At 44.3% G+C, this 62661-nt stretch overlaps 1 protein-coding gene across 1 annotated transcript; it reads left to right on the top strand.

The window, feature by feature from the left end:
- Window positions 1-2324: 2324 nt before the first annotated feature.
- LOC134528823 (43 kDa receptor-associated protein of the synapse homolog) lies at window positions 2325-56953 on the top strand. The gene is made up of 9 exons (XM_063362489.1): window positions 2325-2362; window positions 19654-19861; window positions 26776-26927; window positions 34708-35014; window positions 37367-37567; window positions 42389-42487; window positions 44915-45106; window positions 54800-54999; window positions 56743-56953. Exons 1-9 carry the CDS (start codon window positions 2325-2327, stop codon window positions 56951-56953), a joined length of 1608 nt encoding a protein of 535 aa, XP_063218559.1.
- Window positions 56954-62661: the final 5708 nt, after the last annotated feature.

A 62661-nucleotide genomic window follows, 5' to 3' on the forward strand; every position in this document is an offset into this window, starting at 1 on the left:
CGCATGCAAAGGTGCCTAGTAACCGCTAGATAAAGGCGGGAGCTAATGAATTATTATAGCCTCACTGAATTTAATTAAGGCCTAATTATAAATAGCTATTCTTTTAAACTGTATGTTACAGTTTCATTTTAGAAGCTTTGTAGTAATGCGAGCCTTTACTGTGAAAGTCATAAAATAATTTTTGATATAGGCTTCATTCTGCCTAACGCAGTTAAGAAGATTTAAAAAAGTTACAAAATAGTGTATTACTGGCTAGATTTCATAATTACTCTATAACATTTTCATTGCTGATTTAGAATTTCAAAAATATAATTTTGTTGGCTTATTTCTGAATCTACTAAAAATAATTGGACTCAGTATATTACAATGACACTGTGAATGTATGTGTTTTATTGGTCTTAAAATTATTGCTTGTACGACGTAGTTTTCACTGTGGAGTGCAATGAATAAACACTCCAGTCCTTTCAAAACCATGCGGCATAGATCATCGGAACATCAGACACGTAGTCAACGCGAGACGGAACAGGCCAATGGGAAAGCGCATGTGCGCGGTGTCATGCAACCAATGGACACCCGTGTTATCTATATTGGCGTAGCGTACTTTGGGAAGGGAGTGGGGGGACTCTCCAAACACCCTGCGGTGCCTCTGCTGGGAGTCGATCTACTGTCCACCAACCACGTGGTGACGTCACGCCCTGAGGAACTAGAGTCTCGACCACCCTGTGGACTAGCACGCAGGGTTAGCTCAAACTTGCTACATTCCACACCTTGTCGACAACCCTGTGATCGGTAATAGACAATACAATAATATTTTTGTGAAATTGTGTTGTTTTATTTCTTGATCTTTGTTTTAATGGTATTAATTTGAAGTGATATTTAATTAAATTAATATATTTGAGCAAAAATTATAGTTTTGCATCAACCAAGGATCCAAATAAGAACTGGAATCCATCGAGTCAATCATTATGTTAATAAATAATTTTAAAAATGAATTTTTAAGCTAATAAATACAGATTTTCAATATGGCGGCCACGACGGCCGATAAGATGGCGGATGCTACGATGGTCTGGTGATAAACACTACTGCACTCCAGTGGGTAAAAATTAAACCAATGCAGTGGCAGCATACTCTAACGGATGTAAACAAGATGGCGGATTCAAGATGGCTGCCATGAATTCATACTGGTTGATGAAATATATATTCCTTGATATCAGTCTGCTGGTAGCCTCTGTGGTGGAATGACCCATATTTCCTTTTTTTTTTTTTTGCCCTCACTGGGTTCTAACAGAGGACTCCAAGCTGCATGATGTAAGTTTTTATTTTATTTTAATTTAAATAAATTTTAAAATAAATGCTTAGTTTTTTATGTAATGATTATAGATTTTCAATATGAATGATGTGACAAAATAATTCAAAATGGTGGAAACTTCTAGAAAATAAAATGGTCGTACACAAAATGGCGTAATCAAAAAATGATAGAAATTTTCAGAAAAAAAAATGGCGGACTTGACGTCAAAATTAAAAATGGTGGAAATTTCTAAAACGGTGGAATTTAAAATGGCGACCGGTTCAAGATAAAGATCAAAGGTCAAGGCCAACATCATTCAAGATGGCTGACATGACATCACAATAAAAATGGCGGAACAGCTCCACAACCTGCACCCTGCCACAGAAGAAACATTAATATACTACGTATTTACTAAAATTAATATGTTATTCATAAAATTATTAAAATTCTCCTAAATATTCTTTCTATATTTTTTCTCCTTGAGAATACGTTTTCACATGCCCAAGTGATCGTATTTTAGTAAAAATGTCTATTTGGGTTGGTTAGCGATATTCAGCTAACTCTTGAATGGGCCGCCATTTTAAATTCCACCATTTTATAACTTTCCACCATTTTTAATTTTGAAAGTTAAGTTCGCTATTTTGTTTTCTGAAAATTTCCATCATTTTTTTAACTACGCCATTTTGTGTACCACCATTTTATTTTCTAGAAGTTTCCGCCATTTTGAATTATTTTGTCACGTCCTTCATATTGAAAATCTGTAATTATTGTATGAAAATGTAAGAATTTATTAAAAAAATTAATTGGTTAAAATATATTTCCGTTCCGACCGCCAACCTTAAAGTTGCGCGGGCGAGCAGCGAACACCTGGACGTGTCCGGGACCGAGACCTCAGTGGGTCAACACCCACCGCGCACGGAGTTTCCCGAGGCCGGCCGAGCGCAGCCGAAGAGACGCCGCGAGGCTGGGTCGGGCGCCGCCAGACGCTCAGTCGCCCGCCTCGCCCCGCGCGGGAAGCATCGCAGCAACACGAGTCATGTCCTGGGAGTCCATCGCGTCGCGGGAGTACCTCAGGTCTACCCTTCACCCCATCGTTTAGAACTCACCTTCCTGCTAGCAGACTCTCCTACTCAAATCACGTCTTCGCGGCATTAAAATTAAGTTGTGTGTTTTGGGGAAACTACCGTCGAAAGAATACAATTTTGACTTTTTTTTTTTTTGGGACAGTAATATTAAGCGAACTAAATCAATTACAGGTTCAAAGCCCATACCTTCGGCCCCTTTATAACAAAAATATTATTCATCAAAATAAAAACATACTGCTTAATTTTTGTGTCAAAGCTATTGAATTTTTGGCACATGCATAAAAAAATTTTGCCCTGAAATAAACAATAAAAAAAATTAATGACCTTAAATTTTCAGACATGTCCAGAACCTCTGTCGATCACTTTTCATTGAGTCACTCTTGAAGTCAACAAGATATTTAAAATGCACCTTAACAATATTGCAAGGAAACTATCAAGCCAACATTTTTTTTGTCTATGTGATATAATAAATTAGGCTCTGCTGTATTGTCTTTTGCAAGCCCGTAAAAACACGCATATTTAATAATATGAAGACATACAAATAAAATTGAATTAAGTTATTCTAGCTTAAAAATTTTCTGGTAACATAATTCATCAAACATAAAACAAATGTTAAAAGACAATTTTTTTTTTACCTAATTAAGGTTTTTTTGTTGCTGTAGTTAGAAATTTTGAAAACGTTATCATTACTGAGAACTAGTCTAGTATGTGTATGAAACTAAGATTAGTTATTTGTGATCAATACATAATTTAATTAATTAATTTGTGTATCACTCATAGGGGAATATAAATTAACCTATAAAATATAATAATAACATTGATACGTTTGAAGTAGGCCTTTGCACAGAGAGATGCAGCATAAGTTTCGTTTTTGCCAATTTTATTCAGCACATCTTACCGCCATTATACATTTTTGTGTTGAACTTGTTTTTAAATTTTGGTTTTAAATTTAATAAAGTCTTGAATTGTGTAAAGTATGTTTTTCAGCAGTCTTTAAAATAGAGCTTCAAAACTATCTTGAATGTCATCCAGCTGGAAAATTATTCCAGTAAAGCATTAGTAATTTTATTCTTTTTAAAATACCGCAAAGTGTGCTAGATAAATCATGATAATCTTCCATATAAAAAAATTTAGGTAAATTTTAATTAAACTAACCCAGTAAAAAGAGCTTTTCAGTATAAAGCTATCTTAGCTTTGGTCTTAACGTCCACATAAGATCTTTAAAAATGGTATTTACTCCAATTTATCTTTATATATAATAGATACTATCACTGTGGCACACCTCGTGACTCCTCATTTAGAAATATTCTAAATTGTATATAAAGAAGAAATTTTTCAGCCTGATTTAGTAATTAGTGTTTTAAGTTTAAGGCTAACATGCCAAGAAGAACTATGTACGAAATGTGAATCTTTTTAGGGTAATTTTATTTTGAATGTATGCAGGCTACTCTATATGAACCATTTGGAACACATTAACAAATATTTTAAGCCTTCATCAATTTACGTGTGTCATTATTCAATTAAAACTAGAATAGTATAAACATACTTTGCGAACGAACCATTTTCTGGCACACATAGAAGAAGAGGTTTTTTCAATTCTATTTTTAAAAAATCTTTATAGGAAGCTAGACAGCGGGTTTTAAGTAAAGTTAAGGTATAGATAGATTCAATTTTATTGACATGATAAACATTACAATGGCAATTGGTCATCCGTATAAACATATTTTCCTCACAATTTATGGAAACATTTATTTTCTTCGGGGTAACATTTTATAACCTATGACTAGAAATTAAATAAAGCACTTCTATGAATATATATTTTATTTGTAGGGAAACAAGACTGATAAATATTTTGATACAATATGCCATACATTTAGGAACACTTTTAAAACGTTAATAAAATTTCGCACAGGTATTTTAGAATTGTTTTAATGATCGTAGAATTAATTTTTTTTTCTTCTGACAATAAGATTTGTTGAGCTTTATTTCTAAACTTCTTGTTCAAGACTATGACCAAAAATACTCGACTATATTATTGATTATTAATAATTAACAACCTACGCTCGAAAGTAAACGTTGCCCTCCACTAAGAAAAACCCAAGGGATGGTAGTCATACACCTGATGTTAAAAAAACAGAACTATCCCAGGTGAAATTGCACGATGTTGAAACAATGGACTTATATTCGCGAGGATCTTGGTTCGAGTTCCGTTTCAGCCATTTGGATTTCAGTTAAGTTTAATTCTCCAATTGAATGCTGGGTTGTTGTTATTATGGTGTACATAGGTAGTTATTTAGTGCTTCCCCTATTCATTTGCAATGCGTATGTTGAATGCGCCTCTTTAATGAGACATCGCTGTTGACTTTTTTATTTTCAAAATAAAATCATAAGCGCACTCAACTTAAAATTTAACTTCAAGAGAGTTTAAGAAACAATAGTTCAAATATTTACATTTTTTTCCCTATTAAGAAACAATCGGTGGACAGAGTAAAATAACTAAATACGATTAATAAAATATATAACTAGTTGCCAACTATATTTGGCAAAACCGCAACTTAAAATGTTTTCATTTACGGTCACATTAATGCGTAACATACAAACTTAAAGCTGCATTTATATACTTTGAGGACTACTGTACTGTGTTCTTACTACATATATATTATTACTATATATAATCGTTAAACATGAGATAATTTCTTACATTATAATAACGTAACGTGCGCTTATATGATCAGAATGACATTTCATATTACAAAAATAAAATATCTAGCCGAAAAAAAACAATTAAAAAAAAACTAAATTCATAAAAGATTTTCGGTAGAAAGTCTAGCTTAGTTTTTTGTCCAAGTTAATAAGAGCATGTTGCAATTTAACATCATCATAAAAAAAATCTCACGAAAGAAATCAATTTCAAAATATGTAGCAGGTGAGTGACACACAGCTTATTTTCGAATTTATAAAAGCGATAAATTTGTATGTTTGGACTGACGAACCACGTGACTTATTTATTTTTCCTGTCATCAATATTGTGCGAGAAGATTCACCGGTCAATTCATAACTACATATCTCTTGCATTTTAATTCTTTCTGTTTAAAATTTCTCAAAAGAGAATTTCTCACTAGTAACGGTATATATGAAGACACCCGAATGTCTACATTAGTTGTGATCGCATGCGTGATTTTTTTGGGTTCGATAAATTCGTGACCAAGCACGAGATGCAAAGGAAAAGTGTGACTGATCGTTCAGGAGGATCGCTTGATCATCACTGATAACGAGGGAATTAAACACAAGGCATGGCGTACAGGGGTAATGCTCGAGGGCGCATGTTCGCGGTGGTGCGGTGGCGAGGTGCGAGGTGCGAGGCTCGTGTCAAAGCGCGCGCCACTCGACATCTAACGAGCTGGCGTGGCGAGCCCGTGTTGGCGCGGCCCTGCTGCCCGGTATTGAACCGACCCGCCGGCCCCGCCCTAGAGCGCAGCCTCCCTCCTGGAGCAGCGCGGCGCTCTACACCCGGCTGCACGGGACCTGAGACACCTCTGTCCCCGCCGGGGTCCCCGCCCTCCCAACTAGAGGCTCACTACCATACTGCACGAGTCTAGCACAAGCATCGTAGACATTCCTGCACTCGCCTGGAGCAGCGCGGCGCTCTACACCCGGCTGCACGGGACCTGAGACACCTCTGTCCCCGCCGGGGTCCCCGCCCACCCAACTAGAGGCTCACTACCATACTGCACGAGTCTAGCACAAGCATCGTAGACATTCCTGCACTCACCTGGAGCAAGGATGAGCTCTACACCCGGCTGCACGGGACCTGAGACACCTCTGTCCCCGCCGGGGTCCCCGCCCTCCCAACTAGAGGCTCACTACCATACTGCACGAGTCTAGCACAACCATCGTAGACATTCCTGCACTCACCTGGAGCAGCGCGGCGCTCTACACCCGGCTGCACGGGACCTGAGACACCTCTGTCCCCGCCGGGGTCCCCGCCCACCCAACTAGAGGCTCACTACCATACTGCACGAGTCTAGCACAAGCATCGTAGACATTCCTGCACTCACCTGGAGCAAGGATGAGCTCTACACCCGGCTGCACGGGACCTGAGACACCTCTGTCCCCGCCGGGGTCCCCGCCCTCCCAACTAGAGGCTCACTACCATACTGCACGAGTCTAGCACAACCATCGTAGACATTCCTGCACTCACCTGGAGCAGCGCGGCGCTCTACACCCGGCTGCACGGGACCTGAGACACCTCTGTCCCCGCCGGGGTCCCCGCCCACCCAACTAGAGGCTCACTACCATACTGCACGAGTCTAGCACAAGCATCGTAGACATTCCTGCACTCACCTGGAGCAAGGATGAGCTCTACACCCGGCTGCACGGGACCTGAGACACCTCTGTCCCCGCCGGGGTCCCCGCCCTCCCAACTAGAGGCTCACTACCATACTGCACGAGTCTAGCACAACCATCGTAGACATTCCTGCACTCACCTGGAGCAGCGCGGCGCTCTACACCCGGCTGCACGGGACCTGAGACACCTCTGTCCCCGCCGGGGTCCCCGCCCACCCAACTAGAGGCTCACTACCATACTGCACGAGTCTAGCACAAGCATCGTAGACATTCCTGCACTCGCCTGGAGCAAGGATGCGCTCTACACCCGGCTGCACGGGACCTGAGACACCTCTGTCCCCGCCGGGGTCCCCGCCCACCCAACTAGAGGCTCACTACCATACTGCACGAGTCTAGCACAAGCATCGTAGACATTCCTGCACTCACCTGGAGCAAGGATGAGCTCTACACCCGGCTGCACGGGACCTGAGACACCTCTGTCCCCGCCGGGGTCCCCGCCCTCCCAACTAGAGGCTCACTACCATACTGCACGAGTCTAGCACAACCATCGTAGACATTCCTGCACTCACCTGGAGCAGCGCGGCGCTCTACACCCGGCTGCACGGGACCTGAGACACCTCTGTCCCCGCCGGGGTCCCCGCCCACCCAACTAGAGGCTCACTACCATACTGCACGAGTCTAGCACAAGCATCGTAGACATTCCTGCACTCGCCTGGAGCAAGGATGCGCTCTACACCCGGCTGCACGGGACCTGAGACACCTCTGTCCCCGCCGGGGTCCCCGCCCTCCCAACTAGAGGCTCACTACCATACTGCACGAGTCTAGCACAACCATCGTAGACATTCCTGCACTCACCTGGAGCAAGGATGAGCTCTACACCCGGCTGCACGGGACCTGAGACACCTCTGTCCCCGCCGGGGTCCCCGCCCTCCCAACTAGAGGCTCACTACCATACTGCACGAGTCTAGCACAAGCATCGTAGACATTCCTGCACTCACCTGGAGCAAGGATGAGCTCTACACCCGGCTGCACGGGACCTGAGACACCTCTGTCCCCGCCGGGGTCCCCGCCCTCCCAACTAGAGGCTCACTACCATACTGCACGAGTCTAGCACAAGCATCGTAGACATTCCTGCACTCGCCTGGAGCAAGGATGAGCTCTACACCCGGCTGCACGGGACCTGAGACACCTCTGTCCCCGCCGGGGTCCCCGCCCTCCCAACTAGAGGCTCACTACCATACTGCACGAGTCTAGCACAAGCATCGTAGACATTCCTGCACTCGCCTGGAGCAGCGCGGCGCTCTACACCCGGCTGCACGGGACCTGAGACACCTCTGTCCCCGCCGGGGTCCCCGCCCTCCCAACTAGAGGCTCACTACCATACTGCACGAGTCTAGCACAACCATCGTAGACATTCCTGCACTCACCTGGAGCAAGGATGAGCTCTACACCCGGCTGCACGGGACCTGAGACACCTCTGTCCCCGCCGGGGTCCCCGCCCTCCCAACTAGAGGCTCACTACCATACTGCACGAGTCTAGCACAACCATCGTAGACATTCCTGCACTCACCTGGAGCAGCGCGGCGCTCTACACCCGGCTGCACGGGACCTGAGACACCTCTGTCCCCGCCGGGGTCCCCGCCCTCCCAACTAGAGGCTCACTACCATACTGCACGAGTCTAGCACAAGCATCGTAGACATTCCTGCACTCGCCTGGAGCAAGGATGCGCTCTACACCCGGCTGCACGGGACCTGAGACACCTCTGTCCCCGCCGGGGTCCCCGCCCTCCCAACTAGAGGCTCACTACCATACTGCACGAGTCTAGCACAACCATCGTAGACATTCCTGCACTCACCTGGAGCAAGGATGAGCTCTACACCCGGCTGCACGGGACCTGAGACACCTCTGTCCCCGCCGGGGTCCCCGCCCTCCCAACTAGAGGCTCACTACCATACTGCACGAGTCTAGCACAAGCATCGTAGACATTCCTGCACTCACCTGGAGCAAGGATGAGCTCTACACCCGGCTGCACGGGACCTGAGACACCTCTGTCCCCGCCGGGGTCCCCGCCCTCCCAACTAGAGGCTCACTACCATACTGCACGAGTCTAGCACAAGCATCGTAGACATTCCTGCACTCGCCTGGAGCAAGGATGAGCTCTACACCCGGCTGCACGGGACCTGAGACACCTCTGTCCCCGCCGGGGTCCCCGCCCTCCCAACTAGAGGCTCACTACCATACTGCACGAGTCTAGCACAACCATCGTAGACATTCCTGCACTCGCCTGGAGCAGCGCGGCGCTCTACACCCGGCTGCACGGGACCTGAGACACCTCTGTCCCCGCCGGGGTCCCCGCCCGCCCAACTAGAGGCTCACTACCATACTGCACGAGTCTAGCACAAGCATCGTAGACATTCCTGCACTCGCCTGGAGCAGCGCGGTGCTCTACACCCGGCTGCACGGGACCTGAGACACCTCTGTCCCCGCCGGGGTCCCCGCCCTCCCAACTAGAGGCTCACTACCATACTGCACGAGTCTAGCACAAGCATCGTAGACATTCCTGCACTCACCTGGAGCAAGGATGAGCTCTACACCCGGCTGCACGGGACCTGAGACACCTCTGTCCCCGCCGGGGTCCCCGCCCGCCCAACTAGAGGCTCACTACCATACTGCACGAGTCTAGCACAAGCATCGTAGACATTCCTGCACTCGCCTGGAGCAGCGCGGTGCTCTACACCCGGCTGCACGGGACCTGAGACACCTCTGTCCCCGCCGGGGTCCCCGCCCTCCCAACTAGAGGCTCACTACCATACTGCACGAGTCTAGCACAAGCATCGTAGACATTCCTGCACTCACCTGGAGCAAGGATGAGCTCTACACCCGGCTGCACGGGACCTGAGACACCTCTGTCCCCGCCGGGGTCCCCGCCCTCCCAACTAGAGGCTCACTACCATACTGCACGAGTCTAGCACAAGCATCGTAGACATTCCTGCACTCACCTGGAGCAAGGATGAGCTCTACACCCGGCTGCACGGGACCTGAGACACCTCTGTCCCCGCCGGGGTCCCCGCCCTCCCAACTAGAGGCTCACTACCATACTGCACGAGTCTAGCACAAGCATCGTAGACATTCCTGCACTCACCTGGAGCAAGGATGAGCTCTACACCCGGCTGCACGGGACCTGAGACACCTCTGTCCCCGCCGGGGTCCCCGCCCTCCCAACTAGAGGCTCACTACCATACTGCACGAGTCTAGCACAAGCATCGTAGACATTCCTGCACTCACCTGGAGCAAGGATGAGCTCTACACCCGGCTGCACGGGACCTGAGACACCTCTGTCCCCGCCGGGGTCCCCGCCCTCCCAACTAGAGGCTCACTACCATACTGCACGAGTCTAGCACAAGCATCGTAGACATTCCTGCACTCACCTGGAGCAAGGATGAGCTCTACACCCGGCTGCACGGGACCTGAGACACCTCTGTCCCCGCCGGGGTCCCCGCCCTCCCAACTAGAGGCTCACTACCATACTGCACGAGTCTAGCACAACCATCGTAGACATTCCTGCACTCACCTGGAGCAAGGATGAGCTCTACACCCGGCTGCACGGGACCTGAGACACCTCTGTCCCCGCCGGGGTCCCCGCCCTCCCAACTAGAGGCTCACTACCATACTGCACGAGTCTAGCACAACCATCGTAGACATTCCTGCACTCGCCTGGAGCAAGGATGCGCTCTACACCCGGCTGCACGGGACCTGAGACACCTCTGTCCCCGCCGGGGTCCCCGCCCTCCCAACTAGAGGCTCACTACCATACTGCACGAGTCTAGCACAAGCATCGTAGACATTCCTGCACTCACCTGGAGCTAGGATGCGCTCTACACCCGGCTGCACGGGACCTGAGACACCTCTGTCCCCGCCGGGGTCCCCGCCCTCCCAACTAGAGGCTCACTACCATACTGCACGAGTCTAGCACAAGCATCGTAGACATTCCTGCACTCGCCTGGAGCAAGGATGCGCTCTACACCCGGCTGCACGGGACCTGAGACACCTCTGTCCCCGCCGGGGTCCCCGCCCTCCCAACTAGAGGCTCACTACCATACTGCACGAGTCTAGCACAACCATCGTAGACATTCCTGCACTCGCCTGGAGCAAGGATGCGCTCTACACCCGGCTGCACGGGACCTGAGACACCTCTGTCCCCGCCGGGGTCCCCGCCCTCCCAACTAGAGGCTCACTACCATACTGCACGAGTCTAGCACAAGCATCGTAGACATTCCTGCACTCGCCTGGAGCAAGGATGCGCTCTACACCCGGCTGCACGGGACCTGAGACACCTCTGTCCCCGCCGGGGTCCCCGCCCTCCCAACTAGAGGCTCACTACCATACTGCACGAGTCTAGCACAAGCATCGTAGACATTCCTGCACTCGCCTGGAGCAAGGATGCGCTCTACACCCGGCTGCACGGGACCTGAGACACCTCTGTCCCCGCCGGGGTCCCCGCCCTCCCAACTAGAGGCTCACTACCATACTGCACGAGTCTAGCACAACCATCGTAGACATTCCTGCACTCGCCTGGAGCAGCGCGGCGCTCTACACCCGGCTGCACGGGACCTGAGACACCTCTGTCCCCGACGGGGTCCCCGCCCTCCCAACTAGAGGCTCACTACCATACTGCACGAGTCTAGCACAAGCATCGTAGACATTCCTGCACTCGCCTGGAGCAAGGATGCGCTCTACACCCGGCTGCACGGGACCTGAGACACCTCTGTCCCCGACGGGGTCCCCGCCCTCCCAACTAGAGGCTCACTACCATACTGCACGAGTCTAGCACAAGCATCGTAGACATTCCTGCACTCGCCTGGAGCAAGGATGCGCTCTACACCCGGCTGCACGGGACCTGAGACACCTCTGTCCCCGCCGGGGTCCCCGCCCTCCCAACTAGAGGCTCACTACCATACTGCACGAGTCTAGAACAACCATCGTAGACATTCCTGCACTCGCCTGGAGCAAGGATGCGCTCTACACCCGGCTGCACGGGACCTGAGACACCTCTGTCCCCGCCGGGGTCCCCGCCCTCCCAACTAGAGGCTCACTACCATACTGCACGAGTCTAGCACAAGCATCGTAGACATTCCTGCACTCGCCTGGAGCAAGGATGCGCTCTACACCCGGCTGCACGGGACCTGAGACACCTCTGTCCCCGCCGGGGTCCCCGCCCTCCCAACTAGAGGCTCACTACCATACTGCACGAGTCTAGCACAAGCATCGTAGACATTCCTGCACTCGCCTGGAGCAAGGATGCGCTCTACACCCGGCTGCACGGGACCTGAGACACCTCTGTCCCCGCCGGGGTCCCCGCCCTCCCAACTAGAGGCTCACTACCATACTGCACGAGTCTAGCACAAGCATCGTAGACATTCCTGCACTCGCCTGGAGCAAGGATGCGCTCTACACCCGGCTGCACGGGACCTGAGACACCTCTGTCCCCGCCGGGGTCCCCGCCCTCCCAACTAGAGGCTCACTACCATACTGCACGAGTCTAGCACAAGCATCGTAGACATTCCTGCACTCGCCTGGAGCAAGGATGCGCTCTACACCCGGCTGCACGGGACCTGAGACACCTCTGTCCCCGCCGGGGTCCCCGCCCTCCCAACTAGAGGCTCACTACCATACTGCTCGAGTCTAGCACAAGCATCGTAGACATTCCTGCACTCGCCTGGAGCAAGGATGCGCTCTACACCCGGCTGCACGGGACCTGAGACACCTCTGTCCCCGCCGGGGTCCCCGCCCGCCCAACTAGAGGCTCACTACCATACTGCTCGAGTCTAGCACAAGCATCGTAGACATTCCTGCACTCGCCTGGAGCAAGGATGCGCTCTACACCCGGCTGCACGGGACCTGAGACATATTGTCCCCACCGGGGTCCCCGCCCGCCCAACTAGAGGCTCACTACCATACTGCTCGAGTCTAGCACAAGCATCGTAGACATTCCTGCACTCGCCTGGAGCAAGGATGCGCTCTACACCCGGCTGCACGGGACCTGAGACACCTCTGTCCCCGCCGGGGTCCCCGCCCGCCCAACTAGAGGCTCACTACCATACTGCACGAGTCTAGCACAAGCATCGTAGACATTCCTGCACTCGCCTGGAGCAGCGCGGCGCTCTACACCCGGCTGCACGGGACCTGAGACACCTCTGTCCCCGCCGGGGTCCCCGCCCTCCCAACTAGAGGCTCACTACCATACTGCACGAGTCTAGCACAAGCATCGTAGACATTCCTGCACTCGCCTGGAGCAAGGATGCGCTCTACACCCGGCTGCACGGGACCTGAGACACCTCTGTCCCCGACGGGGTCCCCGCCCGCCCAACTAGAGGCTCACTACCATACTGCACGAGTCTAGAACAAGCATCGTAGACATTCCTGCACTCGCCTGGAGCAAGGATGCGCTCTACACCCGGCTGCACGGGACCTGAGACACCTCTGTCCCCGCCGGGGTCCCCGCCCACCCAACTAGAGGCTCACTACCATACTGCACGAGTCTAGCACAAGCATCGTAGACATTCCTGCACTCGCCTGGAGCAAGGATGCGCTCTACACCCGGCTGCACGGGACCTGAGACACCTCTGTCCCCGCCGGGGTCCCCGCCCTCCCAACTAGAGGCTCACTACCATACTGCACGAGTCTAGCACAAGCATCGTAGACATTCCTGCACTCGCCTGGAGCAAGGATGCGCTCTACACCCGGCTGCACGGGACCTGAGACACCTCTGTCCCCGCCGGGGTCCCCGCCCTCCCAACTAGAGGCTCACTACCATACTGCACGAGTCTAGCACAAGCATCGTAGACATTCCTGCACTCGCCTGGAGCAAGGATGCGCTCTACACCCGGCTGCACGGGACCTGAGACACCTCTGTCCCCGCCGGGGTCCCCGCCCGCCCAACTAGAGGCTCACTACCATACTGCACGAGTCTAGCACAAGCATCGTAGACATTCCTGCACTCGCCTGGAGCAGCGCGGTGCTCTACACCCGGTTTCACGTGACCTGAGACACCTCTGTCCCCGCCCTCCTAAATAGAGGCTCACTACCATACTGCACGAGTCTAGCACAACCATCAGAGACATTCCTGCACTCGCCTGGAGCAAGGATGCGCTCTACACCCGGCTGCACGGGACCTGAGACAAATCTGTCCCCGCCGGGGTCCCCGCCCTCCCAACTAGAGGCTCACTACCATACTGCACGAGTCTAGCACAACCATCAGAGACATTCATGCACTCGCCTGGAGCAAGGATGCGCTCTACACCCGGCTGCACGGGACCTGAGACAAATCTGTCCCCGCCGGGGTCCCCGCCCTCCCAACTAGAGGCTCACTACCATACTGCACGAGTCTAGCACAATCATCGTAGACATTCCTGCACTCGCCTGGAGCAGCGCGGTGCTCTACACCCGGTTTCACGTGACCTGAGACACCTCTGTCCCCGCCGGGGTCCCCGCCCTCCTAAATAGAGGCTCACTACCATACTGCACGAGTCTAAAACAAGCATCGTAGACATTCCTGCACTCGCCTGGAGCAGCGCGGTGCTCTACACCCGGTTTCACGTGACCTGAGACACCTCTGTCCCCGCCCTCCTAAATAGAGGCTCACTACCATACTGCACGAGTCTAGCACAAGCATCGTAGACATTCCTGCACTCGCCTGGAGCAGCGCGGTGCTCTACACCCGGTTTTACGTGAACTGAGACACCTCTGTCCCCGCCGGAGTCCCCGCCCTCCTAAATAGAGGCTCACTACCATACTGCACGAGTCTAGCACAACCATCAGAGACATTCCTGCACTCGCCTGGAGCAAGGATGCGCTCTACACCCGGCTGCACGGGACCTGAGACACCTCTGTCCCCGCCGGGGTCCCCGCCCGCCCAACTAGAGGCTCACTACCATACTGCTCGAGTCTAGCACAAGCATCGTAGACATTCCTGCACTCGCCTGGAGCAAGGATGCGCTCTACACCCGGCTGCACGGGACCTGAGACACCTCTGTCCCCGCCGGGGTCCCCGCCCTCCCAACTAGAGGCTCATTACCTTACTGCACGAGTCTAGCACAAGCATCGTAGACATTCCTGCACTCGCCTGGAGCAAGGATGCGCTCTACACCCGGCTGCACGGGACCTGAGACACCTCTGTCCCCGCCGGGGTCCCTGCCCTCCTAAATAGATGCTCACTACCATACTGCACGAGTCTAGCACAACCATCGTAGACATTCCTGCACTCGCCTGGAGCAAGGATGCGCTCTACACCCGGCTGCACGGGACCTGAGACACCTCTGTCCCCGCCGGGGTCCCCGCCCTCCCAACTAGAGGCTCACTACCATACTGCACGAGTCTAGCACAACCATCGTAGACATTCCTGCACTCACCTGGAGCAAGGATGCGCTCTACACCCGGCTGCACGGGACCTGAGACACCTCTGTCCCCGCCGGGGTCCCCGCCCTCCCAACTAGAGGCTCACTACCATACTGCACGAGTCTAGCACAAGCATCGTAGACATTCCTGCACTCGCCTGGAGCAAGGATGCGCTCTACACCCGGCTGCACGGGACCTGAGACACCTCTGTCCCCGCCGGGGTCCCCGCCCTCCCAACTAGAGGCTCACTACCATACTGCACGAGACTAGCACAAGCATGGTAGACATTCCTGCACTCGCCTGGAGCAAGGATGCGCTCTACACCCGGCTGCACGGGACCTGAGACACCTCTGTCCCCGCCGGGGTCCCCGCCCTCCCAACTAGAGGCTCACTACCATACTGCACGAGTCTAGCACAAGCATCGTAGACATTCCTGCACTCACCTGGAGCAAGGATGAGCTCTACACCCGGCTGCACGGGACCTGAGACACCTCTGTCCCCGCCGGGGTCCCCGCCCTCCCAACTAGAGGCTCACTACCATACTGCACGAGTCTAGCACAAGCATCGTAGACATTCCTGCACTCACCTGGAGCAAGGATGAGCTCTACACCCGGCTGCACGGGACCTGAGACACCTCTGTCCCCGCCGGGGTCCCCGCCCTCCCAACTAGAGGCTCACTACCATACTGCACGAGTCTAGCACAAGCATCGTAGACATTCCTGCACTCACCTGGAGCAAGGATGAGCTCTACACCCGGCTGCACGGGACCTGAGACACCTCTGTCCCCGCCGGGGTCCCCGCCCTCCCAACTAGAGGCTCACTACCATACTGCACGAGTCTAGCACAAGCATCGTAGACATTCCTGCACTCGCCTGGAGCAGGGCGGAGCTCTACACCCGGCTTCACGAGACCTGAGACACCTCTGTCCCCGCCCTCACAAATAGAGGCTCACTTCCATACTGCACGGGTCTAGCATTAGCATTGTTCTTATTCCTGTAAGATATTATCTACACCGTGAAATTTGTTGAGCGAAGCCGTGGGTTATTAGCTAGTTTTAAAATAAAATCACATTTCGTTATGAATCGACTTTGTTCATAAAAGTCAACGACCTTGGCTGGACTCGAGGTAAGATCAGAAAAATAAATTGGCAATGTATAATTTCATATTTATTTAGCCTCCTTACGAACTAGGGCAGCTAACTACCTAACTATGAATTACTAACCGCCACCACCATTAAACGTATCATAGAATATCTATAATTTTTTACGCATAGTAAAGGTCCATACATTCTAGTATGCATTACAACAACTATAGGACCAATCACCAGATATTCATCATGAATATAAAAAAATTAAGCTTTTTAATGATCACACTTTTGACCACTTGTTAAATTTGATACAGAAAATTGTAGCCATTTTAAACTTAGCATTTACTTATATAATTTTTTATTTGCGTAAAGCGTCTGAAATACAGAGTCTAAGATACAGACAGTAATATATTTATTCACCATTCATATTTGAACAAGTTATTTTTTGGCCATACTCGGTAAACTTCTTGCCTACTATATGACCAATTAAAAGTATATTGAACAAGATCTTCGAACTTCAAGGCGTACTATCTGGCTATGCATAATATGCTTTATGCATACTGTAGACCGGTGAACCCACATCATCCATAATTATGCATTTAAACAAAGCAATATGGTTAAGTATACGAGACAAGTAATGGCGTTAACTGTACGACCATACCTGGGGCTCTTTACCACTACATGTTCAAAAGTACCGAAACTTCGAACCTTCTGTGACGCCTGCTATTGGGACAAAATTCGTTTTACACTTACTATATGCCCAAATTAAAATAAAAATTGACATGTAAACCACAAGGTCTACAGACACAGAACTTAATATATCTATCTACAAATACATTTAAGGCTATTATGACTCTCAACGTACGTAATCAGCGTGTATTTGACATCATACATTATACAAACATACGTATAACCACACTCATACAAATCATTTAAATCCATTGATCATACTATCAAAGTATTTCTATAATCCATACTGACAAAGGATTGTCCTGTTTTTGTTAAGAACAATAATGTTCATCGTTACATTGATCTACATGCATTTCCTGATCCAGGAGAAATTGAAGAAATAATATATAAACATATCATTCAAGACAATCACAGCCTTCTTCTTGCAAAATGAAGCTTTTGTCTTTCTGTCATCCAATGATGTTAAACAATTCAAATGAACATTATCTTGGACACACTTCTTTGTATGACCACTGAGACATAAATAAATTTATTCAAGGCTTTAACCCCTCTTTTTCTTTTTTGGCACGGCGCTCATAGCATAAGCCCTGCTGCCCTGCGCCCCTCTTGAGCGAGTGAAACGGATGTGCTTTTTAATCTTGTTTGAAACATTTCGCTAACACGTTAGTTGACTTAGGCTTGAAGCCCTACACTTGGGAACTGACAGGCACTAACTCGACCATCACTCCACAATGGAACATCTCAGTCACCCAGATACCCAATATACATTGGGGGCCCATCCGAAACCTCATAGCTTTTCAGGCTAGTACTGGAAATGAGTCGCCTCTCAATACATATGCCCATCATTGGGAAAGGGATCCTTATTGGTCTTGATCCGAGAATAGGCGCCAACGACTCATACCAAGAATCCCACACGAATTTGATCCTGGGCTTACTATGAGAACCTCAGCTGGGACCTCCCACTTCATGGGATAAGCCCATGGTACTCATAACATTTCATGGCACCAGCAGGCTTTCGCGGAATCCTATCCCTGAGGCCGAGGATCACCTCAGTCAAAACCTCGGACAGCCACCGACTCCAAGCTCCGCAGCCCAAGGAGTTTACAGCTGATTAGGTCCCGGTCAAACCCCTTTATGGGAGCACGCGAGGGAACATGTGCGGCCCTCGCTATACATTAGTCACGACGTCTTCACGATGCAGTCAGACCTTTTGGGACCTGGAGGCTTGAGCGCTTGGTAGTTCGAACCTCTCAAAGAGAGTCCCGGGTTGCCCGTAGAATTATCTCTGGCAGATATCCTTTTTCCGGAACCTGAGGATGCCTCAGAATTGGGGATCACCCGGCAGCACCCTCTCCTATTATGTTAAATCATCAGTGCTACGGAAGACAGAGAGTTAAAATTAATGGTGAGAAGCTTTATTTCGTGCTACAGCCACAAATCCATAGACTCGTTAGTGGTAGTAGTATACAAATATATTTCCTGCGGCAGAGTTTCCAGGTGAGGAGCTGAGTAGCTGGCCGCCATCATGGATTATGTCGTCACAACTGTCATAGTGAATGACCTTTAACTTATAAATGTGATAAAATGAGCAAAAATGTGATTAAAAAATTTGCCAACTTTGATCCAAAATGCAAAAAAATATATATAATTAAAACCTCACATTTATGGAAAACAATTTTCACTATAAAATCTCAAAAAAAAATTATCTAAATTAAAATTTCCCGTTTCTAAGGAAAATTTCATAATTCGAAATGCTGCATTCATCAAAATGTTTTCAAACATGTCATGACCTATTTCATGCATACAAGATGAGTCTCCAAACTGCCAGAACTACAGTATGGATCCATCAGTGAATTCTGTAGGTAAACCAACTTCTTCACGTTTCGTCTTAGGCAACTCATCAACATCTTCTTCCTGTAGTAGCAAGATATATTTTTTTCCATTTCTTCGATGCTGGAATCTCATAGTCTTTCAATTTAGGTGATATAGGTACCCAATTATGATGATTTTTTACTAATTCTTAATCGATTCGACCCAAAACAATTACTTATTCTAGCAGTCGAAAAAAGTACATCCGCAGGGATTTATGCGTTTTTGTTTTAAATAATTACATCGTCCAAACTAAAAACCGCATTTGTCACAAGTTAGCATTTTCTGCAAAGGACTCTGCACAATTGCCTTTTTCCTGACGTCAAGCTTTTTCGGTTTTTACGAACGAATTCCTGCAGTACTAGCACATGTATGGTGACGATGGCATTAGTGTCACTTTTGGAGCCATGTTGACTGTCCTTGATAAATAAACAGAAGCATCTCTCGTAATTATAAAAGGAGATAATCCAGCTCAATTTGGATACAAACCTAGGCATAATTTAGCAACCTTATGATGACGATAAGCACGGACTCCACGCACACGGTTCTTAAAGGGAAGCCTAAGATGTACATCAAGTTCTGTAACTGTCCGAACACGCCCGAATATTCACCTTCGGCCAACCTCGGGTTTATTTATATATATTTATGTTTCTCTGTTTATTTTAATGTAGCTATACTAACTTAACTAACCGTCCATAGTGTTTTAAAGTGTTTTAAAGTAGCTAACCTAACCGTCCACTTTTAATATTTGAATTAATTTTTCCTGCGCAAAAATAAAACAAATCCCGAGGTTGGCCGAAGGTGAATATTCGGGCGTGTTCGGGCAGGGACAGAGCTTGATGGACATCTCAGGCTTCTCGTTCTGAAAGCGCGATGGCGCGTTGTTCCCCAGCGGCACCGCCAGCCACCAGCTGTCGTCGACGGCGCTGCTGCCGTCTCCCAATGGCTCCAAGCACCCCCTGGACATGTACGAGTTCTCCGAGGACAAGCTGCCCGGCGGACTACGCCGGCATGGCGGGCCCTCCAAGCCCTCGAGGGCCTGGTGGGAGTGTCTGGTGGGCTGCCGGCGCCGGGTGGACCAGCAGATCGCGCGCAGGAAGGTGACGAGCCGAACCTTTCAGTGGAATGTTTCTGGCTGTGCGCCGCGCGCAGGAAGGTGACGAGCCGAACCTTTCAGTGGAATGTTTCTGGCTGTGCGTCGCGCGCGGGAAGGTGACGAGTCGAACCTTTCAGTGGAATGTTTCTGGCTGTGCGCCGCGCGTGGGAAGGTGACGAGCCGAACCTTTCAGTGGAATGTTTCTGGCTGTGCGCCGCGCGGGGGAAGGTGACGAGCCGAACCTTTCAGTGGAATGTTTCTGGCTGTGTGCCGCGCGCAGGAAGGTGACGAGCCGAACCTTTCAGTGGAATGTTTCTGGCCTTTGCGCCGCGCGCGGGAAGGTGACGAGCCGAACCTTTCAGTGGAATGTTTCTGCCTGTGCGCCGCGCGCGGGAAGGTGACGAGCCGAACCTTTCAGTGGAATGTTTCTGGCTGTGCGCCGCGCGCGGGAAGGTGACGAGCCGATCCTCTCAGTGGAATGTTTCTGGCTGTGTGCCGCGCGCGGGAAGGTGACGAGCCGAACCTTTCAGTGGAATGTTTCTGGCTGTGCGCCGCGCGCGGGAAGGTGACGAGCCGAACCTTTCAGTGGAATGTTTCTGGCTGTGTGCCGCGCGCGGGAAGGTGACGAGCCGAACCTTTCAGTGGAATGTTTCTGGCTGTGCGCCGCGCGCGGGAAGGTGACGAGCCGAACCTTTCAGTGGAATGTTTCTGGCTGTGTGCCGCGCGCGGGAAGGTGACGAGCCGAACCTTTCAGTGGAATGTTTCTGGCTGTGCGCCGCGCGGGGGAAGGTGACGAGCCGAACCTTTCAGTGGAATGTTTCTGGCTGTGCGTCTCGCGCGGGAAGGTGACGAGCCGAACCTTTCAGTGGAATGTTTCTGGCTGTGCGTCGCGCGCGGGAATGTAACGAGCCGATCCTCTCAGTGGAATGTTTCTGGCTGTGTGCCGCGCGCGGGAAGGTGACGAGCCGAACCTTTCAGTGGAATGTTTCTGGCTGTGCGTCTCGCGCGGGAAGGTGACGAGCCGAACCTTTCAGTGGAATGTTTCTGGCTGTGCGTCTCGCGCGGGAAGCGTTTTTTTAACATGCCATACGTGCCAAATTTAGTTAAATTAGTTTATTGATGTAGCTATACGGTATGTAACAATAAATAACGATTATTAATGCTAAGAAAACATAAACATTATCCTTACTATGTTAGACAATATATATGTTTAATTAAAAATTAAAAAAATCTAACATTAAAATTTTACTTATTTCAATTTTACCTTCTTTGTTGTAGCTTATCTTTTTGACAATATTCCTAATAATTTTTTGCCCACTAATTGTCAACGTTTTTAGAAATAACCATAAATTTACATAATTTTCGACGAAGAATGCGTCTCAAACGTAACTGATTCTTCATAAATCATATTCTAACTGGCGAGCTCCGAACAGTGCGAAAGAGGCACGTGGAATGAAGAAAGGCGTGTTTGGTGTTGACCCAAAAAGGTTATTCTTTCGGATCCGTACTTATAGTAAGAAAGATCAGTTCTGGTTAATTTACGTCGATCCCTGGATAGTGATAATGTTCTTCGCAAATTGAAAGTGACATCTTCTGACGGTGTGGCTGCAGTGAGAAAAGTGCTACAGGAGAGTTATCTGGCGGAGCGTTGGTACAACTTGTAGGGATGTGTCTGTGACAACCAACCTCTTGGCACGCACTCCCCAGTGAGGACTCTGCCGCAGTGCGCTGTGTTGACTTCCTGGTTCACTCGTCTGTGCTGCTGACACGTCTCCGGCGCAACCACGCAGACTTGATTTAATGCAATTTCTTGGACATACGCCATTGCAGTTTTGCACTGTTTGTCATGGGTAAAAAGGGGGTTGTCGGTTTACGGACGATAATTTTACGTGATAACGTCATATCAAATTTTTTAATTTGCTGCTTTTAAAAAGCCCGCTTTTCTCGCACGGTGGTTGGCCGGTTCTTGCACGCTCGGCTCAGGCGGAACGTGACAATGAGTCATGTTTCTTTCGTGCGTGCAGCCGGCGTTCATCGTTTTATAAGACGTTATCACGTCAAAAAATTCAAGAACGCAAATTAAACGAAACACAAACCCACAGAGAACAAGACAAAGTCAGCTGATGTCAAACAGATAAAAGCAACGATGAACCTAAACAGGTATTATGGACAACAAGACGACAGCACAGACGAAGGCGTTCAAACTTAAATATAAGACAACACAAGAATTCTGTGGAAGGAATTTAGTCATGATAAAAAATAATAACTGCACAGACGAACACAGTGGACCAACAACGAGGAGACAGTTTCAAAAATAACAGTAAATGCAAGGAAAAAACCTGGACAATGCAGCAAATACATGAAAACAACGACGAAAATAAACAGATATTCTGGACAACACGGCGACGACAGCACAGACGAACACAGTAGGTTTCCTATGACCAAATAGTTGCGACTTTTTCGGGAACTGACATCTGTTACCACCATCAGGCACAAAACGGACTGATTTTTTGACCATCAGCTTATTTAGGCTTGTTCTCTGTGGGTTTATGTTTTCATTTTTGACGTGACAACGTCTAATATATCGATGAACGCCGGCTGCACGCACGAAAAAATTTCCCGTTACGCACATTGTCCCGTTACGCACATTGTCCCGTTACGCACATTGTCCCGTTACGCACATTGTCCCGTTACGCACATTGTCCCGTTACGCACATTGTCCCGTTACGCTGTGTCCCGTTACGCTTATTGTACGCTTGCGCCGCATCTATCTCTCTTCCACGCGATTGGAACAAACATCGATTTGACTTTTTCGAGGCACATTAAACTTGAAACACTCCCATTCGTTTCCTACTTTTCCTTTCATCGTCCTATCCTTAACAGAATAACACAGATTTGGAAGAAGTTAAATAGCAAACATGTATAAAAGTTATAGTTAAAATAATCTCTTCGTTAAAGTAGTAAACATATTTGAATTAATGAGTGCAAATAAAAGTAAATTTATCAATTAAATTGTAGATTTCATTTCACTCCTTGTTTGTATCCATACAAAATAGTGATAATTCAATAAAGATGATTCAATTGTATTCATAAAATTATGCTATCATTTCATCAATGTGTTGTTATGACGTTGTCACGTTAAACTATCGTCCGTAAACCGACTTTACAGACAACCAATTATTTTTATTAAAATTAGATTTAATCTTTCAGATTTTCAATGGCATACTACGATTTGACGACTTGGGCGAAGGTCGAAGGTCATGACGTCAGTGCGGCCGTGACTCCGAAGTATAGTGATGTCAGTCAAGGTCACGGGGCAGTCTGTCAGTGGCGTGCGTAGGGGAAGGGGGAAGGGGAAGATGGAAGATATGCTCCCTACCCCCCTCTTACGAAACCCTTAAAATTCGCTTATTCTCACCAACAACCAACAAAAGGAATGGATTTGAAAGCAAGCAGCAGGCAAATATGTTCTATTCCTACCTCCCGAAATGAAATTCTGCGTACGCTCTTGCGGTCTTGCAAGTTTTGACCCCCCCCCCCCCCTCCAACCTATCGACAACACTGCCTGTACGCTGCACCAGAACTGGCTTTTATGTACTACTCAACCACTAGATTAAAATGCACGACTACTAACTTGCAAATTCATGAAGTCATTCCGGCTGTCTAGATAGCACATGAATATTCCGCGGTAAGGAAAAAAAAGTGATGTATATACATCTAACCTCGGTAACTAGAAAATTCGTGTGTTCTCATGTTGCGAATAAGCTTGTAATGCGAAACTCGGACACCAAATTTAACGTAGAATTCTTAAAAAAAATAACGACGAGCTTGATGAATGTACGATAAGGGTAATTTTTGGCGAAAACTGTTAAAAAAATTTCCCCCTTTAAAAATTATCTATAATTATGTTTAACAAAATGGTAGTATTGGATTCTCAGGGCTAGCCGAACAACAGAAAGTATGTACCAGAAATTAAATTTGATAAGCGCGCATGACACAACGGGAATTTGATGGTTTGAAAATCCAATGCACATGCATGCAGAAACTGCTATAGCCACGAGCCTAAGTCGGCAAGATGGCGGACACACGTGTGGCAACATGCACCCGTGCATGTTTCACAAACATCGAGGAATGTACTAAGCGTATTTGTGTGCCAAAGTAAACGTAATGGTGGTGAAACTATCCTGGAATACATTTAATAAACTTGAATATTCATAACAAGATATAATAGCAACTTTAAAAATACCTATAATTTACTAACCAGGAAAAGTGTGTTGGGACGAACATGGCGTCATAGATATTTAAACTTGTGTTGGTTCTCTAAGGCATTGCGAATGTTGCGTTATATTCCGGGAATTTTGCGAACTAAATTTATAAGTCCAAAAGATCACGGTTGGGGATTTGATTTTCGACAAGGAATTTTGTTAAACCACTGTCCATCTTGTAAAAATGCTTCAAATAGGTAATGCTTTAAAGGTTTTTCGCACGTTCAAAGTTATACTTCCTTGGCATTACTAAAATATTAACCTGAAACTTTTTAAAAAACATATTATAACACTAAGTATATATTTGCCAGTAGTATGTTTTGGTATGTCCGGGGACAGGCTTCAGGCTGTGGTGCCTGTGGTTCTGACCGCCATCTTGGATTGTGACGTCACGGCGGCCATCTTGGATGAGCGTGACCTTTGAGATTGACCTTGACCTTTGACTTTCACATTTGAGATTGACTTTGACCTTGATCCCGGCAGCCATAGTGGATCCGCCATCTTGGATCCACCATATTGGATCCGCCATCTTTAAATCGAATGTCCCATTCACTCATGATAAAATTTTCGTCATGGCCGCTATATCGATTTTTTTTCTGTTTCGCTGGAGGCTGCCATCTTGGATACCGTTGACTTTGTTTCTGCTGTTTGTTTATTTTATTTAAAAACCCACTACGCAAAATGCCAACAGTCAAGGTCAAAGGTATGGTGAACAGAAAATTATATTAACATGGCACCAGCACACTCTAGCAGACGAAAACAAGATGGTGGCCTCCAGCGGACGAAGACAAGGTGGCGGACATGACGACATACCCGTTGACGATATATACATTGGTATCGGTGGTGTGAGGTCAGTCTAGGTAGCTTCCGTGGAGGAAGGTTCTGTTGTTTTTTATTTTTTTGCTCTTACCGGTTTCGAACCAAGGACGGGAATCGATATAATCAATCTGTATTCTAATAAGTTAATTATTTGATGAATTTTGAACTTTTTTCATTAAAAACAGATAATAAATAAAGATTTTCAAGATAACGTCCATAACGATAATTGCATAAGTTACGTCTTAATACAAGATGGCGGTTCTGTCTCGAATAGGTGGTGCTTTTATTACTTAAAATTAAAAAAAATTACTAGTTCGAATATAAATGTTATTTTTATATATACCTTATTTAATTCTCAGTTTGGTAAATGTCTCGATGGCCGTGCGGTTAAAGGCGTATGTTTTCCACCCTAGATATCAGAGCTGCGATGGTTCGAATCGCAGCGCTTCCAATGTATTTTGCATAAAAAATTAAATTTAATAGGGCGATAAGGACCATAATAGCTCTGGTAGGTAATGGAACATCGACCTTATGTGATGAGACAGAGCGATGCTGGCGCTCTCTAGGAAAAAACAGCAGAAACAAAGTCGACGGTATCCAAGATGGCGACCTCCAGTGGAACAGAAAAAAAAATTAGAGTGATGCTGGTGCTCTCTAGGAACAAACAGCAGAAACAAAGTCGACGGTATCCAAGATGGCGGCCTCCAGCGGAGCAGAAAAAAAAATCGATATGGCGGCCGTGACGAAAATTTCATCATGAGTGAGTGGGGCACTCGATTTAAAATTTGTGAATCCAATATGGCGGATACAATATGGACGCTGGGGTCAAGGTCAAGGTTAATCTCAAAGGTCAAGGTCAAAGGTCAAGCAGCCGTGACGTCACAATCGAAGATGTCGGTTGGCACCACAGGCACCGCAGCCTGTTCAGTGGCGAGATTTGAACAGCGTTCCTGCAGGTTACTAGACAACGTTCTACCGCGAAGCTATCGGGATAACTAAAGTTTAGGAAGGAGACTATGTAATATAAACATTGTAATGCCATTTTACTAACGGATTAGTATACTTGAGATTACTTTTAACTATGATAATTTTAGTTTACCAAATATATTCCAGGGTAGTTTCACTATCATATTGTTTCATTTGGCCCGCCAATACGTTTGTTATGAGCCCTAATTTTTACAAAAGTGACAGTAAACGTATTTATGTTGCTACACGCGGGTTCACCATCTTTGTCCCACATTTCCGTTCATCGACTTCCGTTCCATTTTCACGAAATCACTCTTTCAAATGTCGTAACCCGAGAGTTAAGATGTTTGCACATCAGAAATACTTGACATATTCCTTCAAGCTTTTATTGTATTAACGTATATTTTAAACTCAAAGTAGCCTAACTTTCCAAGTAGTTAACGGTTCGAACACACTTTCATATTTTATGTGACGTATTCAATCACTGTTTATATTTGGGTACTTTTGTCTATTATTCACTGAGAGAAAGGATTGTTTGCCTCAACAAAATATTTGTTCGTATATGGCGAAATAAAAACATAATTTGTTAATTCAAATAAATATTTTGTAGTAGGAAATATTCCGTTGACCCAACAAAATGGTTTTTCAACTCAACTGTTTATTTGGTTAGGTGTAACAAAAATTATTTGTTACTTAACCAAGTTTGGTTAAGCTAACAAAATATTTTGTTACAGCAAGTAAATATTTGTTTCGCCATATATAAACAAATATTTGTTTGATTCAAGCAAACCTTTTTCTCTGTGATGAGTTGGAATAACTTATGTATTTGTTTTCAAACCAGTTGGTACAAAACTGTGGTTGTTTTCAGGTGGAACAAGGCGTGCGGCTGTACAACCAGCACAAGAAGCATGCGGCGGTCGTCAAGTGGAAAAGTGCTTTGAAAATTATCCACAAAGGTGACGACAAGTTCGCCCTACTTGGCTACCTCTACCAAGCCTACATGGAGTGGGGTAAATACAGGTGTGGCATTGCTTAGTGCTGGTTTCCATTAGCTTTCAAAGCGAACCTCTCTTACAGATGCGAGATTCACTGTGTGGAAATATTGGATTTATAATTTTTTATTTGCATTTAACAATATGGACCGTAAGCTTTCGAGGCCAGTCATCTATAACGTCAGGCGCGTAGCAACTCATTACTAAATATTCACATGAAATTTTGCTTCGCTTAAAATCACTTTAACTACGTTAATTTCATGAAATTATTAAAGTATTAAATTACATTTTACATAATTATCTGTAAAAATGCAATTTTTAACGTTTGCCTCAGGAAAAAAATACTGGACTGCAGGACTGAAACTTTACAGTATATAAGTCAGTGTTAACGGCTATTTAATTAAATTAAAATTTAGCTCAGTTAAATTTGTACAACTACATGAATGTGTCAAAATACTTGAAAATATTTGAAAAATATTTGAACTCGAAACAATTTGCAAAAATTTATCTTTCAAAAATGTTAATAATGCAATGCAATATCTAGTAGTTATGACTTATAACCTGTAAAGTTTTGTTTTATTCAGTAAATCAATTTACTTATTCTTTAATATTTTTTCTTCATCATCTTTTTTTCTCGAAACAGCAGCAGCAATAGAAATATAAGCTCGAAAACTCACCCGAAATATTCCGACTTTGACTCATTTTTGATAGGGAGGTATATTTCCTATTAGCCAATTACAGTATAACTCAATTTGTCCCTGAAAATAATTTTTAGCAATTTTTTATAGTAAAAAGGATAATTATTTTGGCGATGTGAATGGAGCAGGAAGGAGGGACTCATGCACCACACAACGCTTCTCATTGGTCCCACGTAATAGCTCTCCCCGTTCCAGCAATGACAATCATGCAACAGAACATATGTATTTAAAATAAAACTACAATTTCGGGTTAAGTGTTTGATTTTTCCGAGTTATTCGTTCTAAAACAAATTCTTAGGAATATGGCCTTCTTTAATAAATATCGCACGCTTTCACGGCCGTTGTCTGTAGTTGCTTGGCTTCTTCTGGGTTGTAGCCGCGTCGAAAGTGAAGATATCACCAACGTTTCGGTCGCCTTGCAGTCGCCATCATCAATGATCAGTTACCTACTGAGGTTATTGTAAGTTCTCCTGCCTTATTAAGCAGAATATGGGACCCACTCTTCAGAAATCCTCAAAACCTAGCTCTGCATCCAACAACAGACGGCCTCTGGTTGGCCAAACAGCGCAGCCAGTCAGAAGAGAAGAGGCCACTGATTGGCCAGCAGTCCCAGCCAATCACAGAAACCCAGCTCCGATTGGCCAACACCAAGAAGCCCACCAGAAAAAAAGGGAGGCTCTGATTGGCCCTCAGCTGCAGCCAATCGGGAAACACCCCCCTCTCATGCGAGAGTATAAAATGGCAGGAGAACTTGCAATAACCTCAATAGATAACTGCTCTCTGATGATGGCGACTGCAACTTCGACCGAAACGTCGCTGGAAGATTCCAGCCTTCGACGCGGCAACAACCCATAAACTAAGCAACTTCATATGATCTCCTGTTTTATCGAAAATAAAATGAGCTTTCACCCGTTCATTGCATACAAAACGTGTATCATCCGTTGCTATGAACTTATAATACCTTTCTATTGAGATTTTTGATCTAAATAAACAAAAATGCTCCCCTCTTTTCAACTTTCTCGGGCACGTAGTATTCGTGTACAAAGCTTTAGTGGCAATCTTTTAACGCCTGGAAGTAGGCAGTACTTTATGCACGCAAATGTAATTTCATGGTAGGCAACCAATATTCGACTTACTCCTCGCAATGGCCAGGAGAGTACACTGGAAGAGGGGAAGGGGGAACAGAACCACTTTTCCCGCTATTTGCTTTCAAATTCTTTCCTTTTGTTGGTGGGAATGATTGTTTTTTTTTTTTTTGGGGGGGGGGGGGGATTTCGTGGAACCGAACGCACCGCGGCAATTGATGTTCGCTGGTCTTACGAGTGTGTTCTGCGGCGAACGCAAAATTGCCGTGGCGCGTACCATTTGTAGCTGTCCGAAGTTGTCAGCCGAATATTGCGTCCATCCAATCAGCATAGCTCGTAACTCCACTTTCTGTCAGTTTTCACTTTCTTGTGTTCCGTTCTTCGGTTTACTGTCATGCGTGTCCTCTCCAAGTCTCATAACCGAAAATTTTTTTATGGAGCGAAATTTCCACTTTTGGTAACCTCATCTCCTAAGGTCCAAAGAGTGAATTAGCGAACCTCGTGGGTTTAATTACATTGTAAATCATTCGAGTAAAATATTCATGTAACTACTGTTATTTTACAGTAGAAGTCATGAGTGTATGTTTGTGTATCCTTTGTAAAATTCATATTATTTATTAAAATTTAACATTTGAATTTAAGAGGTATGCATTTTGTTACAACTAGCAGTAAAGTTGGAGTTACGAACGAGTTTTTCTGTCTTTAACTTTCCCGTAAACATTTATCCTCAGGGAGTTAAGAGGTTTGCACATTAGGCCGAGGGTTAGTTGCTTATCATGTGCTTACATAGGCGTGAACAAACTAATGTGGTATTTTTGAAAGTTTTTTTTGTAACTCTTTCCTTTAAATTTTATATCAAATGCACAAATGTTGCACATATATACATATAAAAAATTCAAATATCATCCTTACGAATTATTCTAGACTGTAATATATATATATATATATATATATATATATATATATACACACACATATATATAAACACAATAGCTTCTCATCTGCAAGAAATCAACTCCCAAATAATATTTCGGTGTGTTTCCGAACAACATGTAAAAATATTTTTAAGGGGAAATAAAGGAAAAATTATATGTCCAACAGGGCATAAATACTGGCTTATGAATTGATGTTAACCATAAAAAAATCATCCAAGTTACTAAAACATTTCTAAATGTTTTTTTAATACAGATTTAATAAATTCATGTTAAAATAAATACACACTGGATGCCTTCTCACACCACAAATCTTTGAAAGGAAAATTTAAAAAAAAAAAAAAGCAGATAAACAATTTCAGATGAATTTTGAAAACACTCCTGATATATTGCCTAGTAAATTATTATCTCTACCTTTACAAAACGTTACAAGCAATGTTGACGTGCAGTAATTGTAACAAGTACTGTATAAATGGCAATGTGTGCTCGTACCAGAATCAAAGTAACAGATCGGTTTTCTAGAAAAAAAAAAGATTCAAAGAACCGTTACTATTGATTTTTCATAATATATGGGTTATCTTCAAGAGTGAAAGTAATTTATAGCGACTAGGTTTTTGGTCTTAGTCTCATGTCTGAGGAGTTTGATTTGCTTTTTTCAGTGGACGTCATCTCAGCTAATCTGTTACTGAATACATCTAGTTCACTACTTGTCAGCAAGTAAATTTCTTATTTCCGAACATCGCGAACTTGTATTTCATGCTTAGCTTGTGAAAACTGGCTAAAAAAAATTAGATTTGTAAGTTATATAACACGTTATTTTCCTCCAAACATGCATATTTCACTTTAAAGCTATGTTTTAAAACATTAAATTTTCTTCTCGAACTGTAAAAAATGGCTTCAGTAATTTTCGTACAATTACAACTCTGATAATCCGTTATTTTTATCATATTCTGTTTTCTCCAACCCGAATTCTTTAAGTACTGATAGGTCACTAACAAATCGCCAGTTCGCCGTATTTTGGATTCTCAATATTTTGACCATGCTTTGAACTGTATGTTTTAATATCGGTTATATTTGCATCTTTAATATTGCTCACTTATTGTTTTACAGTCAAGATTTATAGGCAATATGAAACGAAAGGACTTGTCATTGTTATTCATAAAAAAAACTATTGATCACCAATGATAGACTTTATAATAATAAAATACCATGTCAATAAACTCCCATGTAAATAAATTCCTAAACGGAAACATCTGTCTTCAAATATCTCATTAATGTTCATGCAGTCATCGCAGACACTGCATAAATTAAATTAATCCATTATCATCAATGCCACTGAAATCAAAATATCCCAGATTAATGTTTCGGTAAATTTGACACAGATGCCACCCATACGCATCTGACTTTACTGATATCGAATCACATTTTTCTTTACTGCAGAGTAACGTCTTTACTATATTTGCAAGAAGGTCATAAAATAGAAGCCAAGAGCTTATAATTATTAATTGTCTGAAACGGAAGATTACTTGGTGAATCCAGTGGGCTCAATAGCATGCTCATCTCGAACATTCTGATATCTTGCATTTGTCAACGAACTAAAGAAATAGACAATCATAGCATGCATCAAGTGTAATTGCATTATTAACTTAGGTAAAACTGAGCGAGTATGTTAAAATAATTTTGCTCAAAAATAAATAATTGTGACTGGTTTATGGACCTTTAATTAAACCATTCTCATACATTTTAGCTTATTCGGCTGCTACGTTCTGTTGGGCTAAGAAAAAGAAGAAAGTCGAGTTTTCGTTTCAGCTTAAATTCCTGGATAAAATTTGTATGGCCCAGGAAATATCAAGCCATTACATGGCGTGAGGCAGTGTAGGTGTACAGACACTGGACAAAGAGTTGAACAAATTATTCACATTATATAATCTAAGAAGAAATTGGGTAATAAGAATGTGGCTGATTTGTACTCCCATTAAATGTAGAAGTAAAATGCAATCCTGGTCGCACGAGACTTAATAAATTTGCCTATTTGTAAATTTTCCGGCAAATGACTGCAGAAATGCTCAAACCGACTTAAAAATACTTCCTTAATATCAAAGTTAATAAAAATTTTGACGGTGAAAACCAAAGTACATGTGTATAAAATTAAAAAATAAATTATATTTTGGATTTCAAAAGTGATTGTTTTATTTCACGTCATCTGATTTCTAACTAAGACTGAGTCCTCGTAACACAACTTCTAACTTAAAGATGTAAAAATCTAAACAAATGACTAACAAAATCGATAGTAGGTAATAATAAAGTCATTCCAGCAAAATGAAATTGAAATCATTTGGAGCCAACCAAATGCACTTGGATCAATTGGAGCAATTTGAGCAATTTCAGCTGTTGGAGAAGTTAGATCTGTTGGAGCAGTTGGAGCAGTTTGTTGCACTTGAAGCATTTGAGGCAAATAGAACATTTGGAGCAATTGGAGAATTTAGAGTTCTTGGGAATTTGGAGCAATTGGAGCATTTGGAGAAGTTGGAGATGTTGGAGAAACATGAGCAATTTATAAAGGGATCTTCTCTGTAAACATTTAATATAGGTCAGAGCCAGTTTTGAAATGGTGTAAATAACTCAATAAAGAAAAAAAATTGATTTTTCATAAATCATCCGGAAATGCTTGGCTTTGTTGCACTTCTATTTTTCCACAGCTAATACAATAATATTTTAATGGTACGTTTACTAATTACAAAGGGTAAATTTCACAACTGCATTATTTTGGCAGACTCTTTTGAAGCATATGATCCCTGGCATGTCGATGTGAGATTTAACCATATTGGAAGCAAATTTGGTTATCTTGACTAAGATTTTCAGTGCCTCTAAAAATTACAATTGCACAAAGGGTTGTTCTGCTCTGTGCAACCGTGTATTACATATATACACTTTCAACAAAGTTACTAACCCAACAAAATTAATTTCTAATTCACTTTCAAATATAACGGTTATCATATTTGTATACGCAATAACAGAATAAGAAGTTCGCAACTGTAACATTACTTTTTATACCCATGGTTAAAACTATAAATTCCCCAGTATCAAACCTACCCTTTCTAAGTTATCTAAACACATCTCTGAGGTCGCTGGGTTCCCATTGCATCTCGCGATCTTCTTGTCACGACCAACCACAACTACCCACTCACCAGTAGAAGGCTAATGGACGGTTACAACATTCTGCTCTTCATTCCAAGATCCGAAGATCCCTGCTCAAGAATGCTTATTGGATCATTCCTCGGAATTTTGCGCAATCACACACTGGGACAACGGGATCTGCGATCGCATGAACCGAAGTTCATTTATTTTCAATTTGCGGCAACCGGCGGCAACAGCATCGAATAAACGTTTGGTGCAATTCTATTGGTGGGCTGGAACGAAAATCGATTGTGCCACGGCAAGAAAATGGTTGATGCAATTGCCAAAATATGGCAGTTTGTGCGATCACTGCCTCAGCTCTGTCGATTTATAAAAAAAAGCTGAAAACACATAGTTTTATAAAAAAGATATTTCAAAACGAAGCAAATTTGTAAATTTGTACATTTACACGAAAACAACTATATCGCAACAAAATAGTGTTCGCAGTAATACTAAGTTTGGATTCTTACCCGGAATGTATGCTTTTTTTTTTGTCCCAGTACCTCCAGTATTAAAGTTATTTGTAAACCGTTCCCTGAATAGCTTTCCACTATTAATTGCACACATTAATAAACGTATTAATACAAAATTAAGTCCAATTATGGTCCATGGTTTAAATAAAATGTGCTTGATGAAACAAAAATCAAAATATGAAATTAGGTGCAAATTTTCGTAAGAAATACTTAATATTTTCTCGAAAAACGTATTTCATATATGCAAAAACAACCATAGCAAAGTGTTGTACAAAGTTACAATATTTTTCTTAAAGTAATACAAATGTCTCTTGGGAACTGGTTTCTAAATATATATTTTGTAAAGATACAACAAATTTAACTCTGTGTAGCTTTAAAATATTTTAGACCCTTTTCCGTAACATTGCAAATACACCCTAATGTTTCAGTAATGCCAGGAAGTGCGAGGCTCTGAACGCTCTAGAGCTGATTCGGTGACCTTGCAGATAGGTGGCAATGTTTCAGTAATGTCAGGAAGTGCGAGGCTCTGAACGCTCTAGAGCTGTTTCGGCAACGTTACATATGAGTCCCAATGCTTCGGTAATGTCAGAAAGTGCGAGGTTGTGAACGCTCTAGAGCTGTTTCGGCGAGGTTGCAGACAGGTGTCAGTGTTACAGTAATGTCAGGAAGTGCAAGGCTCTAAAACGCTCTAGAGCTATTTCAGTGACGTTGCAAATAGGTCCCAATGTTTAAGTAATGCCAGGAAGTGCGAGGCTCTGAACGCTCTAGAGCAGTTTTGGCAACATTACAGAGGAGTCCCAATGTTTCGGAAATGTCAGGAAGTGCGAGGTTGTGAATGCTCTAGAGCTTTTTCGGCGAGGTTGCAGACAGGTGTCAGTGTTCCAGTAATGACAGGAAGTGCGAGGTTGTGAACGCTCTAGAGCAGTTTCGGCGAGGTTTCAGACAGGGGGCAGTGTTCTAGTAATGTCATGAAGTGCGAGGTTGTGAACGCTCTAGAGCTGTTTCGGCGAGGTTGCAGACAGGTGGCAGTGTTCCAGTAATGACAGGAAGTGCGAGGTTGTGAACGCTCTAGAGCAGTTTCGGCGAGGTTTCAGACAGGGGGCAGTGTTCTAGTAATGTCATGAAGTGCGAGGTTGTGAACGCTCTAGAGCTGTTTCGGCGAGGTTGCAGACAGGTGGCAGTGTTCTAGTAATGTCAGGAAGTGCGAGGTTGTGAATGCTCTAGAGCAGTTTCGGCAACATTACAGAGGAGTCCCAATGTTTCGGTAATGTCAGGAAGTGCGAGGTTGTGAACGCTCTAGAGCTGTTTCGGCGAGGTTGCAGACAGGTGGCAGTGTTCCAGTAATGTCAGGAAGTGCGAGGTTGTGAATGCTCTAGAGCTGTTTGGGCGAGGTTGCAGACAGGCGGCAGTGTTGCAGAGAGCTGAGTAGCGCCGGTGTCGCAGGGAGGCGCTGGAACTGGCGCACCGCCAGCTCGGCCTGGCCGAGGAGGCGGAGAGCCCCAGCCTGCGCGCGCAGGCCTACCTGGGCATGGCGCGCGCGCACGAGCGCCTGGGGCATCTGGAGCGCGCGCTCGCCTACGCGCGCCACTCGCTCTACAACGAGTGCGACGAGTGCGGCACGGCGGGGCACGTGCACCTCGCCATGGGCAGCGTGCACCTGGAGCTGGCCAGCTTCTGCAAGGCGCTCGAGTCGTTCCAGCGCGCGCACAAGGTGGCGCAGGCCATCCAGGACCCGGCGCTCGAGCTGCAGGTGAGCGCGCTGACCGGCTGCGAGGTTACCTTCTGACGGGGAGGCTCGTTCGACTCTCGGCTAGTTCACTGCCGCGCCAAGACTCCTTCTGAGCTGGCCAGCCTCTACTAGGTGCTCGAGTCATTCCAGCGCGCGCACAAGGTGGCGCAGGCCATCCAGGACCCAGCGCTCGAGCTGCAGGTGAGCGCGCTGACCGGCTGCGAGGTTACCTTCTGACGGGGAGGCTCCGTCGACTCTCGGCTAGTTCACTGCCGCGCCAAGACTCCTTCTGAGCTGGCCAGCTTCTGCAAGGTGCTCGAGTCGTTCCAGCAAGGTGGCGCAGGCCATCCAGGACCCAGCGCTCGAGCTGCAGGTGAGCGCGCTGACCGGCTGCGAGGTTACCTTCTGACCGGGAGGCTCCGTCGACTCTCGGCTAGTTCACTGCCACGGCAAGACTCCTTCTGAGCTGGCCAGCTTCTCTCCCCAGCAGGTACGATGTCAGTACTCTTGTGCTCACTCTACTGCAAGAAGAGAAGCAGGAGAGGAGGAAATCCAGTTGAAACCAGGAAACGGGCGCTTTCTCACTACTATAACCACCAGTGCTTAGCCACGAGTATGCATTCTTAATTTATTTCCGCGTGACTTGATCATCCTTCTAAGAGTTTGGTGCCCTGAGCCAATGCAGAATTCATAAAGAAGACACCGACAAGTGGAACGCTCCCCCTCTCCCCCCCATTACGACCTCGGTGGACCTACTAGGCGACTGGTGTGAAGTTCGATTCCGAGTATTGCCTCTTGGGTTGAGTCTACTAGTGAGGATGAGCATGCTAGTGGCACAGGCGCCTATTGGCCAAGCGCCAGAGCGGACGAGTTTACTGCACGTGAAGGGGTTCGGGTGATTGTCAATCATCTGCTACATCGCTACACTCCTTGACACCCGTCTCTTTAACTAGTGGTATCATCTAGTCGCATAGTCTGGAGTGGGTCTTACTGACTAGACTTACAACTCCGCTGAAAGTTCTTTCAGCAGGCTAGCTTCCACAGGAATGCGCACATGAGATTGATACCCCGTCTACAAGGGTAAAACATGCACTGTAGGAAATGACATCTGAAATTAATTTCTTTGTGATTTTTAAAATCATATCTAATACACATTTATAACTATACATACATTAGTCTGGATCTAATTTATGTACTGTTAGAATTTATTACTAAGTTCCATTCCCCCAGTTTTATTGGGGGTGTAGTTATTCTAAGGGCCATGCAATTTTCATGATAAGATTTCGAGGCAAGCTGTGCGGGAAAACATTGTTGCGTTTTCTGTGTTTTGTGATTGGTTGAGATTCTCTCAGGCACATGCATATCTGCAGGCATAAGCATCTCAGTCATTCAGTGGGAAAGAAAACGCGCCCTCAATCTTCCGGACAAATAACGGTGAGGCGGGCATACCCACTGTTTTGTAGTCTAATGAGCGTTCTAATCTTTTCGCGAACACTGCGTGCCCTTAGTAGCCGGTTCCGTAACCACCCCTGATTACGTGTTTTTTTTTTCTGGTGGCCGAATGCATATTCGTCAAGTCTCTAACTGATATGCTAAGACAATTAAAAATCTCGTTTCCATTCCAACAATTGGTGGTGGCAGAATGAGCAGTTGCAGGGAACCAATCAACGTCTTGGGATCGCGAACTGAATCCTTCTCTGTAACGCTAAGAGATGGTGATGGAGAATTGACGGAATGGGTAGGTGGAGGAAATGGGAGTCTCCCGAGAAAACCTAGTGGCTCAAAGAGAAGTCCGCAATCTGTCCCACTTTTGTACCCACCGGGATCGAACCCGGCACACCTTAGTGGTGGACGAGTTACCCGAGAATTTTTTTTAAAAGGTGAGTGCTACACTGTCAAGTTTGACAGCCTCCAGTGCAAAATGGCGACACCTGAGCGTAAAGCGTTTGGTGTTCTGCATTTCGCTAAGAGTGAATCTGTAATTTCAGCTCAACTCGCGTTTCGTTTGTACGAGAGTGGTAGGACGTCGAAGTCCCTGACATTTGTGATTGGTCGTAACGATCGAGACGACAGAGCTCATTTTCGCTTGCCTCCACATTCAAATGACATAATGCCATGCGATTTTTTTGTTGCTTCGGGGCTTTATAAAAGATCGCGTCTACATTCCAATCGCTACCTAATGGTTTGCCAGAGTCGAGACACAGAATTACTCCGGACGTGTTAACCAAAGTGTGTGAAGAAAGTGTGTCGTGTAACTAGAACATTTTTGTAAGGAAAATTAGTTCACCTTCAGTTCGATGTGTGATTTGTTGTGTAAGTGGGGCATTGTTCTGTGGACGGCCCGTGCGACGGTGGTGGTGTTTGGCGCTCGAGGTGTACGTGGGGCTGTCCGAGCTGTTCGGCAGGCTGCAGGACGCCGACAAGAGCGCGCGCTACGCCGCCAAGGCGTACGACCTGTCGCGCAGCCTGCAGCTGGGGGACCTCAACTCGCGGCACCACCGCGCCGCGCTGCTGCAGATGGCGTCGGCGCTGCGCAAGCAGGGCGAGCTGGGCGATGCCTACGACTACTGCCGGGTGAGCTCCTAGGGGGGGGGGGGAGAAACCGGTCGGGCAAGTGTGCGTCAGCGGCCACGCCACTCCAACGCACGCACTAGCGATCGAATGGGGTGATAGGTGCGTAGGGGAGCTACATGCTGGTTGTAAGGGCCGGGAGGGGAGACAGCAGTGATGCTATGGTCATTAAGGGAGGGGGAAACCAGTCGGGCAGGTGTCCGTCAGCAGCCACGCCACTCCAACGCACGCACTAGCGATCGAATGGGGTGATAGGTGCGTAGCGGAGCATGCTTCATCCTGGTTGTAAGGGCTGGGAGGGGAGATAGCAGTGAGGCTACGGTCCTTAAAGCCCACCCCACACGATGCCCATTTTCTGCTATAACTTCTGTTATACCCATGGGTATAAAAATTTTCATAAAAATTTGTATAGCAGAACCGCAGAAAGATTTCTTAACTCCATACACACGATACCTAGAATGCTAACAGAAAACCAGCCAACGCAGTTGCCGACCAAAGCAAACATATCAGGGGAGGATAAACCTGTCGTAGTCAACTTATCAAAATACTGAAAAATAAGTGAAAGTTACACCTGTTTGTGTTAAAAATTATGTAACTTGCGGAAATATTATTTGATATTTTATCTTATATTTTTCATTTGCAAATAAATAACAAAATTGGTTTAGTATTTAAAAACAAATTAAGAGCAATTTTGGAATTACAAATATATTTTTAAGTTGTAGGTTAATTTCAAAATCTAAAAATATATAAATTTAAATGATACAAGGGACATTGGGTTTACTAAATGTAGTTTATGTACGGTTTAAATTCTAATATTAATTTAATTATACAGTTAATCAAGCTAATTTCATTGTAATAGTAAAAAAATGCTACCGATTCATATATGTTATACATAAGATTTATTGATTACTTATATATTTAACTACATAATTAGAGGAATTGTAACTAATATTTTTTGTAACCCAGTGAGACAAATAAACACGCACATACCGCGTAATAAATTTAAATCTTAGGTGAAGAAAAACATTTTGCATGTTTTTTTTTACCCTCACAGGTGTGTCGCTATGAAGTATCAGTTTATTCATTATTAATTTATGGACACACGTTTCTTATTCTTAATAAACGTTGGCGTTTTAATTATAAAATTAACTTTTGGTTTAAATTATTTGTGTAAAAATAAATCTAGGTACGTAGTACTATGAATAAAATCAATGGACTGAGACACCTAAATGTAGTTAATAATATTATATCATAAATTAATTCTAATAATTTATATTTGCAGAAAGCACAGTATGTACAATTTAATTATCTGTTATTTAAAAAAAACTAAAAAAAAATTGGACTGATGAGGATTCGGACCACATTCAAAATCAACCTCTTACCGCTGCCATCGTGCCCTTCGCCACTACGCTACCGCAACTTCTATGATTGTAATAGGAGATAATGGGTAATATACAATGCAACGTATTTTCATAACGTATTTTAAAATTTCCGATTACTTCTTTCTGTGGCAATTTCAGATTAACAAATATATTCCATAGTAGTTTTACTATTATAAAGTTTCATTTGGCATACCATTACATTTGTTCCGTCCCTTAATGTTGACAATACAGACTATATACGGGGTTATATTGCAACACGTGGGTCCGCCATCTTGACGGCTCCAGCTCGTGGGTATAGCAGAAAAATAGAACACGTTCTATTACGGTTTTGGCTAAGACTTCGGTTATGAAAACTTTTATACCCAGAGCCAGACCCCTTGGAAGGGTGCTGAAATGTTACCCACACGGGAGCAGGCGCGCTAGCATAAAAATTACATGAAAACTGCTAAGGAAATGGGTGTCGTGTGGGGCAGGCTTAAGGGAGGGGGGAAACCGGTCGGGCAGGTGTGCGTCAGCAGCCACGCCACTCCAACGCACGCACTAGCGATCGAATGGGGTGATAGGTGCGTAGCGGAGCATGCTTCATGCTGGTTGTAAGGGCCGGGAGGGGAGACAGCAGTGCTGCTACGGAATTCTCGTAACGCTGCTTGTGTTTGTCTACTCCTCAGTTTTCATAAAGGCTGACGATTGACGCTGTCATATTTATTTTATTTAAGTCAAAGAATCTACAATTTATTTATTCGTTTGAAAAGGAGTTATTGATTTTTCTGGATAGTTGTTGATTTTTATGTGGATAGTTTGATCGAAAATAATAATAATTTGTCTCTATATATACCTAAAAAGCAAGAAGTTTCACTTATGTTTATGTGTTGACTCCACGTGCACAATTGTTCTTGGACATAAGCCATTGCAGTTTTTGCAGTGTTTGTCATGGAAAAAAAATTTCAAGAATATGAAATCTATATCAATAGAAATGTAAATGTTCGTTCGTTCAAAATCTATAATCTCTTAAATTTCTTCACCGATTGCTTTGAAATTTTGACAAAACATTGCATTCGAATACGGGTATACCCTAGGTAAAAACATAGTTTGTTTAATATTTTCATTGCTATAGAGTGACATATATAGAATATATATAGAGAGAGATATATCTATGAGACAAATATAGAGATATACATGAATATATAGAGACAGAGAAATGATATGAGTTATAATCTAGTTTAAGGAAATTACAACAAAAAATGATTGAGGCATTGCAGTGCTAGTAAGAAATAAAAATTAAAACATTAACCCACAGAGTACAAACCTAAATCAGCTGATGTCGAACAAGATGGACCCAACGGTGAAATTTTAAACAGGTGTTATGGAAAACACAACGACGACAGCACAGACGAACACATTCAAACTTAAAATATCACACCAGCACAAGAATTCAGTGGAAGAAATTAAGTCACGAAAATATAACAGCACAGACAAACACTTGGGCTAACAAAGACGGGACAGTTTCAACAAGAACAGTAAATGCAGACAGACAACAAAACAGAACAGCAAACGTACGAACACAACGATGAAAATAAACAAGTATTATGGACAACACCGACGGACACAGTTGCGACGTTTCCTGTGTAGTTTCATCGCTGAGTCATCTATTTGACATTAGCTTATTTATGCTTGTTCTCTATGGGTTTTTGTTTTCATTTTTATTTCTTTTGCATTCTTGAATTTTTTTCATGACAAACGCTGCAAAAGTGCAATGGCGTATGTCCAAATAAATGTATTAATATAAATTTCCCACTGCATGAATCATTTAAAGAACGAGCCATAATATTACATGGAGGAGAAATGAAGATGGTGTAATGAAAGTTTTTTTTTGTCACTCTGGTGCTGACCGAAGAACGGATTTAAATCCGAACATAACTGGGCCAGTACATGAGTTACCGTATTTTTAACTCTATCACGGTAAAAAAAAAAACATTTATGTGTTAAATAATCGTTTATAGTAGGGTTGTACAGTTAGTTTATTAATTAGGCCATTTATAAAAACTAAATAATACTTGAAGTAATACAAAATTTTATCTTAGTTGCACAGAGATTATTGGTATAATTAAGGGTTAGTTAACAAAATTTATTTCAAATTTTAAAATCATTTTGAAAAATGCTGAAGTGATGTAAAATTTAAAAAAAATGTATACTGCCATTCATACAAACATCAAACGTTTTGTTAATTCTTATAAAAGACTGATCTGAAAGTGTTTTCAAGATACATTTCATTTAATCTGTGAAATACCCATTAATAATCGTGTATAGTCACTCAATCTTCTGAAATAAGTCCAGGACCAATAATGCACCATAACATACAGTGGCAATAATGTTTTTTAATCACTATGCGCTTTTATCCGTGAAATTTAACGAAATTCGGACAAATAATATTCCATCAGTAACATTTTCTGATTTATTGCATACGAACAATGTTACAGCTGCATTGTCATATTGTTCGCTTTAATTAGGAACAGCATATTCATTGTTTTGTTCTGTGACTGATTTTCATGTGCTCCAAAATTATTTGCTACTTTAATTTCACTATGTATTTGGATTTAAATAATAGATTTTTAATTATTGCAACAGGTAATGAAGAGGTGAGTATGTTTTAGAAAATCAATGTTTAATACAAGTTAATTATTCGTAAAAGTAAACAATTTTGTGATCCGTCATGTAATATTTCTTTTAAAAATCAATTTTGTTAACACACTAAAATAATTTTGCTAAAGTTTTAAAATAATCGTAGCGTGGCAATTTTTAAGCCATTTATTTTCTGTATAGTTATTCATATTCCTTAATGCTTCATTTTCGTGTTCGTTGTATAATTTTTATGAAAATACTTTTTTTAAGGGCTGATCGTGTAGATTAATGGCGATAGCTCTCAACATGTTGTGTTTAATCACAAAATTGGTCATTAGATATTTACCAAGGGGTTTCTAACAGCGGTGAAATTTCACAGCTCGCAAATAGCACTAAGTCAATATTTGATGACAAAATTTGGGACGAAACATAACATGCGACAGCACTATCGAGTTAAATTTAAAGAAATGTTTCTTATATAAAGCTAATGAAAAAATTTAACAACTAACATTGCGAGTGACACTTAAGTTATGAAATCCATGAAATCTAAGTCGTAATAACTGTATTTGTTTAGGTTTTCTATAATGTCATTTGATCCCTTAGGCTTAAGAAACCTACTCTAGATGTTTAGATACGTTTACTATTGTACCGTTCCAACTCGCTGTTTTGTTACGTCATTACGTATCTTCAGTTGATTCCTTCAACTAGTTCAGAATTTTTCTGTGGTTTGTTTGTAAAAATTGCTTATGATTTAAGACTTGCTTAACCATATTTTAATAACGTAAATCGCAAACCTAATATCTGCTCTCTCTTATTTTTCTAGGAAGCAACCAGACTAGCAGTTGTGTCAGGAGACCAGTCAGTTTACACCAAAAGCATGCGAATTATGGGCGACATTTACAGAAAGAAGTCTGAAATGAGCGTAAGTTAAGTTTATTATTATAATTAATGGAGTTTGTGGATTTAAAAGAAGGTTTGTTTTTTAATGGCTTGTTACTAGCAACACAGAAAGTTTTATCTAGAAATTTGCAGCTTGTTTACTAAGCATGAAAGGACATAAACACCAATCATTATTAAATCAAAGTAGGAAGATTTTATTGGAGTCACTCAAAAGTTTGTTTTTTTTCATTAAAGGACATATTTTTGTTTGATAGAGTATAATTAGTTCAATGTTCATTACTTAGTGTTTCGAATATTTACACCGCAAAATTTAGCTGACAAATATTTTTATTTACAATGTTGATTTTTGGAAATTTTAAATCTCTTTAACTTTAAATGTTTGCTGTTATGAAATAATTACAAGCATAATCATGTTAGCATTATTTTTTGTATATTTTGGGCTAATTATCTCTATCCTTGTGAGTTAAATCAACATGATTACTTGCCCCCACATTCAGTGTTGACAAATTTCTCAATACGAATGTGCTATGTCAAGTAAATGATATAAATATGGTGAATTCGTGTAGTTTCTGCCATTTAAAATTTAAGAAAGGCTGGTATACGTAATTGTTTCAATAGAACACCCAATAATCCCATTTATTTAGAAAAAAAAAGATGTCTTTGTGTCGGATTATTACAACGAATTTTGAAATAATGTTTATTTCACAGCAAATCGAATTAAGTTGTTTTTGTCGAGGCAACGCTTTAATACAAACACTGTCATTTATATGTTAAATCTTACATGCTACGACCAACAACAATGCAATTAAAATAGTTTATAATAAAATACTTACTCAAATATTGCCCATATTTATTTACAGTTAAGAAGTCTGACTTTGTGTACTTTACAGACAAATACAAGCTAAGGTTTTCTGTAATGGTAATGTATAGTTTTTATAGTGTATGCAAGTAGTAAATAAATGTTCCTCCCGCGGCAGGAGTGGGAGTGTAGAGTTGGCACCGGTGTCAGCCATCTTGGATTGTGACATCACTGCCACCAACTTGGATGACCTTCACCTTGAATTTGACACCGACCTTCAAATATTGCCAAACAATTACCACAAATTCACTCAAAATTTGGTAATATTGACACAAATTTTAAATTTTCAGGAAAAAACGTTTCACCAAATAAACTCAAAAAAATCTGAAAATTAAAAAAGAACCATCTTTGAACGAAAAATTCCCGTTTTGATGGAAAATATCCAGTTTTGTACCCCAAAAATTGTCGAAGGCTTGAAACGTCCCCAAAGAGGTTAAATTCTTCATTTACCAGCCTCCCGTAATCCTCTGGAGGGGACCTATGCCTTGACCTTGACCTAGACCCAAGCCCCCGTTTCCGATTACGCCATCTTGGACTCCGCCATTTTGTTTTCGAGAACTCCCGACCATCCAGTATTCCATCTTGCAGTATGACGGCATGAACACTCCAGGAGTTCTTGAAAGATCCCGCCGGCCACCGCGTCAAAGATTGATGGTAGACCAAGCCCCCTCATAGTTGAAACGCCTGTTTACTGTTACTGTGAATAACGTGACCAAAACATCATGACACTAACAAGAGCGATCGGGCTTGAAGGACTCCTTGGAGACAGTTGTCAGAGCCCGCCTCGTTCCAGCGGTCTGGAAGCAGTGACTGGGATCACTTGATGTAAGCTTTTGGACATACGCCATTGCTAAAGCACATGTATGTCTGTAGAAGAAAACTACAAAAAACACAAAAGACAAAAACACAAATTAAGAAAAAAAATTGCTGTTGTCAACAGGATATAAACACGACATAATATTCAATAACAGGAATATGGTCACAAACAAAGAAAAAACAAAGAAAATGGACTAACAGAACGAAAAAAAAAAAAATGATGATAGAACAAAAATATTGAACCCAAAAACATTTCAGCACAACAGTTGAAACGAGACAAAAACACCACGACAAAACGAAAAGACGAAACAAACACAATAGTTGTTGTCTTTTGTGTTTTTTGTAGTTTTCTTCTACAGACATTTATGTAATCCAAGATGGCGACCGTAACGATAAGTGCAACAGTGGTTTTTAAGATATATATTTTTATTAATTTTTTATTAATCAATTCGATAAAATAATTTTTAAAATTTTCCCTGATTTTCTAACATAAAAATTACGGATTTTCAAGATGGCGACCGTAACGATAATTGCACCAGTTACGTCTTAATACAAGATGGTGGTTCTGTCTCGAACAGGTAGTGCTATTATTACTTAAAATTAAAAAAAAATTACAAGTCCGAATATGCATGTTATTTTTATATATTTGCCAGAGTTGAGAAACGCAATTGAAGAGGCTGTTGCTTCCATTACTCCGGACTTGTTAACCAAAGTGTCATGCACTCCCATTGCACAAATGTTTCAAAGACAACAGTGACTGGGATTGTGCCGCAGAAAGCCTACCGCCAGTACGAGACCGCCACGCGCTCCGCGGCTGGCATCGGGGACCGCCTGTGCCAGATGGAGGCCATGGACGGCGCCGCCAGGTGTCTGGAGGCTCTCCGGGTGCAGCAGAAGATCTGCAACTGCCGCCCGCTCGAGTTCAACACTCGCCTGCTAGAGTTCGCCGTGTCCCTGGGAGCGAAGGTACACCCGGGTCGGTCTCCGCAGGCTCTCGCGGCCGTCGTCCGGAGCAGCTCGGCTTCTGGGTCGTAGCCGCGTCCTTGGCGAGTAACTCACCGGCGTTTCGGTCGACATTGCAGTCGCCATCATCAGGGAGCCGTCACCTACCGAACTTGAGTAGGTAACTGCTTGAGTACTTACTGAGTAGTACTGTACTTGAGTAGGTAACTGCTTGAGTACTTACTGAGTAGTAGGCCTACTGTACTTGAGTAGGTAACTGCTTGAGTACTTACTGAGTACTACTGTTCTTGAGTAGGTGACTGCTTGAGTACTTACTGAGTAGTAACTGTACTTGAGTAGGTAACTGCTTTAGTACTTACTGAGCAGTACTGTTCTTGAGTAGGTAACGGCTTGAGTACTTACTGAGTAGTACTGTACTTGAGTAGGTGACTGCTTGAGTACTTACTGAGTAGTACTGTACTTAAGTAGGTAACTGCTCAGTACTTACTGAGTAGTACTGTACTTAGGTAGGTACCTGCTGAGTACTTACTGAAAAGTACTGTATTGAGTATGTAACTGCTTGAGTACTTACTGAGTAGTACTGTACTTGAGTAGGTAACTGCTGAGTACTTACTGAGTAGTACTGTACTTGTGTAGGTAACTGCTGAGTACGTACTGAGTAGTACTGTACTTGAGTAGGTAACTGCTTGAGTACTTACTGAGTAGTAGGCCTACTGTACTTAGGTAGGTAACTGCTTGAGTACTTACTGAGTACTACTGTTCTTGGGTAGGTGACTGCTTGAGTACTTACTGAGTAGTAACTGTACTTGAGTAGGTAACTGCTTGAGTACTTACTGAGTAGTACTGTACTTGAGTAGGTGACTGCTTGAGTACTTACTGAGTAGTACTGTACTTGAGTAGGTAACTGCTTGAGTACTTACTGAGCAGTACTGTTCTTGAGTAGGTAACTGCTTGGTTACTTACTGAGTAGTACTGTACTTGAGTAGGTGACTGCTTGAGTACTTACTGAGTAGTACTGTACTTGAGTAGGTAACTGCTTGAGTACTTACTGAGAAGTACTGTATTTGAGTAGGTAACTGCTGAGTACTTACTGAGTGGTACTTTACTTGAATAGGTAACTGCTGAGTACTTACTGAGTAGTACTGTACTTGAGTAGGTAACTGCTCAGTACTTACTGAGTAGTACTGTACTTAGGTAGGTACCTGCTGAGTACTTACTGAAAAGTACTGTATTGAGTATGTAACTGCTTGAGTACTTACTGAGTAGTACTGTACTTGAGTAGGTAACTGCTGAGTACTTACTGAGTAGTACTGTACTTGTGTAGGTAACTGCTGAGTACGTACTGAGTAGTACTGTACTTGAGTAGGTAACTGCTTGAGTACTTACTGAGTAGTAGGCCTACTGTACTTAGGTAGGTAACTGCTTGAGTACTTACTGAGTACTACTGTTCTTGGGTAGGTGACTGCTTGAGTACTTACTGAGTAGTAACTGTACTTGAGTAGGTAACTGCTTGAGTACTTACTGAGTACTACTGTTCTTGGGTAGGTGACTGCTTGAGTACTTACTGAGTAGTAACTGTACTTGAGTAGGTAACTGCTTGAGTACTTACTGAGCAGTACTGTTCTTGAGTAGGTAACTGCTTGGTTACTTACTGAGTAGTACTGTACTTGAGTAGGTGACTGCTTGAGTACTTACTGAGTAGTACTGTACTTGAGTAGGTAACTGCTTGAGTACTTACTGAGAAGTACTGTATTTGAGTAGGTAACTGCTGAGTACTTACTGAGTAGTACTTTACTTTAGTAGGTAACTGCTGAGTACTTACTGAGTAGTACTTTACTTGAGTAGGTAACTGCTGAGTACTTACTGAGTAGTACTTTACTAGAGTAGGTAACTGCTGAGTATTTACTGAGTAGTAATGTACTTGAGTAGGTAACTGCTGAGTACTTACTGAGTAGTACTGTACTTTAGTAGGTAACTGCTGAGTACTTACTGAGTAGTACTGTACTTGAATAGGTAACTGCTTGAGTACTTACTGAGTAGTAGGCCTACTGTACTTGAGTAGGTAACTGCTGAGTACATACTGAGTAGTACTTTACTTGAGTAAGTAACTGCTTGAGTACTTACTGAGTAGAGGCCTACTGTACTTGAGTAGGTAACTGCTTGAGTACTTACTGAGTAGTATTGTACTTGAGTAGGTAACTGCTTGAGTACTTACTGAGTTGTACTTTACTTGAGTAGGTAACTGCTGAGTACTTACTGAGTAGTACTGAATTTGAGTAGGTAACTGCTTGAGTACTTACTGAGAGGTATTGTACTTGAGTAGGTAACTGCTTGAGTACTTACTGCATAGTATTGTACTTGAGTAGGTAACTGCTTGAGTACTTACTTAGTACTACTGCTCCCTGATGATGGCGACTGTAATGTTGACCGAAACTTCGGTGAATTATTCGCCAAGGACCCGGCTACAACCCAGAAGCCAAGCTACTTTCCGTTGTAATGTTTCCAGTTCTAATTTGCTAGTGGAATCGTACGTGCTAGAATCAAACTTGTAAGTAAATAACCATTATATCTTACATGAAGAATTATATTACATACATTATACGCATATCTTCGCATTCTACACGTTTCTTAACTTAAAAAAAATGCTTGAACATGTATGCGACAGTCTAAATAACTAATATTTACACAACATCCTCTTTAATTTGAAAATTTAAGTGATTGTGCGGATTCAGTCCTCTGTCCACTTATTCCATCGTTTAAGGTTTTTTATTTTTCATATAGCGTGAAAAAAATTTTCTTTGCCACTGATACAACCGTGTCACTTTAAAAATTATAGAAAAAATGTTAAGTTTATTTGGCATTAAGTCATATAGCGTATTATTGTAGTGTATGGTGTGAATTTTAACATGTAAATAATGCAAACTTTTTGTCACTGTTATATGTAAAATAAGTCCTAGCTATGTGTCCAATTTTATTTTGCATTTTTTAAAGAAAACTATTAGACTGCAGAGCTAAAAATACTGCAATATTATGAATGTATTCCAATTTTGTGGATAAACCACTCGGTGTGCAGAATGGGAAATGTATGTGAAAAACAGCTCACGGCTCATGAAAGTCACAAAAACATATTCAAACAAACATTCAAAACAATGATTAATTTGGAATAATAGCAAGGCACTGCACCTTTTAGAGTGCGTTCTTCCGTGGGAAAGAGATGTGAAAAACAGCTCACGGCTAATGAAAGTCACAAAAACATACTCAAACAAACATTCAAAACAATGATTTAGCCTATTTGGAATAGTAGCAAGGCACTGCACCTTTCAGAGTGCGTTCTTCCGTGGTCACGATCGCTGATTGGTCGCTCTCGTGGAACTAGGGTCGTGGGTTCGATTCCAACACCGCGGCATGGCATCATTTCACGCACACTGAGTTAGCTACGTGTCCCAGTGACTCGCAGCCCGCACAACCTGCGAGATTCCGTCACTGAAGACTCTGAGTGACGCGACACCCAATCAGTAGAGACCTGAAAAATTCGCGCGTTCATTTCATGATATGCTAAAATTAAAATAATTATACCTTAGTGCTGTTTCTCTCATTGGTTCACTGTTAAACTGGAGGACTGAGGGCCAATTAGAGACCCTCACTCATAGAAGTGTCGAATCACAGGCCACCCAGTCGAGACGACTCACAAGTCAACAGCCAATGAACAGTTGGCATTTGCCCGAGTGTGCAGAGGATATTGGAGTCCATCCTGAAGGTCATTGAACCCGCGAATTTTTCTGGTCTCTACCAATCAGACAATTCGACCAGACAAACCCCTTTGAAAGCGATGCTGAAACTTTTAATATACACCAAAACCAAAATTTAAGAGAATTTATCATTATTATTCCAAATTTCGTTTACTTTCAAGATGTTACGCGTTTGATGGTTTAAGTTATTACTGCCAACGTACCTCTTTATTTAAAGAAATAGGGATTGTCTTCCTCTTTATTTGCAAAATGTGTGATCCCGAGTGAATCAATCAAACATTTATAAATGATAATTGATCAACATTTCACATGGTCTACATAATAGTGACTCACCAATAGATAAAAGTGGTGGCTAGTTAAATTAAGGTGTGATTGATTGATTGGCTTATATAGTATGGCTAGGTGCTACTTTATCACCAAATTTTCACCTCAAGACTTAATGCCTACTTTTGATGGGCTGCAGAATGCAATTTGAAATGTATGTATATAAAATGATCTCTATAATGTGAGAATTTTATTAAGAACATAAAATTGACGATATTTGGTTTAATCATAATCGTATTTAATTGGTCAGGGCATAAAAGTTCTTCAATGTTGAAGTCATTAGAGATGACGGTTAAGGCAAGGGAAATAAAAAAAGCAATATCTTCAGCGACTGTATCGTGGTATTGCAAAACAGTAGTTACTTTGAAATAATACAGTGATAGTGTTATTAGAACACATTGTTGCGCGATCAGAACCCTTCTTGTATTTTCCTGCTGCTGATTGGTCGTCCGCTAGAAATACTGTAGAGGGTTGCCACGCCCTAGCTTTCTGCACGGTTTCAAATTTCCACCTCGAATTCACTAAGAACGTGGGTCACAAATTATCCAGGGATCTTCGCGAATGTATCATTATCTTCGTAAATTTACGGGTACTAAGTTTATTGACTTTGGACACCAATCCACCAAAATGCTTTTGGTATATTGGCCAAACGTTCAAAAACTTGTAAACAGTCCGGCAAAAAACACTCTTATTTCTTCTACATGTGTTTTTGACGTGGCAACGTCTAATAAATCGATAAACGCCGGCTGCACGCACGAAAAAGTGTTCCGTTACGCACATTGTCCCGTTACGCTCATTGTACGCTTGCGCCGCATCTATCTCTCTTCCACTCGATTGGAACATCTATTTGACTTTTTCGAGGCACATTAAACTTGAAACACTCCCATTCGTTTCCTACTTTTCCTATCATCGTCCTATCCTTAACAGAATAACACAGATTGGAAGAAGTTAAATAGCAAACATGTATAAAAGTTATAGTTAAAATAATCTGTTCGATAAAGTAATAAACATATTTGAATTAATGAGTGCAAATAAAAGTAAATTTATCAATTAAATTGTAGATTTCATTTCACTCCTTCTTTGTATCCACACAAAATAGTGATAATTCAATAAATATGATTCAATTTTATTCATAAAAGTATGCAATCATTTCATCAATGTTTTGTTATGACGTTGTCACGTTAAACTATCGTCCGAAAAACCGACTTTACAGACAATCAATTTTTTTTACCCTAAAACAGAACTCGGAAGTCAAAATACTTCGTAGTTTCCACGAACGTCCAGCCGTCTGAAATTACAAAGAACTCTTCGTTTATTTGAGGTTAATTCTTCCTTGAAAAGTCAGTAAATTTACTAAGTTCTAAGAGTGTGTCACAAGCTGACCAAATGAACGGCTTGAATGTTGGCAACCCGCGTCTCGTTCGAGAGAAGCTGTTGGCATATCTCCAGGCTAACAAGATGAGGCTGTTGGCATATCTCCAGGCTAACAAGATGAGGCTGTTGGCATATCTCCAGGCTAACAAGATGAGGCTGTTGGCATATCTCCAGGCTAACAAGATGAGGCTGTTGGCATATCTCCAGGCTAACAAGATGCACACTGTTAACTCAGCACGCAAAACTACAACCAAATAAACGAAACGGATATGACACTCGTTACAACATGAAAAAGGGGGTTGTCTGTAAAGTCAGTTTACGGACGATAATTTTACGTGATAACGTCATAAGAAAACATTGATGAAAAATTGCATACTTTTTAATTTTCAAATATTATTTACAGTTTTTCAAATTTAATTTAACTAATTTGTTTAAATATAATCACGAACAATTAGTTAAAAAGCCCGCCTTAACCTGTTTTATATTATAGAAGATTTTCCCGCACGGTGGTTGGCCGGTTCTTGCACGCTCGGCTCAGGCGGAACGTGACAATTTTTCGTGCGTGCAGCCGGCGTTCATCGATTTATAAGAAGTTATCACGTCAAAAGTAATAATGTACCTACTAATAATATTATTTATGTAAACACAACTAAGGTATTCTATTATTTCAGTATGCGCACTCACATTTGATTTTTTTCTTTATCGATTATTTTCTCGGAAAGGCAGCATAATTCAAAACTGGTTGCGATAAAGTATTGCGGCAACTCATTTTAACCAGAACGTCCAATTGAAGATACTATCATTTTCAGAAATGCATTTATATTTCTCAATTGGGGAAAATGTTCAACGCACTATAAACCAGTCGCATTTCTCCGTGTAGTCCAGTTTTCATCACTTAATGCATTGCATCACTTTTTCATTTCCCTTGCCTTAACCGTCATCTCTAACGACTTCAAGATTGAAGAACTTTTATGCCCTGACCAATTAAATACGATTATGATTAAACCAACTATCGTCAATTTTATATTCTTAATAAAATTCTCACATTATAGAGATCGTTTTATATACATACATTTCAAATTTCAGTTTGCAGCCCATCAAAAGTAGGCATTAAGTCTTGAGGTGAAAATTTGGTGATAAAGTAGCACCTAGCCATACAATATAAGCCAATAAATCTATCACACCTTAATTTAACTTGCCACCACTTTTATCTATTGGTGAGTCACTATTATGTAGCCTCTAAGCACATAACCATTGAATAAACGAGTCTGTCGGAAAAGTATCAAGAGATTTAAAGTTGCATTATATATGACAATAATTCTTCAATCAGATTGGAAAAAACTGTGAAGTGTATATCGGATATGTACACATGTTTAAAAATAATTACACAGCTAACGCCTGTTGGAAATTATTTTACTGGGTTGTATAATCATATACGAAATAATTATTTTTACCTGCTGTGTTGATGTGAGTGTTTGAGAGTGTATTTTATATCATTTTCGTTTTACTTGTATTTTTTTATTATTATTATTCCAATTCATGCTTAATTTCATCTGATCTGGTAAGGAATTTTAATCCATTACTGCATACAGAAACACAAAAATATTTATTGTTATTGCCTTATATATATGGTGTGTTTGTATGTTAGATTATGAGAAGAAATGCCTCAAACTTGATGGAAACCAATTACTTAAAATATATATTTCAATATGGCAATATGCAACGACAGATCAATTAGTAGGGAGCGTTTGAATCTGAACTCGTTCGTATAGTATAACTGATAAATTGGTATGCCGTACCAGAATTGTGGAATGCTGACTGGGATCAAGTAAAAAATTATCATATGCATTATGAGTACCAGACATAAATTATAGTACAACCTTCTAACCCCCCCCCCCTTCTCCACCTCTCATCAATTTCGTCTTCAGCGATCATCAGCTGTCACTGTACATGTCATATGACATCACGACAGGAATTTTGATTCGATTGTTTGTTGTCAGGCGATGCAAGTGACCCTTACAGCACAAATACGTGTAGCCTAGTGTAGCTAGTGTAGCTGTATTAACTATCATAAAAAAACTGCTGTGCGGTGGATCGGAATCGGACCATGAGCACCCTCGTCAGGTATGCCTTCCACTGGACCAACAGCATGATTGTGAAGTGAATGTTAAAATAAGGTTTATGTAAAAACTAGGTTATTGTATGGCACCCGTTGGAAAATGATGAATATAACAATTTAATATACACGAAATATTTATTAAATTTCCAATTAATTTTAATATTGTGTAAATGAAATTTATTTCTTATATATATATAATTATAAAATCGTATTTGACAAAAAAATTGTTTTTAATGAAGAAGCTCTTGAAAAACTACATTGCGCGTGAATCGTCTTATTCAATAATCTTTAATGAAACGAAATACTCACGTAATCAAAATTGATTTTCAGCGTTTAGTTGAATAGTTACTTAATTTGCGAAGTTCATTATTCAAAATTAGGAAAGTAAACGAATAATTAAAAATCTCACAAATTAAATAAAAATTTAAAAAAAATATTCTTTAGATTCAAACGTCATCGTTTGGTGTAAAATTCAAATGCACTTCTTGAAAGATAAAAATATGAAAGTGTTGCTGTTTGTAAACAGCAAGTGAAACTACCTGTATATCGTAACACAAGCTTCTCGATGCCTTCGTCGAAGAAGTTAGCCTCCAGTGAAGAGAGATACAGGGCCAGCGCCTGTGTCTCCCTCTCCCTCACGACGCCGCTGTGAGGCGGGTGGTCTAATCACGCGGCGCATTCTGCCCCACTATCCGCATCTCTTACGATACTTCTAGACGCGGGAGCCAGTGTGCGAGTTCAGGGCGAGGTTGCGGCGAGTCTGAATGTGCATTCGGGCCGAACTTCCATTATGGGATTTATCTACTGTACCTAGCATTCGCCGGGAATATTCGTCATGGCCTGGACTGCTGTACTAACTTCTTGAAATTTCATACTAGCAAGTAAACTTTGTCTCAGATTATTATTATTATTTTTTGACGTGAATACGTCTTTAAAATTGCTTCCATAGTGGAAGGCAATTCAAAAAACGAATGATAACCAAATTAGGGGATGCAGTTTGATGTTGCAGCTACATATCTATCATCTCCATCCAAAATTTCATTACACCACTGGATAGCTAAAAGATCAAAGAATTCGTTACGCTAAGTGAGGACTGTGACGCATCGCTCGTGGTGGAGGGGGAAGAGCCGCCATTTTGAGGTCTTTTTGCTTCGTTTCGAGATTCCCATTTAGTATAACTTTTGACTCGGAGAACCTACGACGTTCGTTTGGATTTCAATCGTCAGCTCTCGTCAAAATATGTCGATTTCATACATAAAACATTAGTGTAAAATAGTTTCAATGCATATATATGGTATTAAAATAAAATATTTTATATTCTGTATAGAAGATATTACCTGTTACGGACACGTATTCAGGTACGTGTCATGGACACGGCCACAACCCCCCCCCCCCCTTTTTTTTGCTTTCTTCATAGTAAGATGCAGTTTTCTAGAATGTGTTACACTCCAGACGTCTACAAGACTGCTTTGCTAGCACATGATCGGCAGAGGACGCGGAACACTTGAATGAGAGGGTTGGTGAGGTGGTGACGACGATGGGGTTGGTGAGGCTGTGACGAAAATAGGGTTGCTGAGGCGGTGACGACGTTGCGGTTGGCAAAGTGGTGGTGACGACGTTGCGGTTGGCAAAGTGGTGGTGACGACGCTGGGGTTGGTGAGGCGGTGACGACGATGGAGTTGGTGAGGTGGTGACGACGCTGGGGTTGGAGAGGTGGTGACGACGCTGGAGTTGGTGAGGTGGTGAAAACTCTGGGGTTGGTGAGGGGGTGACGACGCTGGGGTTAGTGAGGGGGTAATGATGCTGGGGTTGGTGAGGTGGTGATGACGCTGGGGTTGGCGAGATGGTGACGACGGTGGGGCTGGTGAGGTGGTGACGACGATGGGGCTGGAGAGGGGGTGACGACGCTGGGGTTGGCGAGATGGTGACGACGCTGGGGCTGGTGAGGGGGTGACGACGCTGGGGTTGGAGAGGGGGTGACGACGCTGGGGTTGGCGAGATGGTGACGACGCTGGGGCTGGTGAGGGGGTGACGACGCTGGGGCTGGCGATTGGGTGACGACGCTGGGACTGGAGAGGGGGTGACGACGCTGGGGCCGGTGAGGGGGTGACGGGCGGCGTGTGCGCGCAGCTGCTGGTGCGCACCATCAGGCGGCGACTGGGCCACATCTACCGCAGCCTGCGCGACGAGGAGCACCAGGCGCTGCACGAGCGGCTGGCCCAGTGCCTTGAGGAGGAGCTGGAGTTGCAGTGCGGCGCCTGCAGCCTGCCCTTCGGCGTGGATGCTGACAGCCTGGAGGCGCTGCCCTGCGCGCACATCCTGCACGCCAGGTGGGCGCACTGCACTCGGTGCACTCGGTGCACTCGTTGCACTCGGTGCAACTCAGTGCATGTGCTGCAGGTGACACTTCTTTGGCAACAGTACACACACACACAGACACGTGTCTATTTTCTAAACAAACATTAATAAACAAAATTATTACTCACTTACAAATAAAACTCAAACCCTAATAAGTAGAGACCTGCAAAATTCGCGGTTTCGATGGCCTTCAGGATAGACTGCACTTACCCCGGTACACTCGGGCAAAGAACGCAAGTTCATTGGCTGCCGACTTGTAAGTCGTCTCAGCTGGTTTGTCTGTGATTCGATCCTTCTTTGGTTGAGGGTTTATAACTGGTTGAGATTCGTCCAGATGAACAGTAAGCCATTAGTAGAGACATGCAAAATTCGCGGATTCATTCGGTGATAGGCTAGAATTCAAACACATATACCTCTTAGATAAATTTGCTATTGGCTTACTGTTCATCTGGACGAATCTCAACCAGTTATAAACCTTCAACCAAAGAAGGATCGAATCACAGACAAACCAGCTGAGACGACTTAAAAGTCGGCAGCCAATGAACTTGCGTTATTTGCCCGAGTGTACAGGGGTATGTGCAGTCTATCCTGAAGGCCATCGAAACCGCGAATTTTGCAGGTCTCTAGCTATTAGCAAAATTATCTAAGAGGTATATGTGTTTGAATCCAAGCCTTTCACCGAATGAATCCGCGAATTTTGCAGGTCTCTACTAATAAGATTACAATTATTGATTATTCAGTAATGTCAATTTAAAGAGTATGAGTCAGTTAAAAATCCATTTTTATGGTAAAGTTACTTTATGTCGGCCTGAGTATGCGATGGGAATAATACAAAAAAAAATAATTCATAAATATTTATAAACGAATTGTCATAGTGACGCCTTCAATTAAGCGTGAATTCAGCACATCGAAGCCAAAACGTAATGACGAAGAAACTGTAGAGGTGAACTGATCATAATTGCTGTTGTTGTTCAGGAATGATGGTACGTTCGTCGTGGTCAGACGCCATGTTTAACATAAATGCGATCCGACAGCATGGGTCTGGGCTACACCCCTGATTCAGCCGACCTCCATGGCGAAGTTGACTGAAGTGCCAACTTCGCTGCGAGGGGTTCTGGGTTTGAATCCCAGGCAATAGAGTGATATGAGCCACTTTTTAAATTGTAATATAAGGTAAAGTTATCTTTGCAAGCCACCCCGATTATTTTATGGGCATGAAAACTGTGGCATTATTTTACCCAATAAAACTAATCAATAAAATATTATTTAAAAAATACGTAATCTGAAAGCCTAATGCTGCATTATACTCACTAATGAAAGTTTTGCCAGCCAACAGAGCTCACGATTTTTCAAAATAAAGGTGTCCAAGGTTGATTACCAATCCTCTTATTTTAATATAAATTTGTAGTCCACTTTATTTTCATGCTCACAGCAGTTCTAAGTGCACTCACAATCGCTTGTACCAGGTAACGCACGAATAATTGTGTGTGAATTGTTAAGAAGTAGATTTTCTGTTGTTAACCTAGTCACTATTTGTATGCTATCATAACAGGAAAGATTTGTCAGTAAAATACAAGTAAAAACAGACCATTTTCATAAATAATCTCACCATAGTCAATAATAGTGTAAAGTAAGCGTACTATAAATAAAGTTTTTCTGAGTCTTCAAAGGCAATAATATGAGTATTCTAATTGAAGGCCTTTTATTTGTTACAGGTGTGCACATGAAATCATCAAGAGACGAGACAAGAAAAAGAAACGCTTATGCCCAGACTGCCACCGCTCTATAAGCTCGCGCCTGTATCTATACTGTGATGACTCTCACTCTCTGAGCTATCAGCACCGGTCTAACTTCAGCCTCGCCAGCCTGAGCCTGCGCGCCAGCAACCTAACACTCGCTAGCAATCAGGCCACGTCATCTGTGTAGACTGGCAGGTGGTGAGGCGTGTTGTTTTTGTGTTGTGACTGACTCTCACTCTCTGAGCTGTCAGCACCGGTCTAACTTCAGCCTCGCCAGTCTCAGCCTGCGCGCCAGCAGCCTAACACTCGCTAGCAATCAGGCCCCATCATCTGTGTAGACTGGCAGGTGGTGAGGCGTGTTGTTTTTGTGTTGTGACTGACTCTCACTCTCTGAGCTGTCAGCACCGGTCTAACTTCAGCCTCGCCAGCCTGTGCCTGCGCGCCAGCAGCCTAACACTCGCTAGCAATCAGGCCACGTCATCTGTGTAGACTGGCAGGTGGTGAGGCGTGTTGTTTTTGTGTTGTGACTGACTCTCACTCTCTGAGCTGTCAGCACCGGTCTAACTTCAGCCTCGCCAGTCTCAGCCTGCGCGCCAGCAGCCTAACACTCGCTAGCAATCAGGCCACGTCATCTGTGTAGACTGGCAGGTGGTGAGGCGTGTTGTTATTGTGTTGTGACTGACTCTCACTCTCTGAGCTGTCAGCACCGGTCTAACTTCAGCCTCGCCAGCCTGTGCCTGCGCGCCAGCAGCCTAACACTCGCTAGCAATCAGGCCACGTCATCTGTGTAGACTGGCAGGTGGTGAGGCGTGTTGTTTTTGTGTTGTGACTGACTCTCACTCTCTGAGCTGTCAGCACCGGTCTAACTTCAGCCTCGCCAGTCTCAGCCTGCGCGCCAGCAGCCTAACACTCGCTAGCAATCAGGCCCCATCATCTGTGTAGACTGGCAGGTGGTGAGGCGTGTTGTTTTTGTGTTGTGACTGACTCTCACTCTCTGAGCTGTCAGCACCGGTCTAACTTCAGCCTCGCCAGTTTCAGCCTGCGCACTAGCAGCCTAACACTCGCTAGCAATCAGGCCACGTCATCTGTGTAGACTGGCAGGTGGTGAGGCGTGTTGTTTTTGTGTTGTGACTGACTCTCACTCTCTAAGCTGTCAGCATTCAGCCTCGCCAGCCTGAGCCTGCGCGCCAGCAGCCTAACACTCGCTAGCAATCAGGCCACGTCATATGTGTATACTGGCAGGTGGTGAGGCGTGATGTTTTTGTGTTGTGACTGACTCTCACTCTCTGAGCTGTCAGCACCGGTCTAACTTCAGCCTCGCCAGTCTCAGCCTGCGCGCCAGCAGCCTAACACTCGCTAGCAATCAGGCCCCATCATCTGTGTAGACAGGCAGGTGGTGAGGCGTGTTGTTTTTGTGTTGTGACTGACTCTCACTCTCTGAGCTGTCAGCACCGGTCTAACTTCAGCCTCGCCAGTTTCAGCCTGCGCACTAGCAGCCTAACACTCGCTAGCAATCAGGCCACGTCATCTGTGTAGACTGGCAGGTGGTGAGGCGTGTTGTTTTTGTGTTGTGACTGACTCTCACTCTCTAAGCTGTCAGCACCGGTCTAACTTCAGCCTCGCCAGCCTGAGCCTGCGCGCCAGCAGCCTAACACTCGCTAGCAATCAGGCCACGTCATATGTGTATACTGGCAGGTGGTGAGGCGTGTTGTTTTTGTGTTGTGACTGACTCTCACTCTCTGAGCTGTCAGCACCGGTCTAACTTCAGCCTCGCCAGTCTCAGCCTGCGCGCCAGCAGCCTAACACTCGCTAGCAATCAGGCCCCATCATCTGTGTAGACAGGCAGGTGGTGAGGCGTGTTGTTTTTGTGTTGTGACTGACTCTCACTCTCTGAGCTGTCAGCACCGGTCTAACTTCAGCCTCGCCAGCCTGTGCCTGCGCGCCAGCAGCCTAACACTCGCTAGCAATCAGGCCACGTCATCTGTATAGACTGGCAGGTGGTGAGGCGTGTTGTTTTTGTGTTGTGACTGACTCTCACTCTCTGAGCTGTCAGCACCGGTCTAACTTCAGCCTCGCCAGTCTCAGCCTGCGCGCCAGCAGCCTAACACTCGCTAGCAATCAGGCCACGTCATCTGTGTAGACTGGCAGGTGGTGAGGCGTGTTGTTATTGTGTTGTGACTGACTCTCACTCTCTGAGTTGTCAGCACCGGTCTAACTTCAGCCTCGCCAGCCTGTGCCTGCGCGCCAGCAGCCTAACACTCGCTAGCAATCAGGCCACGTCATCTGTGTAGACTGGCAGGTGGTGAGGCGTGTTGTTTTTGTGTTGTGACTGACTCTCACTCTCTGAGCTGTCAGCACCGGTCTAACTTCAGCCTCGCCAGTCTCAGCCTGCGCGCCAGCAGCCTAACACTCGCTAGCAATCAGGCCCCATCATCTGTGTAGACTGGCAGGTGGTGAGGCGTGTTGTTTTTGTGTTGTGACTGACTCTCACTCTCTGAGCTGTCAGCACCGGTCTAACTTCAGCCTCGCCAGTTTCAGCCTGCGCACTAGCAGCCTAACACTCGCTAGCAATCAGGCCACGTCATCTGTGTAGACTGGCAGGTGGTGAGGCGTGTTGTTTTTGTGTTGTGACTGACTCTCACTCTCTAAGCTGTCAGCACCGGTCTAACTTCAGCCTCGCCAGCCTGAGCCTGCGCGCCAGCAGCCTAACACTCGCTAGCAATCAGGCCACGTCATATGTGTATACTGGCAGGTGGTGAGGCGTGTTGTTTTTGTGTTGTGACTGACTCTCACTCTCTGAGCTGTCAGCACCGGTCTAACTTCAGCCTCGCCAGTTTCAGCCTGCGCGCCAGCAGCCTAACACTCGCTAGCAATCAGGCCCCATCATCTGTGTAGACTGGCAAGTGGTGAGGCGTGTTGTTTTTGTGTTGTGACTGACTCTCACTCTCTGAGCTGTCAGCACCGGTCTAACTTCAGCCTCGCCAGTTTCAGCCTGCGCACTAGCAGCCTAACACTCGCTAGCAATCAGGCCCCATCATCTGTGTAGACTGGCAAGTGGTGAGGCGTGTTGTTTTTGTGTTGTGACTGACTCTCACTCTCTGAGCTGTCAGCACCGGTCTAACTTCAGCCTCGCCAGTTTCAGCCTGCGCACTAGCAGCCTAACACTCGCTAGCAATCAGGCCCCATCATCTGTGTAGACTGGCAAGTGGTGAGGCGTGTTGTTTTTGTGTTGTGACTGACTCTCACTCTCTGAGCTGTCAGCACCGGTCTAACTTCAGCCTCGCCAGTTTCAGCCTGCGCACTAGCAGCCTAACACTCGCTAGCAATCAGGCCACGTCATCTGTGTAGACTGGCAAGTGGTGAGGCGTGTTGTTTTTGTGTTGTGACTGACTCTCACTCTCTGAGCTGTCAGCACCGGTCTAACTTCAGCCTCGCCAGTTTCAGCCTGCGCACTAGCAGCCTAACACTCGCTAGCAATCAGGCCCCATCAGCTGTGTAGACTGGCAAGTGGTGAGGCGTGTTGTTTTTGTGTTGTGACTGACTCTCACTCTCTGAGCTGTCAGCACCGGTCTAACTTCAGCCTCGCCAGTCTCAGCCTGCGCGCCAGCAGCCTAACACTCGCTAGCAATCAGGCCACGTCATCTGTGTAGACTGGCAGGTGGTGAGGCGTGTTGTTTTTGTGTTGTGACTGACTCTCACTCTCTGAGCTGTCAGCACCGGTCTAACTTCAGCCTCGCCAGTTTCAGCCTGCGCACTAGCAGCCTAACACTCGCTAGCAATCAGGCCCCATCATCTGTGTAGACTGGCAAGTGGTGAGGCGTGTTGTTTTTGTGTTGTGACTGACTCTCACTCTCTGAGCTGTCAGCACCGGTCTAACTTCAGCCTCGCCAGTCTCAGCCTGCGCGCCAGCAGCCTAACACTCGCTAGCAATCAGGCCACGTCATCTGTGTAGACTGGCAGGTGGTGAGGCGTGTTGTTTTTGTGTTGTGACTGACTCTCACTCTCTGAGCTGTCAGCACCGGTCTAACTTCAGCCTCGCCAGTTTCAGCCTGCGCACTAGCAGCCTAACACTCGCTAGCAATCAGGCCACGTCATCTGTGTAGACTGGCAAGTGGTGAGGCGTGTTGTTTTTGTGTTGTGACTGACTCTCACTCTCTGAGCTGTCAGCACCGGTCTAACTTCAGCCTCGCCAGTTTCAGCCTGCGCACTAGCAGCCTAACACTCGCTAGCAATCAGGCCCCATCATCTGTGTAGACTGGCAAGTGGTGAGGCGTGTTGTTTTTGTGTTGTGACTGACTCTCACTCTCTGAGCTGTCAGCACCGGTCTAACTTCAGCCTCGCCAGTCTCAGCCTGCGCACTAGCAGCCTAACACTCGCTAGCAATCAGGCCACGTCATCTGTGTAGACTGGCAGGTGGTGAGGCGTGTTGTTTTTGTGTTGTGACTGACTCTCACTCTCTGAGCTGTCAGCACCGGTCTAACTTCAGCCTCGCCAGTTTCAGCCTGCGCACTAGCAGCCTAACACTCGCTAGCAATCAGGCCCCATCATCTGTGTAGACTGGCAAGTGGTGAGGCGTGTTGTTTTTGTGTTGTGACTGACGCTCACTCTCTGAGCTGTCAGCACCGGTCTAACTTCAGCCTCGCCAGTTTCAGCCTGCGCACTAGCAGCCTAACACTCGCTAGCAATCAGGCCCCATCATCTGTGTAGACTGGCAAGTGGTGAGGCGTGTTGTTTTTGTGTTGTGACTGACTCTCACTCTCTGAGCTGTCAGCACCGGTCTAACTTCAGCCTCGCCAGCCTGTGCCTGCGCGCCAGCAGCCTAACACTCGCTAGCAATCAGGCCACGTCATCTGTGTAGACTGGCAGGTGGTGAGGCGTGTTGTTTTTGTGTTGTGACTGACTCTCACTCTCTGAGCTGTCAGCACCGGTCTAACTTCAGCCTCGCCAGTTTCAGCCTGCGCACTAGCAGCCTAACACTCGCTAGCAATCAGGCCACGTCATCTGTGTAGACTGGCAGGTGGTGAGGCGTGTTGTTTTTGTGTTGTGACTGACTCTCACTCTCTGAGCTGTCAGCACCGGTCTAACTTCAGCCTCGCCAGTTTCAGCCTGCGCGCCAGCAGCCTAACACTCGCTAGCAATCAGGCCACGTCATCTGTGTAGACTGGCAGGTGGTGAGGCGTGTTGTTTTTGTGTTGTGACAGACTCTCACTCTCTGAGCTGTCAGCACCGGTCTAACTTCAGCCTCGCCAGTTTCAGCCTGCGCACTAGCAGCCTAACACTCGCTAGCAATCAGGCCACGTCATCTGTGTAGACTGGCAGGTGGTGAGGCGTGTTGTTTTTGTGTTGTGACTGACTCTCACTCTCTGAGCTGTCAGCACCGGTCTAACTTCAGCCTCGCCAGCCTGAGCCTGCGCGCCAGCAGCCTAACACTCGCTAGCAATCAGGCCACGTCATCTGTGTAGACTGGCAAGTGGTGAGGCGTGTTGTTATTGTGTTGTGACTGACTCTCACTCTCTGAGCTGTCAGCACCGGTCTAACTTCAGCCTCGCCAGCCTGAGCCTGCGCGCTAGCAGCCTAACAATCGCTAGCAATCAGGCCACGTCATCTGTGTAGACTGGCAAGTGGTGAGGCGTGTTGTTATTGTGTTGTGACTGACTCTCACTCTCTGAGTTGTCAGCACCGGTCTAACTTCGGCCTCGCCAGCCTGAGCCTGCGCGCCAGCAGCCTAACACTCGCTAGCAATTAGGCCACGTCGTGTGTGTAAACTGGCGAGTCGTGAACCATGTTGTTATTGTACTGTGACTGACTCTCACTCTCTGAGCTGTCAGCACCGGTCTAACTTCGGCCTTGCCAGTCTCAGCCTGCGCGCTAGCAGCCTAACAATCGCTAGCAATT

The sequence above is a fragment of the Bacillus rossius genome, chromosome 2 (genome assembly GCF_032445375.1).
Source record: "Bacillus rossius redtenbacheri isolate Brsri chromosome 2, Brsri_v3, whole genome shotgun sequence".
Taxonomy (NCBI): domain Eukaryota; kingdom Metazoa; phylum Arthropoda; class Insecta; order Phasmatodea; family Bacillidae; genus Bacillus; species Bacillus rossius.

Coding starts and splice junctions, on each gene's coding strand:
- LOC134528823 (XM_063362489.1), top strand. CDS start 2,325: ATGTCCTGGGAGTCCATCGCGTCGCGGGAGTACCTCAG. Junction 26,928..34,707: donor ATGGAGTGGGGTAAATACAG/GTGTGGCATTGC, acceptor CCGGTGTCGCAG/GGAGGCGCTGGAACTGGCGC. Junction 55,000..56,742: donor GCGCACATCCTGCACGCCAG/GTGGGCGCACTG, acceptor TATTTGTTACAG/GTGTGCACATGAAATCATCA.